Below are 72089 nucleotides of genomic sequence, written 5' to 3'. Positions count from 1 at the left end.
TTGCTCAAGGACACCTCGACACTTGGTCCGGTGGAGCCGGGGATTGAACCACCAACCTTCCGGTTTGTAGACAACCTACATGAACCACTGAGCCACTGCAGCCCCACACAATGAGTGCACAATGTTTGAAAAACGATTCGGAAAAGGGAGTCGGGCCGACTACCAAAACACACTTGTAGGCAATCAGCAGTGAGGGGCGTGTCTACTAACCGACATCCTTGCCGGGGTTGCGCATGTGTGAGGCGGGTCTATCAAAAGAAGGTCCAGATTATATTGGGGTAGGGGCGTGTTTGTTTAGGTGATTTCAAATATCAACATTGGCTTACAAACATTGTGCACTCCGCCTTTAAATGAATCATCAATATAACAGAGTGCTGTATATTGCACATATGGCTGAGAATGCCCTGAAAATGGAAGGAATATTTACACGGTTCCTGGCGACTACATTTCTGAGAATAATATAACAATAATAATGATAATAAACATTTTATATTTAAGTGGATTCTTAGTTCATTTCACATGGAGTACTTGACTTCACTGTCTGTTGATTCAGATGAAACACCTCTCCATCTTCATCCTTTCTCCAGCTTATCTGTGTGTTCTTCAGTCCGACGCTCTTTAGCTTTTTATGCATCTGAAGACCAGCCATAAAAAAATCAAAGAAACTATTATGACACAATTAGGCTACACATCAAATATAGTCTTAAAATGATGATTAAAAATGGTAATATTTATTTATTTATGGTATGTTAACTTAGATTGAAATGCATAACGATAATGGAAGTTAAAACTGAGCAATCATCTGTAAACTGACATTTGCTGTAAACTGTGCATAAATATAAAAAAATATGCATTGGCAGATAAATGTTTTTGTCAGCCATAACACAAAACTTTATTAAAAGCTATTTTAAATAGCTATTTTTGTAAAATGATACATTTATTTTTTTAAATATTAATTAAAATGTGTTGAACACCTTTACATGTAGTCTACATATATAGATGTGGCTCATTTTAATGATCTAATCAATTCAATATGATCTACTTGATGATAATATTTTAAGTGTTTCTTTCATAGGTTGACGACCCTGTAAGGAAAGCTATTTCACTCAGTGCCTGTATTAGCATTTTTTGCTGGAAGCTAAAATCAGGTGGCTGACAAAAAATGAGTTTTTAGACAATCCATAATTCCACTATTCTGCACTGGGTGATGCTCTTACCCATCACATAAAACAAATAAAGGTTTATGTATTTAAAGGAGAAAATTTTTGGGAAACATTAAACTTTATGAAAATAATAAAAAATGCTGGTGGGAAAGAGTTAATTCTTTCCCCGCCATTGACGAGATATCTCGTCAATCAAGAGAAAACGCTTCCCCGCCAATGACGAGTATTTCCGTCTATTATCCACTAGGTGGCACTCTTCCGCAACCTTCCGGAAGTATTGCCCTATGGCAAGCTGCTGCACGTCTGTGTTTGTTTTAAAGATCGCTCTGAATGGGATCTCTATGAAAAGTCCGTCACAAAAATGGATTTTTGCTCAAAATGTGTTGTTTTTGCAGAAACCTACCCATATTCAAAAGCTGATTACAAAAGAACTACTGAAGGTAGGATGAAACGTTTTTTTTGTTTGAAAGCAGAGGGTCTGTTCTTTCATTTGGTATATTGTATGTTTATATATTTGAAGAAGAAAATTTTCTGGAAGGCATTAAACTTTTGTGAAAATCATGAACAACGCTGGCGCTGGCTGGCAACTTTTTTAAAAAACGCTGGCGGTGAAAGAGTTAAAATGCCTACATGTCATAATGGACAGTCTTTGAATGTATCAGAATTACGATTTGCAGAAATGTTGAATGAAATTGGTTTTCTCTCATGTAAATAGTGAATCTGCCACATCACAAACGCAACTGACTTTTAAAGGAAATGACTCATTAAGAGAAAATGTACAACCCTTTTGGACCATGCACCTGGTAAAAAGTAAGCAAAAGTGGATTCTGACATGCCCTAAGTGCACATGCACTTGTGCATCATACAATGTACTTTGATCATAAAGTAAGAGCCAATGTTGTCCAATTCCAACATTTATTTGTAAATGTTAACACAAAAGACAGCTCTAAGTCTGTTTGTCAAATTTAATCCGAAGAAGCTCCTATGTAACAGCATAATCACAACAAAGGACATTTCTATTACCATTATGAAATTGTTTCAGAAATCACAGGGAAAGAGTCACTAAAACATGTCCCCAACTCGTGATCATACTAAACATATGGGATTGTACAAATTCATACAAATAAGCCTCCTCGTAAAATTGATAATTATCGCCCTTTGATTGTGTTGGTCATTTGTTTCCATAAGTAAGCAGGGTTCTCAAGTTAAACCCAAAAGTTTGGAGCGAGATTACATCTATTAGGGTAGCCTCCACTCGGTTTAATTTTACCTATTGTTTATAATTGACCAGCACAAATAGAGATAATAACAATTGGTCAGTCTGATAAAAGACAGACAAATTCATCCAAATAAAATACATCTCATTATATTTTTAACACTCTCATGAGGCACTTTGAATGTTTGGTCTTGCCGTTCGGACTCACGAACGCTCCTGCAGTTTTCCAGGGCCTTTTTAATGCCGTTTTGGGTGACATGCTTAACTATTTTGTCTTTGTGTACCTGGATGACATAAATTTTTGCCCCTTTCTCCAGAAACACACTGTCCAGGAGCCAGGTCTCGTACATGACAGAATCCTTTAGTGATGAATCCTTTAGCGATTTTTAATTCAACATTAAAAATTTCCTTCATGTGCTTAATTTACCATATGCTTGGAAACTGCTAAAAGTGTTGTTGTATTATTTACAACTGCACAAAACAGCAAAACCCCATCTCATAATGAACTACAAAACAACAAGAAAATTAACTGTTCATTTATCAGTAATAAAAACATTGCATTGGCTGTGATTTATAGGAAGAGCAGCTGCTCCAGAGATAATCTTATTCTGTACAATCAATTAGTTTATATTAAACTGAAGAGACATAACTTCTGCCAGGATGCAAAACAACCACCTGTTTTTATTTTTTGTTGTTGTTGCTGTTATAAACAAAAAAGCATTTTACTATTTTAAAAGAGATTTAAAGCACTTTAGGAGCATAAAAGTTAGGGATGTCCCGATCCGATATGCTGGATCGGCAGGCCCGGATTAACACAGTGAAGTGCCCCAGGGTGACCACATTTCAAGTGCCCCCCTCTCAAAAATATTATACATTTTATATATATATATATATATATATATATATATATATATATATATATATATATATATATATATATATATATATATATATATATATATTAGGGCTGTCAATAGATTAAAATATTTAATCGCGATTAATCGCATGAGTTAACTCGCGATTAATCGCAAATTAATCGCACATTTTTATCTGTTCTAAATTTACCTAAATGTAACACTTTGTAAGTTTTTAATGCTCTAATCAGCATGGATTTGGATAATATATATGCTATAATGTATGTCTACAACAGTCTGTTTACATTTTCAACAGAACCATCAGCCATAGTTTTATAAATGATTTTCCCTTTAGAAGACTTTGTTCTTTCTCCATTTCTGTTTGCTGCTGCATCATTTGTGACCTGTGCTGGCAAATTGAGTTGGGATGAGCAAATTTTCAAAAATGTGTCATTTACATTTTAACATTCTCTTAAAAACTTCAAAACAATTGGAACAATTGTTGGAATCTGACAAAGCATGACAGAACTATACCTTTTAATGCAGAGCAAAAACAATATCAATATACATATATGTTTTTCTTTTATTGTTTAATTTTGACATTGAGACAGACCACTTTAAGACTGTAGGACAATGCAAGGGTTTAGTATAATGACACAACAGATACTTTTCCTTAACAGTTAACCAAACATTAACTTCAGATCAGATTATAGGTCATACCTGCGTGAATTCTTGTCAAAACAGATATTTTTAAACCTGTAATTTTGTGTTAGATGTCTATATATAGAGCCCAGTCTCCTGAAGATGCGTATAAATAGCACGAAGTGTCACGCACTCGCGGGTTTGTGCATGCGCTTCAGACGTCTGCTTCAGACATCGCTTTTGAGCCTTGTCACTCTTAATAACTCTTTTAACATCAATCAGATCGCGAACTTTATCTCTCTTAATAATTATTTTAACATTAAGAAAGTCCTGCAGTCTATTTTCTATAATTTCTGAATGCTTTTTAAAACGGAACTAAAAAGTGAAAGAAGACGCATCTTTGCTTTATATGGATTTTGTACGGTACACCTCACAGAAAACGTGCAGATAAAGAAAACTGCACGTGCAGAAAACGTGCATTTTAAATGTATAATGACCATTTAGAGCATTGGATTTGCTAGACGAGAGCTTAATGTTCTTATTTTTATGGAAAGCTCCGACTCATCTAGACAGCGATGGTCACTTGCTGTGTCTCATTTCATCCAGCTGTGGGTCAAACAGCGCGTTAATAAAATTAGTGCCCTTAAAATGAATTTGCGTTAACGCGTTATTAACGCGTTTATTTTGACAGCCCTAATATATATATATATATATATATATATATATATATATATATATATATATATATATATATATATATATATATATATATATATATAAAGTTAGTCTGGAGCCCTGAATGACTAGAGTATATTAGGAGCACTGTAGCCCCTGACTGAAAATTTTAGGAGTGCCAGCAGAAAATTTAGGGCACACCTTAAATCAGCCTGCAATGCAATTATTCACATTTTTTCCAAAATAACTGCATTACTGAAAAATACTAAATAGACTTAACTCTATGCAGTTGCTGCACATGTCATTATGCACAATTGATGAAACTTTTAGAATAGGAAGATATGAACCAAATAATCATACAACCCCCTTCACTAGGCATAAGATACATACATATACAATAAGTTATATCCAGATAGCATACTATGAAATGAGTAATGAAATGAGTGGCAGGGCAATCTACATACTTTACATTTATCATTTACACGTTTCTCATCTTTTATCCGGTTTTCCTTAACTGGGCACTGATGTCTGAAACCTTTATTCTCATCTATGTTGTTGGTGTTAATGTAGGCTAAAAGTTCTCCCGATCTCTTTGTCTCTCATCTCTGCAATGTTTCAATTTAAATGCGCGCCAGCGCATCTACTCACGGTTCTGAGTGAGATGTGTTGACTTTACCCGGGCTCCAAAGACCCATCGGTACAATCAACTGAGCGCATGGTGACATAAAACCATATACGCGTCATGCAAATGAGAATTTAAAACCCGATTGCACTTTCCAGAGTTTTGTCACGCGTGCCGCACATGCGCGAGTACCTGTAAAAAAAACATTTTGCCCACAGTCTGGAGCCCTTGGTGCCCCCCATTGCCTGGTGCCCCAGGGCACTCACCCAATCCCGTCTATGGATAATCCGACCCTGTGGATCGGTATCGGAGCTGATCCAGGCTTTTTTGCTTGATCGGACATCGGATCGAGGACCGACAACATGACAGATCCAATTCCGAAATGTGCGTTAGCGTGGTTGTTACTGACAAGCTATTAAAAGGACAACGTATTATAAAAAGCACCATAAACGTTTTATGCACTATATTCAAAGTCTTCTTAATAGGCAAACTGGTTAATCCACTGGTAAAGCGGACGGATGAAACACGTCATTCACACAAGATAACTGTAAGCTATTTTAAAGATCTGATTTTATAAAGTCTCGGTAAGCCATGGATGGATGCAATTCACTTTGTCATAAGCACACAATGCATCTATTCTCTTTGTGTTTTAACAGTTATAAACTTTCCATTGCTGTGCGAGGATTCCCATGAGAGGATGCTTCAAGGGCATGTATTCTGCGCCCAGAAAGCCCATAAACGTAGCGTGTTATGAGTTAGGCACATCAATTCTGCACCCGGAATGTGCATAAAACTCCTGTCAAGCGCATAATTCCCAAAATAACCATCTGGACACTAAAGCTTTTTTTATTATGACAGTTTTATGCAATTAGGAAAAATATTTAGCATACGTAATTGATTAAACTTACCTATTATATGTTCTCCTAAACACTGCCATGATTAATAATTATTAATGTTTCCTGTAACTTGTAAATCATTTTAAATGATTGAGTTTAACATTTAAAATGATACTAGATGTAGCAGAAAGCACTATACACATTTAATTACAATAGTATCGGGCAGATATCGGTATCGGCTGATATTTGGAATTCTGGTATCGGATCGGAAATGAAAAAGTGGGATCGGGACATCCCTAATCAAAGTTTGATTTCAAGCATTGATTTTAAAGGGATGGTTCAATGGTATTTCAAGCATTCTGACTTATTAACACAGTTATAGAGTTGTTTCCTCATGCTAAACGTAGGCAAAGTGTCAAAAAAGCAGTTAGATATGTTACAGAGTATTTCTGTGCCGAATGCACTTCGCCAGGGTTCGTACAAGTTTCGGAAAGTTTTTTTCGATTGCAGTTCCAACTGGCGTTTCATGGTTTTCTATACGTATCACTTCTTTATATGGGCACTTCCCCTGGAAATCCCCGCCCTCCCTTCAATCAGCGGGAGGCGCTAGAGCTTGCAAACAGCTTATCACGCCACTCAGCTTTGTTTAATTTCAAAAGTCAACAATGGCACGAAAGGTGAAGTGTGTTTTTGGATGCAAGGAGAAGACATCCAGCCTTATGAAAACGATGGATATAGTTTATTATCCGGGGTAGCAGCGGAGTTTTGCGTGTGTGTTTGATGCGGTGGATTTTCCCAACCGGGTCATGATGAGTTGCACGCGGTAAGTAAGATTTCTGTCTTATGTTGAAAATAGTCGGGTGCATATTATATAAATGACACGAACATGTAGTGAATCATAAGTTAAACAGTGTTGTATAGTGTTGCATGACTCGTACTTGCTCCTCCTGCGGTATAACTCCTCCTTCTTCATTTTTTCGTACGTTATCGGAAAGATTAGGTAAAGCTAATCTTTCTTTTATAAATCTGATTAAACTAAAGACTCTTCGGAGATATAAAGGATGTCATACTCAAGGCCGCCTTAATGCACGGGCTTACCTGGGCTGAAGCCCAGGGGCCTCCGAAGTTCAGGGGCCTCCAATGTTCGCGTTCATGATGAGCTGAAAATGTCATTTTGTTTTGTAACGCACTCGCTCTCTCTCTCTGTGCTCGAGTCTCTGGCATGCAGAAGTCTTTCCAACCGTGCGCAAGAAACTGTGCCGCCAAATAGAGAAAAGAGTTCCCGCACACAATGCTGTTAGTTGTTATAAAGTTTAAGTTTACTCGCGTTTATATCAGTGACGCGTGCGCAGCTGGAGTGATGTAGTTTGACGCGACGTTAGCTCACAGTACACACATCTGTTGGTTTAGATTAGAAAAACAACAAAGAGACGCAACGGTAAAGGTGCAAGTCTTAGAAAGTAAAGAGAGACAAGACCATCTCAAAACAGACTCCATGATCATCCCCTGATAGCACCATTCATATTTATAATCTCCTTATATAAAGATATATACAGGTATGTTCCCTGTCTGTTTTGTGCATTTTCATGCTTGTTCATTTACACGCTTATGTATGCATAAATACTAAATACAATGCAGTCTATATCTTCAATATTCTAAAAACTAAATAACTGTTTAAAAAAATAAGATTTTGTCTATAAAGACTTATCTTTTGTTATCATTAATGCATTTTCACTTTAAAACTAACTTTAACTTATTATATTTTTAAAACTGTGCTGAGCATTTGGTTAGTGAGTGGCAATGAATTTTTTGCAAATTTGTATATTCCAAAAACTATATAAACATAAAGCTTATAAACATATATACTTTCACACATTTTGGTTTTATTATCACCACAAGTTGCTGTGTATGGTTGTTAAATAAAGTGTCTTGTGTTTATGGTCAAGTAGGCTCAGTGATATGTTAATAATGATATTATGGTGTTTTCTGGGTCAAAGAGGGAAAACTCACTGTTGTATGTCTCGAAAGAAACTAATGCATTTTGTTATGTAGATTACCTAAATATTACACAAAAAAAAAAATAAGACTATAAATCGAGGGTATGGGGGGCCTACAAAACCTCTCAGCCCCAGGGCCTCGCATTAGGTTAAGGCGGCCCTGGTCATACTACTCTATAGGTACTCCAGATTAACATCAGAAATGCAGAAACAGAGTGTGTTACGTGAGCTTTAAATCTTTGACGATCTTTCCCAGTCAATATTAAAGATATCAAATGTTATATTTTCACAGAATGTTCTTAACATCATGTAGAACAATTTTATGTATAAAGTTCTTGCAGTTCTTGTTCTGCAGGGGTTGAAAACTTGGGCATGTTCTTTGGCTATTGTAACAACTGGCCAATCACAGCATTACTGATCAACATTTTTACTATTGATATGTAGACCCTCTTTTACAGCAGATATCTTTAAAAAAAAATTATCCAAATCATAATTAGCACGGTGATATAATCTTGGATGTGCCATTTGATCTCATAAGTTATAAGCAACATACAAAGAATAGGCCTTAACCCTCTACTATGGGGGTTTTTACATGTTTTTTTGTGGAAAAATTCTTTACTGCCGCTAGGATTATATTAACATTATATTTTATTGTATTATAATATATTAAAATCATATTCATGAAAAACAATAGTTCAGCCTGAATACAAGTGCTAATACTCTTAGTACAACATATAACCTAATAGAGGTGGAAAAAGGATTTGCAAACATTGCAGTTCCACTCTGTCATATCACTTTTGCATTTTCACAACTTTACAAGTTAAAAAAATTAACTGGTGATTAAAAATGCAGACTTTTTGGATATTGTCTGTTTTGAACTGATTGGCTGTAAGATAAAGCATTTAAGATATCTAAGAGAACCGGATCATATTACTTAAGAAAGATACAAACCTCATTCAGAATGGCCATCTGTAGTGAAGTATCAGTCAAACTGCATTTTCCATCACAGGACAAGTTTAACCTGACAATCTGTTTTTTAACAACTAAAGACAGACAAAAAGACAGAATTGCATGTATTCAGTATATCAGTTTAGTAGAAAGACATTATGTCTACACAAAGTATTTTATTTGTTAAATAAATGTACCTCCATAGCAGATAAAATGCTGCTGTTGGTTACAGCTATACTGAACCAATTTCCCAGAGTCAGTTATTGACATGGCAACACAGTCAGCAGATCCTGTAGTCTGTGATGTGTATCCTGTTGCCCAGTATCTGAAGAATAGGTTCCACTTGTCAGACCACTGCCAAGAGTCCAAGAACAGACCGATCCAGACCCATGGCCCATATCCAACAATTTCATACAGTCGACTCTGCTCCTCATCGCTGCTGATTGTGGCCAGATCAGTATAATACTGTCTGCAATAACTCTGAGCATCTGTCCAGGTTTTAGAAGTCTGTATCCAGATATATCCAGTACTTTCTATTGACAGATGCAAAACCAGAATAATATCTTAACTCTTAATTTCAGCAAAACTATATATTTACACCATTAGTAATCACAGTTAGATACTACTCACCATCATAGCACACAAAGTACAGTTGTGTTGAGCATAATTCAGTGAACAAAAATCCATCAGCAAAATAGACACATGCATAATCATCTGGCTGTCCTGGACTCCAGCCACTGTCCTGTGTAACAGTATCATTTCCAAAAGACCAACCCCAGCGACTCTGTGTCGCCCTCTGCAGTCCAATCCACACTGATCCACTGTACTCATCATTCACCGTATTTACAATAATGTTCACATCATCCATTGAGTCTACAGTAGCCAGATCAGTGTAATTCTCTCTACAGTAACTCTGAGCTTGTGTCCAAGTCATACTTAAGTTTACGTACTCATAATTTCGCCAAAGACCAGAAGTGCAGGACAGAAGTCCTGTTAAAATTAACATGTTTAAATATATTCATGTGCACACATATACTTGTGAAAACAGATTGAAATGATGACACCAACCTGACAGCAGAAGCAGCACAAACAAACTCATGTTCATAACTGCTGTCACAGCTCCTCGCTGATGTTTCACCATCACTGCACGCTGATCTGAAGATCAAGAAAGAAATCAACTATTTACTGTAGTACACTTTTAAGAAGTGTTTGTAACAATGTTGTCCAAACAAGAGAAGTAGGCAGGATCTATGTGCAGACTAAAACTTTAATAAATCAAAAACATGAACGCAAATACAAAGCATGGCATGACAATATGACAACAGACCAATCAGAAAGTAACACATGCACGAAAAGAACCATCAAAACAGGAAACGTAGGACAGGGGACCAAACAGGAACATGAAACATTAGGGAACATACAGTATTTGGCAGTATTATACATGTATTTATTCGATTTCATCAAGCTCCAAAAATTCCTCAAAAACAACACAAAAATGGCCTTCTCATCTGCGGTAGTTGCAACTCTTGTGTCATCAGAACAGGTTGTTTAATGCACCACTATTTGTGCAATGTTTGTCGGGGCTGAATGCAGCCCTTGGTTCTGATATAGTGATATAGTCCTTCACAGGAATGTCCCATTTTGAATTTGGGGGACTAAAGGGATTAGAGAAAGGGGCACGAATAATAAGTAATGATGAGAACATGCGTATAAAAGCAAGTCAAAAAAAATGGTGCTAAATAGCACTAAAAGTGGTTCACTGCTTGTAGTCATAGAAAGACAATTTTTAGTGCTAAACATCACCTATGTAGAACTTGTTTAGAACCATATTATGCTGAACTATAAGTGGTGCTGTGGTCATGTTTTAGCACCACTTATGGTTCACTTATGGGCAGACTTTAGGTGGAGGCAGAAAGACTGCCAACCACCCTGCTGAAAAAAACAGCTTAAACCAGCCTAAGATGGTTAGCTGGTCTCCCAGCCTGGTCAAGTTGGTCTCCCAACCTGGCCTTGCCGGTCTTAGCTGATCTCCCAGCCTGGTCAAGCTAGTCTCCCAGACTAGTCAAGCTGGTCTTCAAACCTGGCCAGGCTGGTTAAGTTGGTCCCCCAGCCTGGCCAGGGTGGTAAAGCTGACTTCCCAGCCTGGCCAGCTTAAACCAGCTAAGACCAGCCATTCAGACCAGCCTGACCAGCTTATACCAGCCTGACCAGCTAAAGCCAGCTTAAATCAGCTAAGACGAGCCTGACCAACTTAAACCAGCTAAGACCAGCCTGACCATCTTATACCAGCCTGGCCAACTTTAGGAAAATAAACATGATGCGCGTTCTGTTCTCTCTCCCTCAGTGAATTCCTTTCAGAAACGCGTCAGAAAAATTAACTGTCACTTAACGAATACTTGTCATACACACAAAAGATAAATGTCTGCATAATGCTTGGAATGTCTACTTTTAAATGATGTAAGTGAAATCGAAAACACATATTCTCATTTGGTGTAAACTGTATAAGAAGGGGGAGAGGTACTGTCTTTCTCCGGTTAGCTCATTATTTTAAAATGAGCTGAGATCACCACGCCCCGCTCCATTGAAGTGAACGAACAGAGACATCAATATGCATTACTCTCGCGGCACCTCCTGCCTGCAGTCAATCCCAAATCCAGTCTCTCCATTCCTTGATATGCTGAATTGGTTTATCCGAGTGCACCAAACATGACATCTAAATCCTTATTTACTTGCGTATGTGTGTCACTAAAAGTTATCTCCAGACATGAGTGTTTTCTTTGTGCTACCGTCAAACAGTACAGACGACGCAACGGGCACGCACATACACAAACACAAGAGTCAGGAAATTTTTGGTATTCTTAAAAAAGACGCGATTGCATACAGCACCTCTAAATACTTATTTTTTCCCCGTCTATGGGTATGTCTCTGCACAGCAAGTTTATTACACGCAGGATCACACGCATGTCCATACATTCCTTTGTGCTCCTTTCACTATTAACACACGAGTAATGGCGGCGGCTGTAAACAAACATTGATAAGTTCGCTTGTCCCTTGTTGTGTTTCTACTATAATGATTACAAAACCACAAATAAGATTCCAGACAACGATAGGCAGTTCTTGTTTTGAGCTTTTATCTGCGCAAAAGTAAAACTCGCTGGCCAACCAAATACTAACCCTGTGTTCATTTTTACGATGGTCAAACAGAGTTCAATAACACTACACTACATACCTTACTAGATACCATAATTACTATAGTAGGCTATTTGTAGCCAAAAACATGGTTGCACTTTTTTGTAGTAAAACCATGGTTTTTAAAGGTATACTTGTGAAATTAATAGAAAATATTTCAATAGAAAAATGTTTGTGTATTTACATTCTATTGAAAAAAGGTTGTTATAAATTCATCATGTTTTTACTACAGAGAAAGATGTGAATGAGTAGGCAGAATGATTTTCACATCATTTTGAAGAAAAAACTCTAGACTACTAGATCCTGTTTTGAAAAGTTTTGGGAAAACATGTTTTGAATGAGTTTTGTGGACTTATATCAGAAACTAAAAAATTTGCTTTTTCAAAAACCACGCATAAACATTTTTCTCTCAAAAATACAAACATGTACATACATGTTGATCATATTATATTTTAGCCCAGTTTGTGCTGAACTCATTGTTATGAGACTTTTTCCATTGTTTTTAAGCAACTGAAAAAAGCACAAATGTCAGTGCATGTCAAAACTTCCCCAGGGCCCCAAAAAACCCTTAGACTCCAGAGGGTTAATAACTGTCATGTGTGGGGGAGGACAGAATCCAAATGTAAACAGCTCTTAAGGGGCAAACAATGATAATAATCCAAATAATAAACATAACAGGGCAAGATAAGGCACACACAACAGTATCTAATAGGGCTAAACGATGTGAGGAAAAGTTGCGATGTGCGATGACATTGTTTAATGTTGCGATGACGATGTGAGTTGCGATAAAAAAATATTTTTTTCATGTTTAGGGCCATTCACATGTCACGCCTAAAAACACGTAGAAAACACTAGACACGTAGGTTATTGTCACATGACCTGCACGCTGCGCTTGTGTCATTCTGAAAAGTTAAAATGTTTTTGAAATACCTGGAAAAAACGAGCGTGTCGCGACCGCGGCGCTTCCAGAGCACAAATACATTTGAAATAATGAATTTGAGCACGCAATAGACGCAATATGAGAATCACTGCTTCCACAGTACCTGTGTTTACGGCGTTATCTCACCTAAATCCAAAATAATTCCATGATATTGCTGCGGTGCTGTTTATTTTCAACTAGTGAACACCAGCTAAACCAGCTAGTGAACACCAGCTAAACCAGCATCAAACCAGCATCAGCACCAGCATTAGCACCAGCTAAACCAGCAACAAACCAGCATTAGCACCAGCTAAACCAGCATTAGCACCAGCATCCCATGCTGGTCATACAAGCATATGTTGTGTTTTGGTGCTGGTATGCTGTGACCACCAGCTAAACCAGCATAGATCAGCATAATTCCCATGCTGGTCCATGCTGGTTTGATGCTGTTTTTTTCAGCAGGGGCCTAATAGCATGAACACGCAAACCATCGCTGCGTCCGAAACCGCCTACTTCCATACTATATAGTAGGCAAAGTATTGCTTTTTGCATACTATATAGTATGGTAGTAGGCGATTTCGGACGCAGCACATGTCTTCAGGACTAAACGTGATAGGTCAAACGTTTATTACATGCGCTTACTGTTTTCCCTTCATTCATCGCGTCAAGGCTGTCTGTTGCGATGTGGTTATCGCGTGAGTTCATATCGCGATGACAATGAAAATTCGATGTATCGTTCAGCCCTAGTATCTAATACACAACAATCCACACAAGACAACAAGGCCCAATCCCAATTCTACCCCCTACCCTTTGTTTCGCGCGTTCACGTGAAGGGGTAGGGGTGTCTCAATTCTCTTTTGGCTGAAGGGGAAGGGGTAGGGGTAAGGGCCAGATAGCCCTTCAAACCAAGATTTTTCAGGACCACACTTCAGACGAAGGGGTATGATAAATTTCCAATATGGCCCATAAATTTAAGTATTTTTGGACATTAAAAAGTATTTTAATAACAAATAATCACTTGTTTTATGTTGCCTTTAATCTTGTGTTCATGTATACGGTATGTTCTCAGAAAAAAGATTTGTAAAAATCGCCATGAGAAAAAGTTTGCTAATGTTATTGACTTTGTGATAGTTCCACAACATATTTTTTTTTTATAATTTCTTGTAATATTAAATTTTATTGTATTATTACATCGGAGCATCTATGACGTAGGAGCTAGCAAAGACTTATGATGACGTGTAACTGTCACGGTAGGAAAATCCATTGTTTTCCTCCGTGTCATGTTTGTATGTGTGTGTTGTTCACTTACCCTGCCATGTGCTCGTTAGAGCGATCCCTTTCACCTGTGTGTTGATTGTCTCGCTCCAGCTGTCCATCATTACATCATCTCCATAAGTACTCACCTGACTTTCTGTTCCCTGCCAGATTCTATTGTTTGCTCAGTCTCCGTGTTGCTTGGTTGTTCCCTGTGCTTTGGATTACGTGTTTCAGTTTGGATGTGTATTGTCGTCGTCGTCTTCGTGTGGATGTTCCGTGTCAGTCTGGATTTCACCACTGCTCACCACTCCACCAACGTCGCACTCAAAGCATCAACTTCCACCGTAGTCATCGTCACCATTGCCATCAACAACACCGGACTGGATTACTTCCGCATTGACATTGAATACTCTCTCTTTGTTTATATTTAATAAACATTGTTCTATTTTACACCTGCGCTTGCTTCCGTCTCTTACAAGTCATTACAGAAGAATCTGGCCAACATGGAAGCAGCAGGTGGTCAGCCGATCTCCGCGTTGGAGGAGTTTCTCCAGCGATCTCTGGCTCGTATGGATCATCAGGATCAAACCATCGAAGACATGCGGAAGGCCGTCCAGGCAATGGTGGCGAAGGTTTCCGAGCTCTCTCAGCGATCTCCGAACATCACGCCTCTCACTGCGCCACCCATGCCGCCCGCACCATCTTCACCTCCAGGGGGTAGTTTCTTCCAGGAACCGAGACTTCCGATCCCGGAGAAATACGCCGGTGAGCCCAATTTCTGTCGTACTTTTCTCTCTCATTGTTCTCTACATTTCGCCCAACAGCCCCGGACATTCTCGCTCGAGGAGACCAAGGTAGCATTCACGCTCTCGCTGCTCTCGGGCAAGGCTGCCCTCTGGGGGACGGCGGTATGGGAAAACAAGGACAGCTGTTGTTCCTCGTTCGCCTCGCTTTCCGAAGAGATGAAGAGAGTTTTCGATCGCTCCGTCGCCGGGAGGGAGGCCGCCCGGCTCCTCACGGATCTCAAGCAGGGGGAGCGGTCGGTCTCGGACTATGCCATCGAGTTCCGTACCCTGGCGGCGGAGTGCAGGTGGAACGAGGAAGCGCAGTGGGACCATTTCCTGCATGGGTTGTCGGATCGGATCCATCGAGAGATCATCACGGCGGAATTACCGAAGTCGCTCAACGGTCTGGTGGACTTGGCGATCCGGGTTGACGCACGCCTTTCTATCGTTGCCAGAAGGAAGACTCAAGTTCTGCCCCTACGTCAAGCGGAGTCCACGGATCCTCTCATCGAAGTTTCCGCCTGTGGTCTCTCAGATCCGGAACCCATGCAGGTGGGTCGAGCTCGGTTACCCTGGAAGGAGAGGAATCGGCGGAGATCCTTGGGTCTTTGCCTGTACTGTGGTGAGTCGGGTCACCAATGCCAGAGGTGCCCGGTAAAAGACCAAGCCCGATATTAAGACAGAGGCTACTATCGGGCAGGATCTCCGCACAGAAGACCTCTACAACATCCACTCTCCTTCCGGTGAGACTACGGTGGTCCACTATGTCACACTCAGGGCACGCACTTCTGGATTCGGGGGCGGAGGGCAACTTCATCGACAGCGCACTTGCACGTAAGCTCAAGTTACCCTTCATTCCACTCACCCACCAGATTGCGCCCTTCGCCCTCAATGGACATCAGCTACCCACTATCAAGTACACCACTGCACCTATCACACTCATTACTTCCGGAAACCACACAGAGACTATTTCATTTTTTATTACTGACACTACTCTCTCCCCCATAGTTCTTGGACACCCTTGGCTTCATTCCCATAACCCAAGAATTGACTGGAAACTGGGTTCTGTTACCAGCTGGAGCGAGGAGTGTCATAAGTCCTGTCTTGTCTCTGCTTGTGTTTCTGTGTCTGAGTCTGTGTTTCAGGGGAAAGCAGTGGATTTGTCTACCGTGCCCGCGGAGTACCATGACCTGAAGGAGGTGTTCAGTAAGTCGCGAGCTGATTCTCTTCCTCCTCATCGTCCCTATGACTGTGCGATAGACTTATTGCCAGGTACGTTTCCGCCTAAGGGCAAGTTATACTCTCTGTCCGTTCCGGAGATGGAGGCCATGGAGAAATATATTTCTGATTCTCTGGCAACGGGGTTCATTCGCCCTTCCTCATCTCCAGCGGGGACGGGGTTCTTTTTTGTGGGGAAGAAGGACGGATCCTTGCGACCTTGTATTGACTACCGAGGGTTGAACAACATCACGGTAAAGAATACCTATCCTTTGCCGTTGATGTCTTCAGCTTTCGAGAGGTTGCAGGGAGCGTCCGTTTTCACTAAATTGGACTTACGTAATGCATATCATTTGGTTCGCATCAGGAAGGGGGATGAATGGAAGACTGCGTTTAACACCCCTCGTGGCCATTTTGAGTACTGCGTGATGCCTTTCGGTCTCACGAACTCGCCGGCAGTCTTCCAAGCACTCGTTAATGACGTGTTGCGAGACATGGTAGACCAGTTCATATATGTTTACCTGGATGACATATTGATTTTTTCTTCGTCTCTCCAGGAACATTTGCAACACGTACGACGAGTGCTTCTGCGGTTGTTAGAGAATGGGCTTTTTGTCAAGGCGGAAAAATGCGTTTTTCATGCACAGTCTGTTTCTTTTCTAGGACACATCATTTCGACTGAGGGTGTTCGCATGGATCCTGAGAAGGTTAAGGCTGTGGTAGATTGGCCATCCCCAGAGTCTCGCAAGGCCCTGCAGAGATTTCTGGGGTTCGCCAATTTTTACCGGCGTTTCATTCGCAATTTCAGCCAACTAGCCGCACCTCTGACCGCTTTGACTTCCCCTGGTTTGACGTTCAGGTGGTCAGACCCAGCTGAGGCTGCGTTTGCCAAACTGAAAAGCTGCTTTGTTTCAGCTCCCATTCTTGTTACCCCTGATCGTTCACGTCAATTCATAGTGGAGGTCGACGCGTCAGAGGTGGGGGTAGGAGCAGTGTTGTCCCAGCGCGCATCCTCAGACGGAAAGGTTCATCCTTGCGTGTATTATTCCCATCGTTTATCTACTGCGGAAGTTAACTATGACATTGGCAATCGAGAGTTGTTGGCGGTCAAGCTAGCACTGGAAGAATGGCGTCACTGGCTTGAAGGGTCGGGTGTACCTTTCATTGTATGGACGGACCATAAGAATCTCGAATACATTAGAACTGCCAAAAGACTTAACTCCAGGCAGGCTCGGTGGGCATTGTTTTTCGGTCGTTTCGATTTTACATTTTCTTACCGGCCGGGTTCCAAAAACATCAAACCCGATGCTTTATCCCGTCTTTTTGAGCGTTCCGATCGTACTGCTACTCCCGAGCCTATTTTACCAGAGAAAATCATTATCTCTGCGCTCAGATGGGAGGTCGAATCGAAGGTTTTGACAGCCTTAGAAGGGGTAACGCCCCCGGCTCGCTGCCCACCGAACCGTTTATTTGTGCCGGAGGGGTTACGGTCAGACGTTCTCCAGTGGGGTCATGGTTCCAGTGTTGCTTGTCACCCAGGGGTTAGTAGAACTAGGTTTCTAGTCAAGCAACGATTTTGGTGGCCTGGTATGGCTCGTGACGTCCACGACTTCGTCTTGGCTTGTTCGGTTTGTGCCGTTGGTAAGACTTCCAATCGTCCTCCAGATGGGTTACTTTTACCGCTGTCTGTCCCTTCGAGACCCTGGTCCCACATTTCGCTAGATTTTATTACCGCCCTCCCACCCTCTAAGGGTAATACGGTGATTTTGACCGTAGTGGACCGGTTCTCGAAGGCGACTCATTTCATTCCCTTGCCCAAATTACCATCAGCCAAGGAAACAGCGGTAGCTGTCATTGACCACGTCTTCCGAATACATGGCCTCCCGACAGACGTGGTCTCTGACAGGGGTCCCCAGTTTGTGTCCAAATTTTGGCGAGAGTTCTGCAAATTGCTAGGGGCGACTGTTAGTCTTTCATCCGGGTTTCATCCCCAGAGCAACGGTCAAACCGAGCGAGCCAATCAGGACGTCGAAAGGGTGTTGCGATGTCTGGTTTCCAAGAATCCTTCGTCCTGGTGTCAGCAACTCTCAATTGTGGAGTACGCACACAATTCTCTGCCGGTGTCATCTACGGGCATGTCTCCATTTAAGTGTAGTTTAGGGTACCAACCACCTAATTTTGTCAGTACTGAATCCGAGGTGTCGGTTCCCTCCGCAAACGCACTAGTCCAGAGGTGCCACCGCACCTGGATCAGAGCTCGCAGAGCTCTGCTCCAGGCAAGGTCACGCACCAAGGCCAAGGCCGATCGCCACCGGTCGAAGCCTCCCCGATACGTCGTCGGTCAAAGAGTGTGGCTTTCAACCCAGAATATTCCGATGCGTTCCGTCTCGAATAAACTTGCTCCCAAATTTATTGGCCCGTTTTCTGTTACCAAATCATTAATCCGGTAACAGTGCGTCTTAGCCTTCCTCCTGCGTACAGGAGGGTTCACCCCGTCTTTCATGTTTCCAAAATTAAACCGGTGATTTCTTCCCGTCTTAATCAGCCTGCCCCGGTTCCCCCTCCGCCTCGTATCGTTAATGGGGAGACCACATATTCGGTTAACCGTATTCTGGACTCCAGACGGAGGGGACGCGGATTTCAGTACTTGGTGGATTGGGAAGGTTACGGTCCGGAGGAGAGAAGGTGGGTTCCTGCTCGGGACATACTGGATCACCGCCTTATTGATGAGTTCAATCAACAGGTAAAGCAGGCTGGGAACGCCGAGGGGCGTTCCTAGGGGAGGGGGTACTGTCACGGTAGGAAAATCCATTGTTTTCCTCCGTGTCATGTTTGTATGTGTGTGTTGTTCACTTACCCTGCCATGTGCTCGTTAGAGCGATCCCTTTCACCTGTGTGTTGATTGTCTCGCTCCAGCTGTCCATCATTACATCATCTCCATAAGTACTCACCTGACTTTCTGTTCCCTGCCAGATTCTATTGTTTGCTCAGTCTCCGTGTTGCTTGGTTGTTCCCTGTGCTTTGGATTACGTGTTTCAGTTTGGATGTGTATTGTCGTCGTCGTCTTCGTGTGGATGTTCCGTGTCAGTCTGGATTTCACCACTGCTCACCACTCCACCAACGTCGCACTCAAAGCATCAACTTCCACCGTAGTCATCGTCACCATTGCCATCAACAACACCGGACTGGATTACTTCCGCATTGACATTGAATACTCTCTCTTTGTTTATATTTAATAAACATTGTTCTATTTTACACCTGCGCTTGCTTCCGTCTCTTACAAGTCATTACAGTAACGGTCTAGTAGTGGTGTCCCATTTCTTAGGGGAATATTTTCAGCCCTACCCCTTGACACTCTGTTTCAAGGGGAAGGGGTAGGCGTAGGGGTAAGGGCAAGCGGGAGGGGTATAAAATAGAATTGGGATTGGGCCCAAATACGAGGACATTAAATAGAGGAGAAATAAACTAGGGAAACCCAGGCCACGTGACTCTCCACACAAAACAAGACAACAATAAGGGCTGCCATGATCCATGAAACACCTAAAAAGACACCAGTGTTGACATGATCACTGCTGTTGAAGTGTTGTTCATTGTTAGTTGATTAACTCATGTTAACAACAAATACAACCTATTGTGAAGTGTTAACTTTTGAAACAATTACTGAAGAGAATCAGATTTCGTGGGAGTATGATAAATTAGATGTCTAAACTGTATGTGCTGGATGGAAGCAAACGTGATATGAAGTGTGCCCTGCAAACGCAGGATTTTTGATGATCATTTCTGTCCAGTCTGCTAGTTTTATTGCATTTAACCACGGCTGTCAATGTTTTTTTTTTTTTTGCTTGGCAGTGGCAGCAGGTTTGCAACAAAATTTTAAATATAAGCAACAACTAAGTACTAATACAACAACATGACATTTGCGTTCCTGTAGGCTGATTTGTATTGACTGCCTCCAATTTCGCCGTTGTTTTGCCTCCAGCTTTCTCCGTGACGTAATCGCTACGCAAGCGCTAAGGGGTCTATATAGGTTCTCTGTAGCTAAAAATGGTTCCCCTTTGATTATGAGCTTTTAGTACTATTTAGCAGGACCATTTTTTAGAGTGTAGAGAGTAAGTGTGCTGTATTGCGTGCAGTGAATGCACAAAGGACATGACAGACTTACTGTGGCCACATATTAAATACAGTATAAAGAAATGCAATCATGTTTCCTTTTACTTAAACCATTCAAATTCATTTGAATTAAGGATTTGTTTTTTAAATTATCACTTCTTAAAGCGTCTTTTTATAAATAGTGGATGTATTATATTTTTTTATTCAGTCTTGTGTCAAATTTCAAATGACTTGAGGGTTATCAGGCTCATCTTATAATTTAGTTTAACAAACCACTCATCTTCATTTAAGACATAAAAGTTTATGTAAACTATATTGAGAACCTCAGTTCAGTCATTTAGCATTAATAGCTAATTAAAATATGAAATTTAAAATTCTTACCTAAATTTTCTTGTCCACTCCTATATTTTTATAGAAACTTGCTACCTTTACTCTAATAGTTTCACAAATGAAAGGAACTGTGTAAATTTGCATGATGGTCAGTCTTTTATCTCTAGAAGGGCGGTTCTTGAATGCCTTTTGCTATGAAGTCAAATGTCGGACTACACAAAACTTACACATCCCTGCCCCTTTCCTACTTGTTTATAAGATGCTTTGGCATTTCTTTTTGTGTTCCTAGCAAGCAATGTACATTTAGGAGTATTTTTGTTTTATACAACATACATTTTACTCCTTCATATGGCACAGAACAAGTAGTGTAATGTTTCTGAAACTTTGTAATAGATTTTACTACACCTACACAATTTTAATTGTAGATATTTTCCACATAGTATAATGTTTAAACTACACAGAAGTTTTTCCATTTATTTGCTGAAAGCTAAAACCTCTAACCTAACCTTTAAACCCTCTAACCTTCCTAACATAGAAACCTTTGAGGTGTGAGCTGACTTTAACACTCCAGAAAGAGTTCAAGAATGAGATGGAGATGTTCGGCCTGAATCAAGTTTAGATATTCAGGTTTCCAGCATCACAACACTCTGGTGTTACTGTTTTAATTCATGTTTTATAGTGTTTTTTCCTTAGATTTATGTTGATGTTGTTTTTGTTGTGCAGCAATTAAGGTGTGTTAAGGTGTGTCTGTTTGGTCATAGCTCATTTCTATTAAAATTTTATTTGCAGATTTCACTGGTAACTTAATGACTCGTTTTGCATATTGAAATAGTTTGTAGTCAAAAGAGCACTCATGCTGTCCTTGTTGGGTGCAGTCTTTGTTATGTAGGCTCATCTCGAAAATGGCAATTCAAATCAATGTATAATATGTTTAAACTAACCTTTTAAACTATGTATAACTTGCAGATGCTTTTATGAAAAGTGACTTGCTTTGCACTCAATCTATACATTGTTTATAATTAGAGCTGTCAATTTTAACACATGCGATTAATTTATCAATCATTAATGCCTTAAAATAATTTAACGTAATTAATCACAGTGAGTCAGTTCACCAACACCACACCCAGGCTTGAACTACGACCCGTGAGCAGGAGGTGTGTTTTAAGTGCTGCGTGGACCGATTGGCATTTGGATTCATTTGCATAGCATAAAGTACAGAGTTTTGTCTGTCTCCATAACTTCGTCTTTAGATTTTCATCGTTGCATTTTTCACTTACCAAACCATTTCCAAAATACCACTGGCATTGTCCTGGATGTAAAAAGTATAAACATGACAGCAAAATGCAGACCTGCAAACTCCTCAGAGTAAAAAAGGTGACAGTGTCGCGCAAAGGGGGGGGGTGTTTGGTGTATTTGTGGGGGGTTACCCCAACATTTTTTTGTGATTTTAATATGATTCTGAGCGTGACTTAACAAAAATCAGCATACTCTAATCAAAAATTCAATATTAAAACATCCTTGAAGCTTAAGGAGAATGACACATTTATATTTTACAAATGTTTTTATTTACAACTCACGGAAACGCCTGGAAGTGTTGTGAAGCATGACAATGAAATAGAAAAAAAGAGACAGACAGAAATGGAAAAAATATATATATATTTTGCTGATGTTCGCGAAAGCTTCGTGCGACAGAGCCACTTGGTCCTCAGCCGGCGTCTGTGCAAGGTTGACCATGACGGGCCATTGTGAATGGCAGTGAGTGCTCCACCAAAGTGCCCAGAACCATTGCCTGAAAGTAAATTAAAATCATTAAAATATAACCTTGCAAACTATCATACATAATAGTCTAGTAGCCAGCCCATAGAGCCCCATTGTGAACCCGGAAATGTTGAGTACACCAAAGTTTTATTGCATGAATGTTAAGTATAGGTCCCCAACATACAGAAACTGCCGGATGCTAAATTGCATATGTTGAGCAATTTGCATAATTAGCATAATTAGCTATATTAGCTATATTAGCTTAATTGTCCATTTTGGCCACATATTTTGCACTGTTTGGCCAATTTCTACAATATGTGAGTGGTTTTAGAGGTTTTAGAGGATGCTGATTTCATTTCTGCCACTTTCAGACTTCCAAATGGTAATTCTATAACAGATTTTGATTAATTTAGACACTTTTTTATTAATTCCAAACAAAATTTTAGGTTATTTTTATGGTAAACACTATATTCTCACATTTCAGAATCACAAGAACTCATGCTCTTTGATGTGAATGTTGATAACCTCAATTTGTTTACATTTCTTGAGGTCTGGTCATGTTTTTATGCAAATAAGCTGTTGCAGTGAGCTGTTGTATATACAATAAGTATGTTGTGAAGCAAAGGAGCATAGTCTATTTTTAAAGTCAAAATTATTCTTGCCGATATTTTTATATTCTTATATCATAATTATGTTTTCACATTAAGATTATGGGCTTATCTTGCACCCAGCGCAATTGACTTTGTCAGTGACCCATGTATGATTTCGTATTTTGCACCGGCGCACAGCAGGTTTTTCCCTCCACAGACGCACGTCGGCAAACTAGGGAATGAACTTGCGCTCCCTGGGCGGTTCAGCGCAAAAAAGGAGGCGTGCTTCGGCGCAAACCATCTCTTATGCTATTTTGCAGTTTCAAAAAACAATTGCGCTACTAACAAAAAAAAACTAGTCTAAAGTCAGTGGCGGTGCGCGTAGTTCATTATGCTATTTTAAGGGCGCATGCTTGACCATAATGTATAGCGTGCACAACGCGCATTGCAAATCTAATCTACACAGATGCAACAGTTATTTTTGCAAATCATAAATTGTTACAATAAAACATATAAGATAAGGGAAATCATTGTGGTGAGCATTGTGGTGATAGTTTTTATTTATTTTGTGTGGCAGCGTTAAACAATTATCATGCAAATAACGATTAAAATATTGTCATAAGTTTGTTGTGTGGCTGTATTACGTTTATTTTATCTAAATAATAATTAAAATGTTTTCATAAGAAACCTTAATGTATATGAACTTGATTGTACTTTGTACTTTGTACTTTTTGTACTTAAGTGTACTTTGAGGTTGGACCTTGCTTGCGTTTCTTGGGTCCGATTTCACAGCCCCCAAACCCTTTCAGCGGTGAGGGTGGACGCAGCGATGTCCTCCTGTGTGCCCGGCGTGCCCAATTTATGCTGGCAAGCTTGGGATCCCCCCGTCTCCTGACATCATTGTAGTGCTTGGCGCAGCTGATGAGACAATTGTGGCTATTTCCTCTCACGCCTGTTTAACCGACGCTGATCTGGGCGGGTTTCTCCCATCCCCATACAAAACAACTTCTCTGTCTTTGACTGCTCTTACAAGAACGTTGGTCTCCTCGGCTGTGAACCGCTCCTGACGTGCGCATGGTAAATCCGTCATAATAATAGCAACCCGCCATGGAACTTGCGCCCTTGCATTTAAAGGGAATGTTGGATAGCGTTCTGATTGGTTTATTTGACGTTACGCCCAAACCACACCTATGAATAATGAACCTACTTCCGACCAACCCCTTATTGATTTGCGCCTGGCGCAAGAGTTATTTATCCCGCCGGGAAAATAGCAACAGCGCCGCAGATCCGCCCACAAAGCCACTTGCGCTTTGCACTTGCGTTTCAGATCGTTAAAATAGGGCCCAACAGGTTATAATGAGTTATAATGACAGTTTTGTTCAGTACATTGTGAATTTTTATTCAGATCCATTTTGTGAGTGAATCTGGTGTTCTAAAATTAGTTACCATTATTAAAAAATATTAGTATTCTTCTTGTTCTTGCTGCTTTGCACTACCTCCTACCGAACATAATATGCGCCTTCATGGAAGACGTGCCCACCTACAGGTGCTACTATGAATATCAGCTGACCAGCCTGATCCACCGGTTGTGGATATCACCTTGTTTGGATGGGACAAGAAGATGGGTCTAAAGGAAGGAGAGGAACTGATTATGCCCACACAGGATTCAAGTCCAGTTGCTCCTCCTGCTTTGTTAGATGTTGTCAGCTGTGGTTGCAAAGCCGGGTTGAAACCTTGTACATCAGCAAAGTGCAGCTGTGTAGCTGCAGGTCTGGGCTGTACCAGTTATTGTTCCTGCAAAGGCAATCATGGTATATACTGCAACATACTTACATAACACCAAGAACACAAAGAAAGAGATGAAGGGTCTGGAGAAGATAATGACAGAACAGAAGAGAATAGTGAAGATGATGTGGTTGCCATTTAATTAATTGTGAGGCATAGCAGTTTGCCTGAAGGTGGTAGCCAGTGTGTGCTTTGTGTGGTGTGGAGGTAAGGCCCTCTTGGTTAGCTTTGCGTCTGGTGGGCTGACCCGGGTTGCCCAGACTCAGTTTTAACTCTTGCGTTTGGCGGAGTTTTGACTGGGTCCTCGTTTGATTTTGCGACTTGCGGACCAACCTGGAAAGCCCTTCTGCCATTCTGGCATGGCCCTAGTGATTTGCGGGGCCTGTCTTGTATGGCATGTATATGTTGTATATTTACATGTTTGCCTTGGTGCAGAGGTGAAGCCCTCTTGGTTAGCCTTGCGTTTGGGCTAGCTGACCCGGGTTGCCCAGACTCAGTTTTAACTCTTGCGTCTGGCGAAGTTTTAGTTTACCCCATTACTATGTATCATACAGTTCCAGGTTCCAAGTTATGTCAAATACCCGCATTGCTTTTTCATCCAGAAATGCATAACACTCAGCCTAACAAAGATTCATTGTTTATCCAAAAAGCAATTTTGAATCTTCAAAAGTGTCAGGAGGGGATTCAGCCTCACTATACCCTGTAAACAATGCATCAACATTCACAAGTGCACTCATGATTCTGAAATGTTAGATTATTTTATTTACCATAAAATAACCTAAAATTATGACTGAAAGTAATACAAATTTAAATAAATAAATCAAAATTTGTAATAGAATTAGCTTTTTAAAATCTGAAAATGCCAGAAATGAAATCAGCATCCTCTAAAACCTCTAAAACCACTCACATATTGTAGAAATTGGCCATTTAGTGCAAAATATGTGGTCAAAATGGATGATTAAGCTTATATTGCAAATTATGCAAATTATGCAAATTGCTCAACATATGCGGGTTGGCATCTGGTGGTTTCTGTGTGCTGGGGACCCGTGCTTCGCGTTTCTGCAATCGGGCTTTGGTGTGCTCAACATTTCCGGGTTCACCTAGTTGGCTACTAGACTATAAGGACTAAGTGCTAGTGTTCATAATGTAAATTCAACTAACAACACAATGTAAAGATTTCATTGACAGACTTTGATGCAAAATGTAGCCCTTTTTTATACAGAAATTTGCTGTTGGTGTATAAGCCTAGGACAACACGCTCGCCAGATTGTTTTGTTTAAACAGCCCTATGTTGTTAAAAATTACTGTTTACAGGTATACAGCCACCAGGAATGAATGGGGCTAGGCTAAATCCTAACACATTCACAACGCGATGTACAAAGATTAAGTGCATGCATTGAAAAAAGTAGTGATGCACTGATGTATCGGCCGTCGATATTTATCGGCCGATTTTTGATGAATTTGAAACCATCGGCATATCGGCAATAGCACGAGAAAGGCAGATATCGATTGTTTATTAATTAACTGCAAAAATTGCATTATATGTAAAAATATGAGTTAATGTTGTTTATCAAATAAAAGCTGAATAGCAAAAACCATCTTTGAAGGTTGTCATGCTGTCTTATTATATTTGTTTTAGCTTAATTTGTGCCTCTCTTATTATGTTGGTCAGTTGAATGTGTATTAGATCCAATCCATGTTCAGTAAAAATAATTTGATGCAGAAATAAACTAGCTAATAGACCAACTGTATAGTATTGTATACAAGTGTTTAATATCGGTATCGGCCAGAAGTTGTCTCTTTAAATCGGTATCGGCCCAAACAAATCCTATCGGTGCATTCCTAGAAAAAAGATAGGTATGTATTAATTAGTCTAAGTTGAGGTAAGAACGTGGTAAAATATTGAAAAAAGGTGGGTCTCCTTTAACATTACTCTCGCATCAGCTGTTGTGCAAACAGTATCATTTACCCACGTCACGAATGACTGCCTGCACAAGCGCGCACCACAGCCACCGTAATGAAGTTACTCAGGGTAACGTTAGCTCAGAATTCGAGTAGTAGCCGTATATCTCGGAACTCAGGGTAGAGCACCCGGGTAACCATAAGCCTAGCTAACAATGGTCCTGCTAAATTAGCTAACATTAGTCATTTTGCATTACGTTTGTGCATTACTCGGCGTTGACTCGTTCCTAAAAATACAATATAAGCGGTAGCTAACGCTAATTTAAATCAAGCAAAGAAATAGTTGTTGTTTTTGCTCCAAAAAAGTTGACTTACCTTGAATAAGATGTTTCCTTCACGTTAAAAGTGTCCATCAGACTCGCGTGGTAGCCAGGTGTGTCTCTCATCCAAAGGACCGCGCTGTCTTCAAGATTCTGAAGTGCTAAGATTCCGATTGGCCCAGAGAAATGTCAATATAAGAATTATCCAATAATGTTTGGCAATTCTAGCCCGCATGGCATTCAGATAAAGGGCAGGCTCGCGACCCCCCCCCACCACCTCAAAAAAAAAACCTCTCCGGTTCTACGAGATTCACGTGAATGACCCAATTGACCAAGAAAACGGCGATTGTCGCCGAAAAGCGACAAGTTTGCAGGTCTGAAAATGTTACCATATCATACATGCAATCATTAATATGTTAATAACGGTGATTATAGTTTCATAAGAGAAAAAATTTACAAAAATGAATTTTCTTATTCTCTATTTTAGTGGCTGCAATGAGCCTGTTTTGTAGAACACATCTTTTCAAAACGTGGTTGTAGGCCTGATACTGACACTCTCAAGTCATGCTCAATGTGTCATGGTCCTGTCAGACATCCGTGCTAGATGTAGGTCTGAGTGCATCTGACAGGACCGTGGCAGTATCATGTTCTGTGTGGGGACATGTGGGATCACATTCTGTGTGTGGCTGCCACATGTTCCCGGTGTCTTGTTGCTGTCGTGATCTTGCCAGACCTTAGTGTAGATCAGGTCTATGTTCTGTGGGTAAGGTCAGGGCAGCAGTGTGTGTATGTGGGAACACGTGTGTTCACATCATATCTGTGTGACACGTGTTCCCAGTGTTTTGTGGCTGTCATGGTCTTGCCTGACCTTGGTTATTATCCAGAGGGCAGGACCAGGGCAGCATTGTTTTATGTGGGAATACGTGTTGTTTCACATCATGTATGTGTAACACGTGTTCCCAGTGTCTTGTCACTTTTACCCTACTCCCTTATGTAATCATGTCTTAAGTGATTAATTATGTTCACCTGTTCCCCATTGATGTGCTGTCTATATAATGCCCTTGTGTTCTCTGTGTGGTGTGCGTGCGTTGTTTGATGTTTGTGAAATCCAAGTTTTATGGTTCCCGTTTATCTGTTCCAGTTATTTGTGTTTCATCACATTGTTTTGTTCCTTTCCGTTTTACCCCCTCGTGGGTGTTTCAGTTTTTGTAAATAAATCTTTGTTATATTTTCTTACATCTTGCGTTTGGGTTCATCTATTATTATTTTCTATTATCCGGTTATACCAACCGTGACACAATGTTAAGATTAGATCTGTATTCTGTTTTCAGCGAAGCAACAGCTGAAAATCCTATCTCACAAAGATGTAGCAAAGGAAAGCTCCCCTCACGCACCCAAACATACCGCAATATACTCGAATTTATATCGCAATACATCAGAAAATATATATCAATGTATCAGAAACGTCCTCATATATATTTAAAAATATATAGCAAATAGGGCTGTCAATAGATTAAAATATTTAATCGCAGTTAATCGCATGATTTCATGAGTTAACTCGCGATTAATCGCAAATTAATCGCACATTTTTATCTGTTCTAAATTTACCTAAATGTAACACTTTTTAAGTTTTTAATGCTCTAATCAGCATGAATTTGGATAATATATATGCTATATGCAAATGTATGTCTACAACAGCCTGTTTACATTTTTTAACAGAACCATCAGCCATAGTTTTATAAATGTTTTTGCCTTTAGAAGACCTTGTTCTTTCTCCATTTCTGTTTGCTGCTGCATCATTTGTGACCTGTGCTGGCAAATTGAGTTGGGATGAGCAAATTTTCAAAAATGTGTCATTTATATTTTAACATTCTCTATTAAAAAACTTCAAAACAATTGGAACAATTGTTGGAATCTGACAAAGCATGACAGAACTATACCTGTTAATGCAGAGCAAAAACAATATTAATATACATATATGTTTATCTTTTAATGTTTAATTTTTACATTGAGACAGACCACTTTAAGACTGTAGGATAATGTTAGGGTTTAATATAAATGACACAACAGATACTTTTCCTTAACAGTTAACCAAACATTCACTTCAGATATAACAGATTATAGGTCATACCTGCGTGAATTCTTGTCAAAACAGATATTTTTAAACCTGTAATTTTGTGTTAGATGTCTATATATATCGAGCCCAGTCTCCTGAAGATGCGTATAAATAGCACGTGTCTCGCACTCGCGCGTTTGTGTGCATGCGCTTCAGACGTCTTTTGAGCCTTGTCACTCTTAATAACTCTTTTAACATCAATCAGATCCCGAACTTTATCTCTCTTAATAATTATTTTAACATCAAGAAAGTCCTGCGGTCTATTTTCTATAATTTCTGAATGCTTTTTAAAACGAAACTAAAAAGTGAAAGAAGACGCATCTTTGCTTTATATGGATTTGGGACGGTACACCTCACAGAAAACGTGCAGATAAAGAAAACTGCACGTGCAGAAAACGTGCATTTTAGATGTTTGATGACCATTTAGAGCATTGGATTCGCTAGACGAGAGCTTAATGTTCTTATTTTTATGAAAAGCTCCGACTCATCTAGACAGCGCCCGTCACTTGCTGCGTCTCAATTCATCCAGCTGTGGGTCAAACAGAAATTGCGTGTTGCATTAATCGCGCGTTAATAAAATTAGTGCCGTTAAAATGAATTTGCGTTAACGCGTTATTAACGCGTTTATTTTGACAGCCCTAATAGCAAAATATGGATGGACAACTTATCAGTGGCAGCTTGTGACTGCTCATCCGAGGGGCGCTAAGTGTGGTCAAAGTGTGGGATGTTGCCAAGACATGTGGACCCTTTAATGCTCCTCACAGATTGTGTGGTACGCACAGCCTCCCTTGCATCATTTAGGGTTGATGTATGATCCCTTTTTGGAACTTCTTTGTATGGATAAACCCTAACAGCTCCATTTCCCTTTGGAAATATGTAGCAGAGGCTGAAGCAGAGGCTGCACCCATATTGACCATTAAATTGGGTCATGTTTTGCAGAATGGGCCTGGCAACTGAATCACACATCATAACACCTGCTATCACTCTACAATGATTCACAGTGTTGTTGCTGTGTAACTTGAAGCCAACAGTTGACAATGACCGACACTCTTTTATGAATGGTTTTAAAAATATATTAATATTTGGCTTTTTAGTGCCAAACCAGAGGCCAAAAAGTAAAACATTCTCTTTACGGACATGATAAGGAAGCTCGTTTACCATCTCTTGTAATGATCAAATTCCATACTGGGATGACTTAAATACTGGAACTCCATTACAATTTAATGTTAATGTGTCTGAGAAAATCAAAATATGCACCTCAGCTCTTAGAACTACATGGAGTAAACATAAACAAAGTAAGTGTGTTTATGCACCTACTGCCTTTTGATGGTGAGAAGTAGACTAAACAAAAAACAATGCAAGTGAATTTGAACACCTGCATGCCATTCTGCTGGTCATTTGATGCTGAGAAGAGCAGCAAGCAACATGAGAAAGCGCTTTACTTCTACCGAAGCTTTAGAAATGATTATGCAGCCTGACCCCTCTAGTGAGCTCCAGGATGTATTGTCTTCTCCCTCTGACACCACAGACTCGGGAGAATCAGATCATGATCTTGTTGTGGCACCCTCATCATCCTCTCCAGCTTCCACTTAGGCCGAGGAGGATTCAGAGGATCCTGGATCTGAGTGGATTGGGAGGCACGGGGAAGTGTGGTTTTCTACCAATGCGGAGACAACTCACTTTCATCAGCCTGCCAGAAGTGTGACTCCAGGGCCGACACGTTATGCCATCGCAAGGGTGCAGAATGTGGATTCTGTGTTCAATCTTTTTTTTACGGAGGAGATGATTGACCTCATTGTCCGCATGACCAACCTCTATGGGCACCGCACAATGAGAAACTGGACCACAATGGACTCCACAGATCTTCGTGCCTACATTGGGCTACTGATTTTGGCCGGTGTCTACAGGTCCAGAGGGGAGTCGACACTTTGCCTATGGGATGATCGCAGTGGTCGTGCAATTTTCAGAGCCACCATGTCCCTCTCAAGATTCCAAGAAATCAGCAGAGCTCTGCGTTTTGATGACAAGCTACAGAGACCAGCTCGTCATAGAGAGGATAAGTTTGCCCCCATCAGATCCCTGTGGGAAATGTGGACACATCGTCTTCCCCTCCTATTCAACCCTGGCAGAGATGTCACAGTGGATGAGCAGCTTGTGCCATTCAGAAGGCGATGCAGCTTTCCGCAGTACATGCCAAAAAAAAACAGCCAAATATGGACTAAAAATTTGGGTGACCGCTGATGCTGCCACATCATATGCCTGGAAATGTGACATTTACCTGGGTAAGACAGGTGATGCTACAGAGGTGGGTCAGGGAAAGCGTGTTGTCATGGAGATGACAGAAGGACTCCAGGACGTCACTCTCACTTGTGACAACTTTTTTACCTCCTACTCACTTGCTCAGGAGCTTCTGCAGAAAAAAATTGCCTTGGTCGGGACGATAAGGAAAAATAAACCAGAGCTGCTACCCAACCTGGTGCAAGTTAAAGGACGACCTGCCCTCTCCTCCGTCTTCGCGTTTACAAAGAACACCACGGCTGTGAGTTACATTCCGAAACGGGGGAGAAATGTGATCCTCATCAGCACAAGGCATCGCAAAGCAGTTGTGACAGAGGGACCAAAAAAGAAGCCAGAGATAATCACAGACTACAATCGCTGCAAGGGAGGTGTCGACAATCTAGACAAGGTATGTGCCATAACACATTTGTTACTACATGCATTTTATTCCTTTTTATTTTTTACTGAATTCATGTGTTTGTTGTAGGTTGTTGGCACTTACAGCTGCAGAAGGAGGACCAATCAATGGCCACAGACAATATTTTTCAATATGGTGGACGTCTCGGCATATAATGCATTTGTCATCTTCACAGCTGTGGATCCCTCCTGGAACCAGGCAAAGCTGTTTAGGAGAAGGCTTTCCTAGAAGAGCTGGGAAATTCTCTGGTCTCTGCAGCAATATTGAGGAGAGAGCGTCTCCCTCGCACACCAGTTGCTGCTGCACTGGTGAGAGAGATCCAATCTCCTGCATCTGTCCCCCCAGACACAAATTTAGAGACACCAGCAGGCACCAGCAGCTCAGGAGTGAAGAGGGGGACATGCAAGTGGTGCACAGAACAAAAAAGAAGAACAGTCAACACTTGCATCCGTTGTGGTGGACACACTTGCAGAGAGCACCATGTGATATGCTGCAAGTCCTGCTGGAAAGACTGAACACACACGTGCACACATGCATGCTAAAAGTTACTTTGACTGTTTAGTTCTCCATCCAACTATTGCTTCATTGTTCAGTTTATTTGAAGTTGTTTTTGAAGTTGTTTTGTGTTCATAATAAATTATGTTCATAAATCTGATGCAGAGAAGATGTTTACGGAAAATCTTTTTCACACACACGCACGCACAATAATATGTTTTTATCATGGAGTTATACTCCATGTAACTCAATGTACAAGCCAGAAATTTAGCTTTGTTTTTGCATAGGCCTGCTATAGGGTTAATAGTGCCACATGGTGATCAACAGTAAAAATGACAAATTTGACCTCTTAGCAAAAGGAAAAAGCACCAACATTCAAAAATTCATGATAATAAGGGGTCATTGCTCTGCTATCAAAAAATTTGGTTATAATGGAAGTCAATGGGGCAAAAACAGCCACTAACAATAAATGAGGGAGAAAAAATGTAAAACTGATGCTACACAAAAACTAAAAATGCTTCAATGCCAATGTTTTTACCCATCTTTGACATGCCCAAGACTGTGAAAAAGGTTTTTAAAAAATCCAGCCTACAATCACTTTTTATATTGAAAACTGTCAATTTGTGTGTGTTTTTTCCCCAAAATCAGTCACACCACTTATAAACTTGGCAATTAAAGAGTTAAAATCATGGAATTTTTGTGAAGATTTGGTAGTTTTGATCAGGACTGAGGTTGATTAACAGATTTATGTAAAAAAATTTGGAAAAAATATTCATCTGATACATTTTTACAGCCGTCTAATTTAGTGAATGTTTTCATCCACTAACAACACGAAAGGGTAGTAAATTTGCCCACGGTATATCGTTAACTTGTTGAAGTTGAAGTGGCTGGCATTCTCATGGAGATGAATTGGGGCATGTAAATTGTATACAGGAAAGGTCTTGCCCTACAGGTCTGCATAGCACAGGACAAAATGTTTGATTAGTTCCTGAGAATGTTAACCCCCAGGGGTCCAAAAACGCGGGGACGCGTTTTGACGTGTTTTCTCCTTATCATAGCAGAATCAACTTAAAATACTCCATCATTAATAATCAAACACTTACGTGTTTGACATCATTTGAAACTCTGAAGGGTCCTCTTAAATTAGTGTACATTCACAATAACAACAGATCTTTGTGTTTTTGTCAAATAAAGAAAATAAACAGGGTGCTCATTTAGATATTTCTGTCTACGCCAGCTGTCTCTCAAATCACGTTACAAAAATTAGTTGAAACTCCGCGAATACTCGTCACACAAACATAATACACATATCCAAAGAAAGCCTGAAATGTCTACTTTCAAACAAGCTAATTATTATCAAAAACAAATATTTCCTGTTTATATAATCGGCATTGAAGTAAAGAGAGTACCGTTTTTCCTAGCTGAGCTCATTATCTCTAATGCGGTCACGCCCACACGCTGTTGACATGGTAATGAAGAGACGAGCTGTTCAAACCAGCAGAGCAAAGCGTAATGTTTGATAAGATTTAAAGACTTTAGCGCATGTTTGGATTATAAACTTTATACACACACGTGAGGAATATCTTCATTTATGTCTGGACATTGAGGAAGAGAAGCGTTTATCTTTAACGTTACCTAAGAAGAAGAACAATGGAAGACGCAATGGAGGCGGATATATTCCTGAAGAAACTGTAAGTCATTTGTCTTCATTTATATTTGCTATCATGTAATATGTTATGGCTTGTGCAGTTCAGCCTACATAAGCAACCTCAACAGACTGCACGCCTCGGATTGAAAAACGTTCGCATTGTTTACAAACGAGTAACTTACGCGTGATCACGTAACGTTAATGGCGGATTTCATTGTTTGTTGTACAGTGTTAGACACAGTTATTCACTTTCGTATCCTTCATGGCAACTTTGTGTAATGCTGCACTGCTGTGTCTTTTAAGTGTGTGCTGTAAGATTTCATGTTTACATGCTTATTTACAAACGAGTACGCGTGATCACGTAATGGCGGATTTCATTGTTACATGCTGTACAGTAGACACTTTCGTATCCTTCATGGCAACTTTGAGTAATGCTGCACTGGGGGGGTCTGCTGTAACATGATATTGTTTACATGCAACGCATTCCATACATTGCGTTTTACACGCGACACTGTTTTATTATGAGCTCCGCGTTGTTTACACGGAGACTCGCCTTTTTTTTTAATTATAAATTTACCTTGGCCAGTCTACCTAGGTGTGTGAAAGAGACAAATCACGTGACCAAATGGTGGCGCAGTGGTAGTGCGTTAGGCCGCCATGTGGTAGACCCGGGTTCGAAACCCGCCTAGGCCAAGTTTTTTTTATACAGTATATTGAGTTTAGGCGACCACCGTTACAAGTGCTATCATTTACCCATCAGTTATGTATGTAAGGGTATTTCTGTGGACAATTTATGCTAACAGCTGTTCATAACTCTCTTACAGGTCTGCATCCCTCTCATCAGTAAACTATGAAGTGGAAAAACATATTCACACTCTTTGGACATAAAGTTGTATGGTAACATGAGCCACATGAAGTTTACAGCTCTGTTGTTTATCAGTTTCTTATACAAGTTAAGTTTTTGAATAGGGTCCTACTGACCTTCATTTCTATTTTGATTATATTGTTAACTTCTTAATAAACCTCAAACAAACATGTTCATTTGTCCTCACATTCTTTACTGTAGTTCCCTCCTCCCTCATTATGCAGCTCATTATGCAGCTCATTATGCGAGCCTTTGTTTGCTAGCTGTCAATCAATCCTTCTCGCATACGGCCCCTCTAAACAAAAAGTGTCTTACAATTTCTAAATCAATATACTTGTTTATGTGAATGAGTAGGCAGGATGATTTTCACATCATTTTAAAGAAAAAACTCTAGACTACTAGATTCTGTTTAGGAAAGTCTTGTTAAAACATGTTTAGTATGAGTTTTGTGGACTTATATCAGTGACTTAAAATTTTAGCTTTTTAAAAAAACACGCATAAACCTTTTTCTCTCAAAAATACAAACATGTACATACATGTAGCTCATATAATATTTTAGCCCAGTTTGTGCTGAACACAGTGGTATGACACACTTGCCATTATTATGTTTTAAAGCAACTGAAAAAAGACCAAATGTAAGAGCATGTCAGAACCTCTGACAGTGTCCCAAAATGGTCGGACCCCAGAGGGTTAAAGATGGGCATTTCAAATCCGCTCATCTGACTCCAGCATTATCGACACACATACTTTCAAGGCCAAGAAATGTTGGTATTTTTTGGGGGACAACAGTTTCAAAACAGCAGGACCTGTGTACAGCAAAACACTACCTTAGTTCAGTGGCTTTCCACATATCAATTTTATGCAAACCTCGCGGTTGTCTAGCAAATTCAAAATTGCATCCTTTTGCTTCTCAGATAGACAACAGACCTTTGGGCCACGAGTCAAGTAAATTAACAGGCGCCTTACTACTCCCAAACAGATGACATGCATATAATCTAGGACAAAGGAGCTGATGCAAGGAATTCCTGCTGCAATGAAGGGGCTGATACCAGGTTGGTGGTTTCTGTACTCCACTCTGGAGAAACCGTCATCTGTTCAAGAAGTGCATTCCTGTTTATCGAAAACTATTCTACTCTCAACACGAGTACCTTTGATTAAACATATTTCACAACTCTCAAAGGCAGTATGACTCTTAATACATTTCAGATATGCCATTACTAGCACATCACATGTCAGAGCATCAATATTGACATTTTGACAGTGTCAGTCTGGCCTTTGAAAACAATTCCATTGTCCTTGAGATTCAGTCACAAAGTCTTTTAAATACTCCTCAAGAAGACTTGGCTTACTATGTCCACTAAACATGGCAACAATGAATGGATCAAAACGGCCACACTTCACCAGTACTGGCCAGAATTGGACACCACTACTTCTGAAAAGTGGGATGACATCAACGTTTACCCTGAGGTGCACATCATTACTCTCCATCTGACTTAAGTAACGACAAATACCCTTTTCTAAGCCATAGTACTTATACTGGCCAACACAATTAGGCTCTGTTGTGTTGTGCCGTGGTGTAGCAAGGGGTGTCCGGCAATCCACAGGCAATAGGTGCCCTTGCTTTTTTTTATATGGGCAATAGGTCATTAAGTGCTCTGTGTGTCAATCTGTGCTCCAAGGCCCACTGTCTCAGTTCGTCCTCAAAGCTGGCCACTTCAGCTTCATTTGGTTCCTAATCCAAGTCAGTAGAGCAAGAGTCCACATCAGTGTCAAAGTAAAAATCATCTGATGTCCCAAGGACACTAAGTTATTAAATTGTCTGGAGTCCTAGGCGCATTGTCACTGCTACAACTACTTGAAGTCCCAGGCAGTTTCTCTCGTCATCACTGTCAGAATAATGGAGCAGTTTATCTTGTTCTTTTTTCAAAGCCATATTTCAAAGACTCACTTAAGCTAATCTAACACTCAACATGAAGAAATGACAATTCTTCAAACAACAGCTGATGTTCCTGGGCCACATCGTCACTGAGAGAGGAGTATAGGTTGACCCAAAAAAACAAACAAATCTATTGCTGACTTTCCACCCCCCAATGACCTTAAAGGGGTCATAGCGTGAAAATCTAACTTTTTCCATGTTTAAGTGTTATAGTTGGGTCCCCGGTACTTCTATCAACCTAGAAAATGTGATAAAGATAACCCAGTAACTTTGTTTGGGTAAGCCATTTACTGCAAGCATGTGAAAAATTCTACCCAGTCTCACAAAGTTTCGTGATATAGTCACGTATTTTTTTGATTCTTTTTTCGTGCTATTATCACGAAATTTCGTGTTTTTTCGTGGTCGTGTGGCGAGTTCCTGTTTTCGTGTGGTTGTCACGTGTTGGTTGCTCGACTGTTTTTTCCTATTTTTAGACCATTGTCGCTTCGGTTTAGGGTTGGATTTGGTGCTTGCATTAGAATGTCACTTAATATATTGATCTATACTTTTTTCCCTGATTTATTTTTTTATATGTCGCCTGGCGTTAGGGTTAGAGTTGGGTTTGGTTAGGGATGTCATTTTATGTAAATCTGGCCCTAAACCGAAGCGACAATGGTAAGAAAATAGGACAAAACAGTCGAGTAACCAATACGTGATAATCACACGAAAACAGGAATTCGTTATACGACTACGAAAAAACACGAAATTTCGTGATAATAGCACGAAAAAAGAATCAAAAAAATACGTGACTATATAACGAAATTTCGTGAGACTGGGCTGGAAAAATTAGGTCGTTCAGATTTCGCCTGTTTTGTGAGGTAGGTAGCAAGGCGAATTATAATAATACTGCCCCTTAATCTGCTCCATCCAACCACAGCACTGCCATTTAGTGCAGAGAGTAAGAGGGAGAATAGAAGGACTTGATAGCACAATTGAGTTTCAATTACAACAAACCACCATCATTGTGATCAGTATTTGCACTTCATACGCTCATTTGCATTTTAAATGTCACACCCAAAAATGTCACACTTTTGCTCAGGCCTACAAATTTGCAATTTTAACATGCTGTAATTAAGTATCTGTGCAGTATGTTGAGCTAAAACCTCACTTAAGCACTCTGGGGACACCAAAGATTTATTTTACATCTTAAAATAATTTCATAATATGACCCCTTTAAAAAGATAATGGGAACCCTGAATATACTTTACTATAAGAAAGCCACAATAAAGTTCACAATCAAAGTTCTAACTGCTTGCTTTAAAAAAAACTTTTAACTTTTACTTCAAATACTTAAGTACATTAAATATCAGAAAATTACTTTTGATACTTAAGTACAGTATATATCAGATACTTTAAGACTTTTACTTGAGTAATATTTTAAAAGACAACTTTCACTTCTACCAAAGTCTTTTTCTAGTACAATACTTGTACTTTTACTCAAGTATTGCTTTCTAGTACTTTATACAACACTGAATCCAACCCCCACCAGCTCCATACCAGGCCTCGTATAACCTGATCAAAAGGCAAAACATCATGGCAAAGGAAGTTAAAATACAACTGGCCGTTCATCAAGCCGGATATTATAACCAACGGAAATATGCAGTTAAAACCTTAAGCTTACCATGAAATGTGTCACATGCCGATTGTCATGTAAAATTGAATGTATATGATATGTTAACTTGTTAGTTACCTAAAAAAAATTCAGCGTGATGAGCCTTCAGGTGCTGCTTGAGGTTGGTGGTATTCTTCCCATCTAGTTTGTGGCCACATTTACTGTCGTCTCCCAATATGCATTCCGTTTTTCTTTCTGATGGATTATACTGAAAGTATGTCCATAAATCATCTCGTCGTTTTCGTTTATTGGCATCCTTTGAACTCGCCACAGCCGCAGGTGTGTTGTTGTTGTGTGAAATCTGGTGCACATGCGTGGCATGGCGGCAGCCGGGTGGTGGGCGTACCCAAAACAAGGATAGGAAGCGGCAGCATTGCTGATACTTTTTAGCTAAAAATAGGCAGAAATTACATGCATTGTGAACATCAGACTTATAATCATTTTCGTTCCGTCTCGTCAATGAAAACTCGAAAGCGTCTCGTCATGTTTTCGTCACCTTAGAGCCATTTTTAGCTAGTCGTTGTCGCGACATTGTCATAAAAAAGGTGCGTCAACGAAATCATTTTGTTATCGTCATCGTTGACGAAAACAACACCGCAGGAAACCCTTTACTACATCAGTAGATGTCCTCTAAAAATGTAGACACAGTTACATCTGTAACAATAACACCAAAAATAAGGAGACAGTGATTTATTAAATATAAAGAATCCCTATTTTAGTCTACAAGAGATAGTTGTCATTAACTGCCATTTTGAGCAGCATAGTGTTCTCCTTGTGCAAAGCCTTTACTCGGGTCTCAAGATCTTTACTGGCTGCAGAAGATACTACACTCTGCTGGTCCTGCAGTCTTTCATTCTTCTCTCTGAGGGCCCTGATCTCCTCCTCAAATGCTTCTAAAGAAGTCCCCACTGGGCTGAGTTTATGTTCTTCTTGGGGAACAACCTCTAATTCAGACTGTCTTGCAGCTATGAGTCTAGTGTTTCTGTTGGGTAAAAAAATGATAAAATCAAAAATGTTAGAAACAATACACACAAAAGTTAGGAAAATGAAACCAAAAACTGATTAACATGAATCATTAAGTTTAATAGGTTCCATGGCTATACTCTGTTTAAATCAGGGGTGGGCATTCTTGGGAAGGGGTGGCCGATATGGGGAAAATACCATATCACGATTCTTTCAAGGAATTTCACGATCTTATCGCGATTCTTTTTTAAATGGCTTTTAAAATACTATTTTGTCTAGCCTGGTTAGCCAGACCTACATCAAGATGTAAGGTCTGGCAACTCTTCACACAAACGGCTCAATGCAAGGGGCGGGATATAAGGTTGTCCCTCAAAATGCCTCTGCACGCAATAGGATAGCGCTATGACCAATCAGAGCAACGAAGAAGGTGACGTAGTTAGAGCGTAGGCTAACAGTTACACCCACCGTCATACAGTATAGATTAATTGTTGAATATCTAATTTATGGCTAAAATATATTTACCATTTGTACGTGAGATGAGCTTCATCCACCACTGGTTAAGCGCCATCAATGGTGAAACAACAATCACAAGCGGATTGTGGCTGAGTCCCATGGGTTTCCCCACCAGTGGAGCTAATTGGTACAGTATATCAAACTTTTACCGTAACCAGTCGGCAGAAGTCCAAACACATCTTTCTTGCTTAAAAAGGACTTCAGTAGGGTTATTTGCTCTTCTCTCAAAGAAAAACATAAGTCTAAGTCCTCCAGAGTCGCAGCCAAAGCCGCTTCAAAAGAAAGCTGTTCGCCAGCAGCAGCCATTCTTTGTTTTCAAGTATGAACCGTCGCAGCTCTGTCGTCATCGGCCGCTAGGGTGCGTCTAGATTTCTAGGCAATATTTTGTCATTACTGAGCTTTAATACAGCCATACTAATACCCCAATTTAAAAATGCAGCCCTACACTGTCCTACAAGGTAACAAAATATAAAAGTGGGAAAAAAAGACATAACATTTTGGCCATTGTACATTTTCAAGTATATTTTAATCAAGTGCAAAATGCAAGTGCAAATCTGCAATTTAGGAACATTCAACAAGAACACTCAGATCCTCGTTTGAGTAGCAGCATCTAACACAAGGTATACAATAAACATAAACAAGAGATGCATATCAGAAATCAGGTGTAGAATAGAAGCTAGCTTAAATGAAAATATCACTTTTTAAAAAGGTAATAAAAGGTTCAATAAAAATATTAACTTGGTCTAGTCTAGTTAAATAAATGTAAGTGTGCAGTTCGAGACTTTAACATAACTCCCAAAATAAACATTAGCTTCAAAATGTAAACACAAAACACTCTATCCATAAATAGATACAATTAAAATTAACAAAATAAATAAAATTAACTACCTTTATAATCTTAAGTAGTTTTTTTTTGTTTGGTGTAATGTGAGTGAGAACCAAAACAAATCAACCAAATGTGCAAAAACATTTCTGAATCCTGACATTTGTAAAATTAGCACTATCAGCTTTAGAACATACCTTTTACCTTCTTTCAACTCACATCTCCTTTTAAAAGAACACAAAGTATACTATGACTGATCACAAATTTTTAGAAAGAAAAACAAGTTGATTGACTTTATCTGGCTTGAGAGTTGCCCTTTGGCAGGTGACAATATTGCCACCATTGCTGAAGACTCTTTCTGAGGGAGCACTTGTCGCTGCATGCACAAGTACTTTCTAGCAAGTTGGCCAACTCTTGGAAAGTTTGCTTCATGAACTCTCCACCATTCCAGAGGATTCACTTAACTCATTCACCGCCAGCCTTTTTGAGAAAAGTTGCCCACCTGCATTTTTGTGATTTTAACAAAAGTTTCACAAAATTCCTTGCAGGAAAAATTATCTTCTATAAATATATAAACATACAAATTATATCAAATTAAAGAACACACCCTCTGCTTTCAAACAAACAACAAACAAACAAACAAACAAAATGGGGAAAAACGTTTCATTATATATTTACTTTTTCCACTTAATTTGACCACTGAAATATGGATATTTCTCTTCAAAAATACAACATTTTGAGCAAAAAGCTTAAAAAAATGCGTTTTTGTAAAGGAATTTATGTTAGAGATCAGACTCAGAATGACTATCAAACATAAAGGCAGTTCAAATAAATAGTCAAATCATTTTAACTTCCGTTTTTGATAAATTGGCGGTTTGGCGCCATCTAGTGGATAAAAGCGGTATTCGTCCAGAAAGGCACATTTGTTAGTTAAATATTAACTCATAATTGACGAGATAACTCGTCAATGGCGGTGAATGAGTTAACTTTCTGCATTTGGTGTGGACAAGTAGCCCTTCAATTCTCCTTCTATTGCCTCTTTTAGAGAAAATGAGGCGGATCCTGTGGCTGCAGGTGCACTTACAGCACCTGAGGTTTTTAAAAAGCTTGCAAGTGATTTCTTTGCCTTTTTGGGTTGTGTTTGTTCTGCATTAGGGCTCTGTGATGTGGAAGGAGATGTAGGTTGCTGATCCGATGCTGCAGCAGATGGATTCTGTATGAACAGGAGTCTTGTATTCTCTTCATCTTGTCTCTGTCAATGTACTGGGTTTTAAACCTTGGATCGACAAGCGGAGCCATATCCAGCAGGTCATCACTGCGGGATCCTGATATTTATCAGTGAGGTAGTTAAGAATGGTTGTTTTCATTGTTTTTGTTAGTTCCGTGTCATCATTATTCAGGCTCAAGATATTTACTTTCAGTAGGTTAAGCACTGGTTTCACATAGGACACACTCACATAGTCCTCACCTGAGAGTGCATCAGTAAAGTCTCTCAGTGGACTCAGTGCCTTTTTCACAGATTCCATCACGTCAATGTCTTGCCATGATGGCACCAAATGTCTTGTCTTTCTGTCTGTCTTTAGGACCTGAGAAATAGCCTTTTCCTGGTCAAGAACTCTCTAAATCATGTTGAGCCTGGAACCCCATCGTGTTGGGGACTTTGTGACAGGATTCTGTTGAGGTAGTTTCAGCTCAGTTTGTGCATTACTTAGCTCCCTCTTTTTCTTCCAGCTGAAAGAGAAGGTACTGATTAGGGATGAGCGAGTACAGCATTATCTGTATCTGTTAACCATATGAATTATCTGTATCTGTACTCTGAGTGGGTGTGGCATAACCCGGAAGTAGGCGGGGTTTGTCTTGAAATGGGCGGGGCTTTAACCAGTATTTTATTTTAAGCATGCAATTAATATATGTGTTGATCAGAAATTGTTATATTTATTGCGGATTAGAAAAATATTTACAGGACAGCATCCGGATTGAGCTTTAGATCAATGGTTTTGATCACAATAGCAAACAACTATATTACAGAACAAGTTTTGCAACAATGAAATCAAAACAATGCAGTGCTGCAGTATGCAATTATGAAGTAAAATGTAATGAACAACATAACTTTCTTTTTTAACTTTTATTTTTTTATGATCAGTGTTATTTTATTTTTATTTATTTTTTTGTTCTTTTTTATTTCCACACCAGGTGAGTGTGTGTGGGTGGCTTAATAATTAATTTGTAATATTTATAACACTAGCTTAAAAAATTTATTTTTTTATGAAAAAAATCAAAAACGTGTCAGACACTCCATGTCTGGTTACTGGTTATAGACAGCTGAAGGTTTAAAAAAGAAAACAATTCTCCGTCAGGCAGAGACGCAATGCGAGTCGCTTTCACGTCAGAACGAACCCACGTTTACCAAAACTCTGCTGGTTAGTAAGTACATATTATTAACGTTACAACCCGAAGTAAAAAGCTGAAGAAACCCTAAACCAGGGGTCTCAAACTCAAACTGGCTTGGGGCCATTTTTGAAGCAGACATTTCATCGGGGGGCCGCAGAGCTATTTTAACGTTCAAAAAAGTACAATATTTCTGTAAATGTCATGTTTAAAGGTTCTCTAAGCGAATCTGCGAGACGCCAGTTTTTGTTGATGTGTTGTTAAACAAAACGGTTCGTAGCTAACTCCTCCCCCTCCCTTCCGTGCTTCTTCATGAACGCGCAGCAGTCTACCGTATGATGCTGCGGTGATGGCTCAACCAACTCCCTCAGGCTCTCGGTGAGTAAATTGTAGAAGTTTAAAATAAAATGTAAGTTTTAATTTTAAGTCGTTAAACATTAAACAATAGTCTTTTGATTGTAACGGATTCTGTAATGTGAATCCAGTAAGCATAGCGGTATCCTACTTGCCATAAAAGACAAGCGTTAGCCCCTGCGTTACAAATTCTTAAAACATTGTTAGCTGTGTGTAACTTCTCGTTTCAACACTCATCATAAAGTTCTGCTACTCCTGGAAGAGGACGTGGCAGGGGTCGGGGTGCTGCCATTCTGTTAGAAAGTGTTGATATGCAGCGAGTCCAGATGTTGCGGGCTGAACGACTCACGTCAGAGCAAGTAGGCTAGCATTTGTTGCCATACCTGAATAGTTTCACTAAATCTTATCTTCATATACCTGTAAATTATCTGCATTACACAAATGGTAATACTCTAGAAACAAATAATATATTCAATGTTGTTTCAGGAGAGGATCCAGAGTCTTAGTCTTCAGGAGTCACATCAGCTCCTGCAGAGATGCCTTACCAGGGACCCCAGTCTCTTATTCGACATCATGGCCACACAGGACACCCCTGCAGCAGCCCCCACTTCTATCCCGGGTCATCCTACCTGGTGTGTGTGTGTCTGCATTGCAGAGAAATGCCAACAGACATAGAAAGCAAGTGTTGTGGACAATGTCCGAACAGTTGCATTTCCACCCTACCCCATTTTGACATGTATATTTTAGAGTAAGGGGTCCTTAGATTATCAAGGAGGGTCTGGAATGACATAAGGGCTGTCCAGGATGCCCCAGAACCTGGTGAAAGCAATAAACAGTTCCGACATGCTGCCTACAGGCAATATGTGGTTTGGCAGTATGGGTTCCTTGGCCCAGGACATAGGGTTGTCATACCAAGCTGCTGCGTGTGTAAGATCAGAGTGCAGTACCCAGATCCACATGGTCAGTATACCGGGTTTGTATCTAGTAGAGTTTAGACCCACCTGTTGTTCTAAATAGTTTGATAATATTTTATAAATATATTTAAAATTGTCCGTGTGATAATGGTTTTTGGCCATGGTTCTGTTCACATTTTACTGTTCATTTTATTAATGTTATTTATTTCACAGTTTTCTTGTTTACATTACATTTTTCTTTTCAGAAATTGTATGTATTTGGTATTGTTAAATTATGTCTTATTAAATATTATAAAATGACATGAGAGTATGGGTGTCTGTCATATACAATTTACAACAGATAAGTAAAAGAACGTGTCACACATTGAGTCAACTTTGTTTATTGCAAGCAGTGTCAGGAACAAAAAAAGTATAAAGTGCGTAGTTCACAACAGCAACATGTGGAGTTGGCCCTCATTCTAGTGCCTCTGGGTGCCCTGTACACAAAGAAACACAAAAAGTGGTTTTCAATATTTATTTATTTTTAACTCAAAACAATCGAAAGTGTGATGGTTTATAAAAACGTTAGCAGCAACAAAACGGAAGAACCATGGACATTTTATTCTAACAACTCTAACACACTTGCTAACATGGATAGATTTATATGTTTTGTATACGTTTCTGTAACATCGATATATATGAGACTTATTGGTATTGCAGATATGTGTAGTATAACACTCATCTAGGTATGAAATTGTTAAAAATATGGAGTATACACCCACAATGAAGAAAATATATATATAATGGTGATGGTGTGTATATTGTTATTTGTATATGTATGTATTGTGGCTGTGTATACACACATACATACCACACACACGGGCATGGTGCAATATTACATTTTCACCTCTGCAATGATTTGATTATATGGGTATTGTTGATGTATATGGGTATGGTGCAATATTATATCCCTACCTAAGCAATGATTTGATTTTGTGTTTATTGTTGTATATGTATATGGGTTTGATGAATTCTGCAACTGTAGTGTTATCACTTTGCAAATGTTATTTAAATGGACAGCTGTGTAACACCTGCTGAAAGTCTGATGAAGGGTTGTAAGGGCTTGAAACGTTACAAATAAAAATCACTTTATTGGTAGTTCTCTGGTGTGCGGATCTTTACTTTTACTTTTATCCGTATCTTTGATCCTTCACCCGTATTATTTGGATGTGCGTGGTAACACCGTGCTTATAAAACCATGGACATTGACAATACTGCAAATTTGTACAAATGGGCATCTTCTCACCTATTCCTCTGGTGTGCGATGTCCTTAGAAGCTCCTCTGTTGAAGGTGCTGTCACACCTGACAGGACTCCAAGACGTCTTGGGTCACCAGTTCTTTTTGTTTCCCTAAGGGGAAGCGCTGCGGATGCCAGCCTTTTCCGTACAATAGCGACCTGGAGCTTTGTGATGTAACTGTAGTCTTTCTTGACCTTCACTGAGTACAGCCGCCATCTCCTGAACCGTTTGCTGTAAAGCTTGGCATACCTGTTTGAACCGTTTGCTGTAAAGCTTGGCATACCTGTTTAAAAAAAAACTATAAACAATAGTGCTGGTAGGGGCATCTTAGTATTTTAATGTTTCCAACATGTTTATAAACAAGTTTATATTTTTGAGATCAATTAAGCACAGATTTATGTTGCTGTAAAGTATGGTGTATGGCAATACACGTTGGTCCAAAAGTTGAAGCCAGGGTATGTGTGCTTTAAGCAATAACCCCTGCCTGTTAGTCAGTACTTTCCATAACACTTCCTCTTGTGACCCACCCTAACAACATTCATTGAATATCGTGGAACGTCTTACTGAAGACTGCCATCTCGTTTTTTCTTTGGTGCTCTGTTGATGTGGTGATTGTAGTCAAGAGCGGCAAGGAAGACTCGTGCACTGTACACTGCATGTGTGAAGCAGAAACGTTTGCTGGCGTACATTAATATGTGATTATGGAACGACTCAAGGTCTGCAGTTGATCTGGGGAAAACAAGAAGTGTAAGTTGAACCATTTACCAACAGTGAACACATGAAATGTGTTATCTACAAAAGTATTACTCACCTGAACTGTAAATAATTAGGAACATCCTTAAGCCATCGTGCATCAAGAATTAGTTCACAGAGTTTCTGATGGGCTTCTGAGTTAGGCTCTATCCATTCTTTTCCCCTTGGCTCCACAAGGCTATCACACTATGCTTCGGGTAGTGCATAGCACATGTGTAAAAATAACTTTGCTATCTGTGTGATGCTGCAGTGGTCAATGGTAATGTGTGTGTGAGCAATATTCAGGTGCCCAGATATTTCACAAAGGTTGTTATAACTTCCAAACTGGTCTCACAACCTTCTGTTGAACCTTGTATGTGATAATGGAGGTATCCTGACAATCTTTGGCTTGTGTAAATCTGCATTGTGTTATGCATATTAGCATATGACTTGAGTTTGAGTTTTAGCAGTTCACTCAGACGGCCTGGGACTGGAGATGAAGAATGCTTAAGCAAGGCGTTGCATAACATGGGTTCATTGTGAACCTTTGTAACCTTTATACAATTTTGCATTTGAAGAAAACCTGAATTTTGCTTCAATAAAGAACAGAAAAAAACAGAAAACTTTTCCAGATTATAGTTATTTTGTACACACCTGGGCCCGGTTGCATAAAGCACCTTAAGTTTTTTCCTTAAGTATGACACTTAAGGGGTAAATTCCCCTTAACTTCTGTAAGATAATAATTAAAGAGTTTTGCATATAATCCCTTAAACGGTTCTCTTAGGTAAGAGTAATCGTTAAGTGTTTCATGACAGTGACCCCGGTTTGTTGTTATAAAATACTATTGTTGCCATGGAGACACAACAGAAAAAACTTAAGGGTTTTTCTGCAACACCCTTAAGTTTAAAGGAAACAACTTAAGGGAAAATTACACTTAAGGTGCTTTATGCAACCGGGCCCTGGCTTCCAACTGTTCAACTACTGATACAGTGCTCCCATCCATATATTGCACTCCCTGCATGGCAAACTCATCTCTATTACACAAACACAAATAGAAGAGATTATCACATAATTTGAGACAGAATATCACATAACAAAAATTTGAACAGTAATCAATGACAAACTCTCTCACCGTCCGGACAAGGACTGGGAGCCAATGCTAGATAATTGTGGTGGGGAAAGTATCATGGTCCCAGCCTTGAATGTCGTGGAGGTATATTTGTCCGTCTTGTAGCTGTGCAGGCAACAAAGTGAAAAACAAAGCCATAAAGTGAAATGATCGTTATAAAATAAAATCCATGAGCACTTACATATTTAGGTTTTTGTGTGAGCATAAAGTCGAGTCAAATTATTCACTAAATACAAAGTGTAGTGTTACTGATACTTTATTCAAGGTGTAATGTCACCGTATAAATGATCATGTAGAAAATCGAAATATTACTAGAAATCCACTGCCAATTGGAAAGCTAAAGTTAGCTTCGCGTTCTCCCAGTAAACATAAACAAAGCCTCCATCGTAATCAAATTATGTCAAAGTTGTCAATAGGATATAAGTGAACATTCACATTCATAACATTGTCTGTAAACAATAATTTACACAAACTTTCGCCCTTCCGTGAGTTTGCTTGATCATGTCCACTTCAGAGCTTATGTTAGCCCAAAGGTTAGTTGCTATAAACCTATTAGTTATATTCACCAAGGTTAGTACTGGCTGCATAATTCTAACGTGAGCTAATTTCATTCTTGTGATGGTAGGTTATAAAGAAAAAACAAATTGAAGTTACCCACCTGTCCAGCAAAAACAGAGCCACCTGTACATCGGATTGAAAGCCCTTCTGCCCGCGGAGTTCTCGCCACCTTTCGAAGGCTTTTCCGATGTAAATCTGGGACTTCGAACGTTCCTTTTGCTTTTCTGCCAACTTTGCCCTTTGTTCAGCGGAAAGTCGTCTCTTTGGCCGTGTATCGGCCATATCCAAAATTCAGATTTTATAGTCGTCGTCTACGAGAGTTATCCTGACCTCACGCTTTTCACTTCTCCAGTCCTCACACCCCGTTCATGTGCACGCGCACTAACGCCCCAAAACCCACCCCCAAATCCTTCTTGTCGTTTATTGGCTGGAACTTGTTTGTTATGCTTCGTTGGGTTAGTTTTGGCCATTTTGTTATTATTACAGTTTGTGAAGCCTGCGCTGTCTACAGAGATCACGTTTTTTACAGTGTTATCAGGGAACGGGTAGCTAACAGATAGTGAGGAGATGTTTGCTGTATGTAACAAAAAATGTTTTATGGCCTAAAACGTCAATTCGTTTAGAGCACCTTTAATTTCTATTTTTTAATGTATAATAATACTTGAAAATATACAAGCAGTGGTTTTATCTTTTTAATATACATTATTTTATAAAAGTAGCCTAAGGCTGCAGTCACACCAAAAGCGTTTATGGCAGTTGCAGGCGTCTTTTTTGAATGACATTCTATGGGCAGGGCGCGTTTGCGCGCTGTTTATGCGCGCCGAGCGCCTTGCGGTTTTCTGCCGCCTGCCGCGCATGCGTTTTTGAAGGAGCGCTGAGAGCGGAGGAGCGCCTGACGTCATTCGCGTCTTCCATTGTCCAATCGAATGAGGGGAGAGGCGGGCCTTACGTTGTGGCGAGGGAAGTTTACAGTTGCTTTGAAGAACCGGACTCCACTCGCTCACTCTCTCCTGCGTGTTTGTGCTCCTCTTATCCTCAAACAAGGTCAGAGCAAGCGTCCTCTTTTTAAAGTTTCTGCTAATATGACAGTTAACAGCAAAAGAGCGCTCACGCTTCAATATTTGATTGACAAGACAGCTGACTCGGTGGTTGCTTAGCAATATGAAAAGCCGCGCTGCACTGCTCTTTTTTAAAAAAGGCAGTGCGTCGCGCCTTGCGTTTGCAAGCGTTTAAAGCGCTTTTGGTGTGACTGAGCCCTAAGTAATTCTTTTCCTAACCTTATCTTAACTAAGACTTATTATAACCTTGCACTTAACTAACAAATTTCATCCCTGTATACATTTATAAACTATTATAAAAAATTACCACTAGTAAAGTTAAGTGTTTCTTTTTTTAATTTATTTTGGATTGTTTTCAGTCAATGTATTGACTTCATTATGCTCTTTGTTATTTCAGTTTTAATGAATTTTCTATTATATGTGGGAAAATATTAATAAGTGAAAGTGATCCCATAACTTTTGAATGGGTAGTCAATTTTACATAAGCTAGTTGGACAGAAAAAAATTATAATACTGCTCTATGTGTAATTGTATAGCAAGCTACATAATATTATACTTCATTATATACTTCATTATAGCAGTATACATACTTTTATCCTCTGTACGTTTCTCCTCATCTTTTCTCTTTTCTTATCTGTTGTTTAAAATGGGTTGCATTACTACCTCCATATGTGGTGTCTCCATTAGATGCTGTGACTTGATGTGAACTAAGCCCACCGCAGCTCAATCTTCTCTGAGTAACAGTTGAGTATCCACACGGAAGTAACAAATCTTCTCTGGACAAACACTACAAAGTCCCGACCAGATTAACTGATCGCAGGGTTACAATGATATGATTGACGCAAGGTTCAGTTGAGGAATTAAAATCTGAATACGCATTCCGTTATCCTCGACCTCACGGAGCGCGCTGTTAATGGCTGCGTAGCAACAGGTGACGCGACCCATGACACAGAGCGCAACTTCCGCCCTTAAGCACTTTGGAAAGTAATGCTTTGACTCGTTTTAACGCGTTGTTAGATGCGACATGTGAACGAACACATGAACGTTTAAATCAAAAATCAAACGAATATAAAACAAAGTGAATAAAAATCTTTCTGCGAGCCAGATTATGTTATATTTTTGAAAGGTGACGCGGGCTGCAAAGAGAGAGGGCGGGCTGCAAATGGCCCACGAGCCGGGAGTTTGAGACCACTGCCCTAAACGTTAAAGGCAGGGTAGGCAGGAATTATCTAAAAAACTTTTTTACAAGTTTGTCTAAACTGTCTTTATATACAAATGCATAATTAAAATGTAAGTACTCTAAAAAAGAGAGTATAAAACTTGAGTGTCTGTAGACCTCTCACGACTGTGTTAAACACAGTTAATTATTTCCATCCGGGACGAAACATATGATTAGCTTGCTCAAATATCACTCTCTCTCGCGACCATGGCTCCACCCGTTGCTATGGGATCTGCCCAGACATGCGCACACCCGATTGATTTGAACGTGCACGAGGCAATAGGCAGAGCAATAGTACAGCAGAGAAATAGCACTAACAACTCACAGAAACTGCATTCACATCTTACAGTACCTGCATATCCAGTCAGCGAAGGCAAAAAAGGAATAAATGAAGCAATCAAACGAGAGGAAATATCGCGTGGCTTTTCCTCGAGTCGATGATGCGGTATTGTCTGCGGAGTGTAGTCCTCGTCAGAGTCAACAATGCTTTCATCACAGAAACTCTTCCATGCAAAACACTGGCTGAGTGAGTACTAAAAGCCATCCGTTTATAAAAGCCATCTGTTTATATTCCTAGTGATAAAGTTAGGTGTATTATTACATGTGATTGTGACTTGATGTTATTACATGCACCTCGCTCCTTCCTCTCCGCTTGTCTGAGGTAATTCGCGCGTTCATGTGTTTTGGGGGCGTGGCTTAAGAAGAAACCCAGAAGGGAGGGGGTGGAGTGAATGGAAAAGTTAGCTGTGTTTAAAACAGTGCTGAGAGGTATACAGACACTCGATTTCCACACTCTCCCCTTCAGAGTACCTACATTCCACCTATGCATCGATATACAAAGTCAGTCCAAACAAATTTGCAAAAAAGCCTTTTTTAGATAATTCCTGCCTATTCTGCCTTTAATGGAAAAGAACTGCGAACCTGAGTGACTGAGGGAGAGAGACAGAGAGCTGTTCTGTGTGTGAGGGAGCAGAGCGGGACACAGCAACACAATACATCTGTATGTGTGTAGGGGAGGGGCGCTTTTACTACTTGCCTATCACAGAACGCTGACACAATCAGCTACCCAATGATGATTTTCATTTAATCCGAGCACAGATATTGACTTGTATTACTCGTATAATACTCGTACTCGGCAGAAGTGCTTTATCCGTACCAGATACTAGGGCTGAACGATATTCTGTTTTAACATCGACATCGCGATGTCCGCGTGAGCGATAGTCACATCGCCGGAACATGCGATGTGAAAGGTAGTAGCCCATAGTGTATTAAGAGGACAGTAGAACCAAGGTAGCACACACAGTAAACACGAGTTTGTCGTATGGCTTGTTGCTGGGGTGACATGCACGTTCCGCGTGCCTGCACAGTGATTGGTTCGCTGTGACGCTGCTCACGCTCACCGTTCACAGAAAAAATTCACTGCTAAAAATGCGCGACGAAGAGGATCCGCCGCAAAAAAGTGATTTCCTACCAAAAAGAAAGTCGAAATCATCTATTTGGGATTATTTCGGCTACAAAAAGGAGGATGTCGACCAAAAAGAGGTACTTTGCATTGAGTGTCATAAAGTTGTGGGCACAAAACAAGGAAACACCACCAATTTGTCTGACCACTTAAAACGGCACCACAAAGCTCTTTACGACGAATACAAAGTCTGGGACTGGATGTCAACCAAAACAAACAAATATTTGTGATGCCTTTGCCAGCGTGACACCTTACCAGAAAGGCTCTCAACGACAGAAAGAAATAACAGATGCAATAACGTTTCATATCGCTAAAGATATGTTGCCACTAAATACCGTCGCCAAAGAGGGCTTTAAGAAAATGATCCGAACGATTGACAGACGTTATGTTATACCATCCCGCACATATTTTTCCAAAGTTGCGATAAAAGAGCTGTATGAAAAATGCAAATCTAAGATTGAAACAGAACTGTCGCACGTGGAATACTACGCAATCACAACAGACTTGTGGTCCAGCAGGACAACGGAGCCCTACATGAGTCTGACGGTCCACTTCATCACAGAGGACTTTAAGTTAAAAAGTCGCTGTTTGCAGACGGCATTTTTCCTGGAAAGTCATACAGCAGAGAATATCGCAGAGGCCCTGAGAGAAGCTGTGTCCGCTTGGGGCTTAGATAAGACACGTCAAGTCTGCATGACAACAGATAATGCAGCGAACATGGTAAAAGCTGCCGATCTGAACAAGTGGACCAGGCTACAATGCTTCGGCCACAGACTGCATCTTGCAGTTGGTGAGTAACGACCATGATCTTTATCATAAATAAATATACATTTTTACTCATCTGTTTTACTTGATAACCTGTCCTGAACCTGACAAAACTTGTAAGATGAATTTGTTGTATGTGTGTACGTAGAGCTTTAAAACGTAAGAAAAAATACAGACACTAAACATTTAATTTTAAACAACTTATTGAATCAGTGGCAAAAAAAATAGTTTTATGAGCAAATGTTTAAAATAAAACAGGTTATTGTGCCCTCTAGAGATGACTGAAAATGAAAACATTTCATGAATGAACAGTGCACATAACAGAAATTACATGCATCATATGACATTGTACTGTATAACTATAGAATGCATACAATAGCGTTATTAAAATGTTATAAAAAGCTGTTATTAGATAAATATTACATAAACCAAGGTCTTTTGCATATGAACTTATTTCTGTATCAAAATGTATGATTAAAATAAATATTTAACTTCAATAATTCAAGTTTGCAATGTTTTGTTTGCTTAGAAAACGCAGTGAAAAAGGATGGCCGCATTGATCGTGCTGTAGGAGTCTGCAAGAAACTGGTGAGCCACTTTTCTCACAGCTGGAAGGCCAGCGATGCCCTGGCAAAAGTCCAGAAGGAACTCAATCTACCATCACATTGTCTCATCTCAGAATGCCAAACAAGGTGGGGTTCCAGGCAGATGATGATCAGCAGGATATTAGAGCAGCTGCAGGCTTTAACTCAGGTCCTGTCTGCAGACAAGAAGCTGCGGCATCTAATTCCAACCTGGCAGGATATAGATGTCCTGGAATCGGTAAGCAAGTCACTGGGCCCAATGCTGGATTTCACTGATGCACTTTCAGGGGATGAATACGTCAGTGTCTCCTTTGTAAAGCCAGTTCTTCAGCTCTTCAACACTTCACTACTGGAAATGCGAGAAGACGACACAGACCTGACCAAGAACATAAAGAAGAAGATGCTGGACTACCTCAATGAGAAATACGAAGATGATGAAACTCAGAAGCTCCTAGATATGGCATCTTTTTTGGACCCCCGGTTCAAGATGGACTTCATCAGTGCAGACAAGAAGACCCAAGTTAAGGCTAGAGTGTCATCACTGATGATGGAATGCCAGGAGAAATCAAGCTGCGGCACTGACGTGGAGCCAAATGTTAGTGCACCCCAGGAAAAGAAAGCAAAGAAGTCATTGGGAAGCTTCTTTAAACAGAGTGAAACTGCAGCAAAGGGTGATTCCTCTCTGACCGTAAAGGATGCTTTGGAAGCAGAGTTAAACACCTACCTGCTAACACCTCCAATAGACAAAGAGGAGGATCCACTTGCATGGTGGTAAGTACACAAACTAAGCTTTCCTCATCTCGCCAGACTTGCCCGCAGATACCTGTGTATTCCTGCGACAAGCTCGCCGTCAGAGAGACTTTTCAGTACAAGTGGTAACATCGTCACTTGCCAACGAACCTGTCTCAAGCCTGCAAAGGTTGATAGACTTGTGTTCTTAGCTAAAAACCTTGAGTAAATAAAGCATTCAGTATACATATGCATGCATGATCATGCTAAAGAATACTCAGTTTAGAAGTTTTATTTCATTTTGTTTCATCATGATTATGATGATGACCAACACGGTTTTACCTTGGCACTTTTGCTAAGAAAAGTTGACTTAAAAACAAGAGATTGTGAACCAAAATGCTTATAAGTTGTTTTATAAAAAAAATATTTTAGTTATGTTATGAACCAATCGGGGGGTTGGTGTTGTAAAGCTGCTGTTTAAATGTGTTTAGCTTTTCTGTTTACAGGAATATGTTCTCTAATCTGTTTAGAAGATTTAATACAAAATATATTAAAGGTTTTTTTTATGTTGTTTATTTCATATATTTAGCCATGATTATGATGACCAACACTGTTTTACTTTGGCACTTTGGCCTAGAAAAGTTTACTTGAAAGATTGTGAATCAAAATGCTTATAAGTTGTTTGATAAAAATATATTTATTTTAAGTTATGTTGTTGTAAACCAATCAGGGGGGTTGGTGTAAAGCTGCTGTTTTATTTAAAAATGTGTTCTGCTTTTGTGTTTACAGAAATGTTCTAATTTTGGAATAAAAATATTAAGTGACCTTTTTGTCACTTGTAATAAAGCTTGCTTATTAGTGAAATTATTAATATTTTGGAATGGTAAATATTTACTTTAGCCTGGATCAATGGCTCTTAACATCGCAATGTACATCGTCTGGGGGAAAACTATCGCAATGTAATTTTTTACCAACATCGTGCAGCCCTACCAGATACTCGTTTCAAGTATCCGGCTCATCTCTAGTACTGATGATTTTCTTGCAGACAGATGTCATGTGTTTAACACGTGGGTCCTTGGCACTTTTTTCTATAAAAAATACATAGATTTAACAATGCAGAATGTAACATTTTTATTCACAAATGCTAATTTTTAAATTGTACCATTTTATTTAAAATCAAACAGATCTACAATTACAATATTTTACAATACAATTTTTCATATACAAAACTTTTAAATGTGGTAATGCATTTTATATTTAAACTTTGGACACACAAACTTTTATATATAAATAAATAAAAGTTTAAATATAAAATGCATAATTATATTTAAAAGTTTTGTATATGAAAAATATGGTATTGTAATTGTATATCTGTTTGACTATATATACACACATACACACATATTTATATATACATTTTTCACTTACCAATAGCTAGGTGAAGTCTGTGTCCAAAGCACTGCAGATGCGTCCAACTGTTGAGCTCCAAACCCCTCACCATGTTACTCCCGCTGTCTGTAGTCCTGCAGGTCATGCTTGTTTCGTCAGTCCCCAACATTCGAGCGCTTCCCTGAGGCCTTGTGCTATAAGATCACCTGTGTGGACTTGTGGAAAGTATGTTGTTTCTAGACATACACTGCACAACTTCCAGTCATGAATATAGTGAACTGTTAAACCTAAATAAGGTTCTGAAGTGCGGCTAGACCACAAATCAGCCGTTGTAGCAAAAAAATTAACATTTTGAATTCTGCTTTCCATCTTGCTGCGGCATTCGAAATACAGACGTGGAATAGCGTTGCCTTAAAAATATTTCCGGCTGGGTATCTCGTAACACGGATCTACGACTTTAAAGCGTAACTAAACCCCTGGTCAGAGCCTGACTCCACCCACTGGCAATATTTGAAAAATGCAAGCAAAGTGGGCAGATCCCAACGGAGATAGAGGGGACGAACTAAGTGTGTGGTGAGATCATAACAAGGGCCTAGTGAGCTTGAACCAGCTTACGTCACGAGTCATTTTTTGGACCCAACATCCAATATGAAAATTCAACTGCAGTAGCCACCGTTCAACCTGAAGAGGGCAGCACTCAGACGTTTTTACACCATATATTGTAGTATTGAAACACTTTATATCCAAATGTCAAAAAACTTACTAAAATCAATGAACAGCACTAATAAAGCATCATTTTTACAGATCATTAACTTAAAAAAGTTGGTTTAGGGTTTAGTTAGTCTTTAAGCAGTCTTTTGAAGCCCTTATTTTCCACCGATTTTATGGGAATCATGTCCTTGGCCAGGTAAAAATGTCACTGCGTCAGTCACATCTTTCCAGCGCTTACTTGTCCTATCATATGGAGTTCCTTTATCAAAGGCTTCCTTCGTTAATGTTGTTTGTTTAAAGGGGCCATGGCGTGAAAATGTTAGCATTGCCACTTTGTAGGTGTGAGCAAAAATAGGTCATTCAAATTTGGCTTTCCTTATTATGTCATAAGGATATCTTATTAGAATAATACCGCCCCCTTAATGTACACTATCCAATCACAGCACTGCCTTTTAGTGCAGAGACAAAGAAGAGAGAAAAAATATTTCACAGCACAATTGAGTTTGAATTGCATCAAACCACCATCATTGTGATCAGTTTTTGCACTTCATCCGCTCATTTGCATTTTAAAAGACACACCCAAAATGACACATTTGTGCTCAAACCTACAAAGTGGCAATGCTAACATTTTCATGCTATGACCCCTTTAAGCCTTGCTACTTCTGGCTGCGTAGTTAGGCTAGCTGATGCACTGGCTGAAGGCATATTCTTTCGGGTGCTTTCTTTTGAGTTGGTTAAAAAGATTTGTTGTGTTGCCGTTTGAGGTGCGAATCTTATCTTTGCAGCATTTGCAAATTACCGTTGTTTGCTCCGTGTCTGTTGGGAAAAATCCAAACCATTTCCATATTATTGATGTAGATTTTTTGTCGGGACTAAGACTAACTCCGTGTTTTCATCCATTGTCGCGTCACTGCGTTGCTAAATCGTACTAAACTCGCGAGCAAAATATACAAGCCTGGTAACTTGTCTTCATGTAGGGCGCCAAATCTTTGAAATTAACACGCGAGCAAACTAAGTAAAGTATACGAGCCTGTAACTCGCCTTTGCATAGCGCACTACGCGTGCCTCAGTTTGTCGCGTACTTGAACTCTCATACGTGATATAGGCACGAATCACGATGCAGCGATTTTTCTGAAAAAGTGAATTGTGGAGACATTTTAATTGTTCACGATGAAATATCGTCATATCGCCCACCCCTATTCCTGGGCTGTGTTCCACTTCAGCTTTAGACACGCACTCGCTAACTTCCCTAAACACTTCCCCTCGGGGGAATCCCTGTCGCCATTTTGAAGTGTGTTCCACTTCGTAAAGTGGACGAGGGAAGTTTATATGGACAGACCCTGAAGTGTGCATATGAAGTAGACTCACTCCTTCAGTCAAAATCGAGGGAGCGAGTCTATTTCATATGCACACTTCAGGCAGCTCTATATACCACAATGCAACACGATTGTGAAGTCACTTCAGCAGCTCGGGCTTTGCACAGTTCAAATGATTGAAGGGGCGGTCTCCACTTTTCATGTCATCAAGGGCTTAGGGCGATCCATTTGAACCCACTTCAAGTGTTCTAGCAGAAGTGGGCACACGTACAAAGTAAGCAATGACATACCTCAGAGTGAACGAGACGAACTGGAACCCAGGGCCAGTCCTGGAGGGCCACTGTCCTGCAAAGTTTAGGTCTAACCCTAATGTTACGTCCGTATGTCGTCTGGTTGTATTTTCCCTCCGTCTCTCTCTCTCTCTCTCTCTCTCTCTCTCTCTCTCTCTTAATGTTTCCCAGACGCTGCCATTGGCTAACATCCCTGTCAGTTTCCACCCCTGCCGCTGACGTCACTACCCGGTCCACCAACCCACAAAGACTCCGCCTAATAAAAGAGCGCAACAGACCGGCCGCTCTAGACCCCGTCTCGCTTACATTACGCTTACATTACGCTCTGTTTATTGTTAATCCCCGTGTGTACGTTACTTTGTTTATCTGTTTACATGTCAATCCCTTTTGTATGTTTGGAGAGGAGTGAACAGGTAAGATTGTCAGGTGACGTACATTTGCAACACGTAGGTTATTTTGATATTTACTGTATTAGTACACTAGGTAAGGAGCGAGTGCCACCCACTGTATGTTTTCCCCGACTTTTTGGTTAGAGAGTGTAGTTTAGATAGGGCGTCTTGGACGCTGAAGATATTTTGTTTTCTCTCTTTGTTTTGGGTTTAGGCAGTTTAGGAGGTTAAACGTGAGTTAGATTTGTTTGGTTTTGTTTATTTCTTTTATTTAGCACCGCTCGCGTTCCTTCTCTCCTTCCCTTCCTTGGTGTTTGTTTGTTTGTAATCCAATACTGTAAATAGTTTCTAAATATTAAAATATAACACCAGCACTTTGTACACAATCATTACCACTGTATATAAATAAAACACTTGTTTTTGCGCCGCATCTTTGTTTCTTGAGTTTGCCTGACACCCTCAATTATAATTTTTTTTAATAAATAGTGTTACAAATACCCCTATAACATCTTTATTGTAACACCTAATCAAACACATTTGAATGCAATTTCCAAATCATACTGAAGCCTTTGACTGGGATTTTCAGGTGTGTTTGATCAGGGTTGTAGCTAAACTTTGCAGGACAGTGGCCCTCCAGGACGCTAACATATACAAACATTCAGATTGCACTAGCATTGCTGTCAGTGTGAGAGAGTCAGATATATATAGTTATACTTTTTTTAAGTAGAAACAAAAATATTTATGTAAATTAAAAAGTGGTTAACACACCCTACGGTCTGGACAGCTTCTAACAATAGATTTTATTTAAATTAAGGAAATTTTTTCATTCTTATCTCAGGAAACTGAGTGAGGCCATCAACAGGCTTCAGCTGAACCAGCAAATTGTGAGTCATGAACACCTTTTGTTTGTATTTTGTAGACATTAGACAGTATGCTGCACTAAATGGCAACGTTTTATAACCAGTTTATTGAAATGTAGTCCTTCTTGATTCCTCTCTGTTAAGAAAATTGAGCAAATAAGTAGTCCTGGGTCAGACCCAATGTTGAGTGGGATAATTGGAAAGCCCTCCATTTGAAGCATTTGGTGGACAAATCATATCTTGCTATCCACTTTGCAGGCAGTCAGCATTGGGCACTTATTGCCCTCCCTTTTTTTAAAATTGAGTGGGATAATTGGAAAGCCCTCCATTTGAGGCATTTGGTGGACAAATCGTATATTGCTATCCACTTTGCAGGCAGTCAGCATTGGGCACTTATTGCCCTCCCTTTTTTTAAAGAGTAACTAAACCCTTAACCAACTTTTTTTAGTTAATGATCTGTAAGAATGATGCTTTATTAGTGCTGTTCATTGATTTTAGTAAGTTTTTTTGACATTTGGATATAAAGTGTTTCAACACTACAATATATGGTGTAAAAACGTCTGAGTGCTGCCCTCTTCAGGTTGAACGGTGGCTACTGCAGTTGAATTTTCCTATTGGATGTTGGGTCCAAAAAGTAACTCGTGACGTAAGCAGGTTCAAGCTCACCATGCCTTTGTTACGATCTCACCACATGCTTGGTACGAGCTTAGTTCGTCCCCTCTATCTCCGTTGGGATCTGCCCACTTTTCTTGCATTTTTCAAATATTGCCAGTGGGTGGAGTCAGGCTCTGACCAGGGGTTTAGTTACGCTTTAAGAGATTTCCTTGTAGTACATTTTTTGCTAGGATTTATTAAATATTGATATATGATATACAGCCTTATTATAATGCATATCAAACATACACCAGCAGAATATGTAGAGCTCTTTTCAAAAACACTATTCCAAAATTATGTGTTTTTTGTGCTTCTCAGGAAATATCAGTCAACCAAAGTTTTGTTGTCTGAATTGGGAAAGGACAAATCAGATATGATGATGGTGGGATTACTAGTAGTAATTTACTAATATCTACTACTACTACTACTACTACTTGACTGTTTTCTGTGTTTGATTATTTCATTGAAAGCACTTCCTCAAAGACTTCTCTATTCTTACACAGAAGAACCTGGAGCAGGATTTCTCTGACCATGACTCTGACAGTGGCTCAGAAGACACACATGATGGTGGTGGGATTACTGTAAGTAATCTACTAATATCTACAACTACAGGGCTCGAAATTGCGACCTTAAAATTTATTTGGGAGCATTTGTGCGACTGCCCATTTTGTTGTGGTGCGACTTGACTTAGATTGAGATGCTGCGTGCTGGCGCTGTCCCAGGTTCAGTGTTCTCTCTAACGTTACATAACCAATCAAATTTCTACATTAAGTTCTTGCGTTTAATGAAGACCGCAGATTGGCTAATATGAGCGTCAGTCATTCCTAGTTGCCATGCTACGTTGGTATGTGAAGCGCGGAAATATGAAAAGACGAACCGCGAGCATGACGAGAACGAGCCGATTACAGCCAATGTTACTACTGTAATTAATGACGACGATCCGGATTCAAATGCGACTCCACCACCGGAAGATAAGACTTGACGTTAAACCTTTCGGAGAGAGTGGCTAGATTATGAGTGGCTCTGCTATGAAAATGGCTCGATGTACTTACTGTGTTTTATTGTAAATCCTGTAAAACTGTGTTGGTGGCGGAATCAAAATATTTTAAGCGCCAGACCTTGCTTAAACATGCCGAAAGTACCAAAAACTCAAGACGTGTCGTGACAAATGTGTTCGAGACACCGACCTGTCTGTCAAAGAGTGTTTGATAGTGTATGTGCGCATGCGCTGGTGAATGGACATCCGACAAACATCCTTGTGGCCCATGTTGATGTGGAACACGACAATGCTGATGGTATGTTTTTGTTGTATTTTTAAAACATTTGCCTATTTAGTAGTAATAGCATCCTGGTATGCAGTTATCAATACCAATATATATTTGCCTTCTATATTAAGGTCACTTTTGTAATGTCACAATTAATCAGTATTTTACGTGTTTGCTAGATTTTCTATTGTAATCTTAATCATGTTACCTGTAATTGTTAAATTATTATTGCTGCTATACTATTTCAACAGCATTTGGGTATTAAAGCCTGGATGTGTAAAGAATAAATGTATTAACATTTACATTGTAGTTGTGGTGTTTTAAAATTTTTGGATGGATGCGCCTAAATTTTTGCTGGTGCTCCTAACTCTTTAAAGTTGGGAGCACCAGTGCTACCAAATAAAAAAGTTAATTTTGAGCCCTGAAATACTACTACTTTAATGTGTCTGTGTTTGACTATTTCACTGAAAGCACTCTAAAGCCTGGCCCGCTGTTGGACTATTGAGTTTCTCTGTTACCTTCATGGACTGTTGCCATCTGACCTTTGTTCTTCATAGCGAGCGGCAGAGTTTTGTGCCTTGTGGATTATGCCCATTTGCGGGTTGCTATTAACTATTTCTCTGTACCCATAGACTGCCATCGCATCTGCTGCCTGTCTAGTGTTGCTGACCAGCACTGCTGTTTCTCCATCGTCTGTGCCTCTCTGCCGTGGCTTGAAAATCCGATTGGCCATCTCCACAGTGCTCCGGGTAGAGAGAGTTCGCCCCCCATTATCCAGCCTCCAGCGTTGTGCACATTCTTGGGGTTCAGTTTCCTGAGTAATTCCCCGAGTCAAGAAGGGTCGAAGAGGGCCGAGACCGCTTCATATTCTTTCAGTTCCTCACTGGCAGTCTAACCAATTGTTTGTTTTCAAATAAAATTACCTTTTGCATTGGGATCCTGACTCTGTCGTTCCTTACATCCACCCCCAACAGAAACCAGCAAAGTGCTGGTTTGCACAACGCAAATGATAATAATATTCTAATGCTATACAGCGTCTGGTGGTTAAGCTGGTGCACCCAGCGAGCTGCAAGTTACTCTCAGCCAACTAACACGGACACAGTAAGGTAAACGTTCAGCGCTCAAACATATAAGTGACTTATACAATAATACTAGACTGCGTGAGTAGTTAGCAGTTACATACCAACGGGCTGTGTGCTCCTGATGAATGTCTGCGATGAAGTGATTACCAGCTGCCATAACTTAAGTCTTAAGTAAAGCTGCGCATGCGCCCATAACGTAACATATCTGAGCATGTAAGAAACTTAAAGAAATCACTCATTTCCCATTTAATTGAACACATCAGACCCATCTTTTTTCGTGGAAAAGCTAAGTCTCAACAACCACCAAATTTGAGCCAATCAGAGTGTCAGGACTCTGCCTTGAAGTCTTGTTTAATTTGTATTATGTCATGGTGGCAGAGTTCTGGCAGTCCCTGGCCTTGTGTGGAGGTTCATGCCTTGTTTTTGTGTTTGGCATGTACCTCCGGTGTCTTGTCATTTGTCCCCGCTCCCTCGTTCTCCTGCTTATTGTTAATTATCACTTATTCCCATCACCTGTTCCCGCTTGTTATCTTGTTTGGTTCCTTCTATTTAATGTCAGTGTTTCTTTTGTTCTGTGCAGGTTCATTGTGTTCTGTTGCTGTGTTTCATGTTCCAGTTTAGTCTGGTTATCTAGTGCAAGTTAAGTGTTTAATGTGTTCATGTCGTGTACCCCCTCGTGGGTTTTGTTTTTGTGAAAAAAAATAAAGTGTTTTCTGTTTTTCCCCGACATCGTCTGCATTTGGGTTCATCCGTCCTGCTTACCCTCACAGATGAACCTGCCAAAGCTGAACCCAGCGACGTTGTCGGGGACCGTCGTATCATCTCCAGTGGGGCTTCTACTACCAGTTGTAGTATGCCCAATACCGGACTGGCTGACCAGGAGGAGTCGTGAGCGGTTCTACTCCGTGCTATGGAGAGCCGCCGTAGACTCGAATCCTAACCTCGAGGAATTGGCGGTTTTGGTCGGTCCGATCCTCGGCTTGGCCGCTGTTCGGGTTGTTGTTGGGATGTCAGAGCCCGCGCAGCTGACAGAGCCCGCGCAGCCACAGCCGGAGCCCACGCAGCCGACAGAGCCCGCGCAGCCGGAGCCCGCGCAGTCCGCGCAGCCGGAGCTGTCCCAGCTGCGTCCTCGCCCCAAACCCCCGTGGACTGTCCTGTTTAGTATCTCGTGGACTTATGTGTGTTTGATTTAGTTTTTGTTTTATCTTGTTTTTGGCACCTCTTGTTAAGTTTTAGTCTGATGTGTTCTAGTCTTGTCATGTTTATTATCTGTCATGTTCTTGTCTTGTGTGTTCCCTTTTTGGACGCCAGGTGGCGTCCTTTGAGGGAGGGCTACTGTCAGGACTCTGCCTTGAAGTCTTGTTTAATTTGTATTATGTCATGGTGGCAGAGTTCTGGCAGTCCCTGGCCTTGTGTGGAGGTTCATGCCTTGTTTTTGTGTTTGGCATGTACCTCCGGTGTCTTGTCATTTGTCCCCGCTCCCTCGTCCTCCTGCTTATTGTTAATTATCACTTATTCCCATCACCTGTTCCCGCTTGTTATCTTGTTTGCTTTCTTCTATTTAATGTCAGTGTATCTTTAGTTCTGGGCAGGTTCATTGTGTTCTGTTGCTGTGTTTCATGTTCCAGTTTAGTCTGGCTATCTAGTGCAAGTTAAGTGTTTAATGTGTTCATGTCGTGTACCCCCTCGTGGGTTTTGTTTTTGTATAAAAATAAAGTGTTTTCTGTTTTTCCCCGACATCGTCTGCATTTGGGTTCATCCGTCCTGCTAACCCTCACACAGAGCCAATCGGAGTCATCAATCTTCGGTTTTGAGGACAGTGTAGATTTTGATGTGTTTGAACCACTATGGCAGTCTTTTACTGACTCTGAATCCATTGGCAGTGGAGAAGAATTTCCCATGGAAGACAGCACTGACAAGTCACTTAATGAAGACTCACATGTGGGAGTAGGCATTAATGAAAGGTTTCCTCCAGTAAATGATGAGCCACTTTACACAGGCTCACAACTAACTAAAGCTCAGAGTTTTTTACTTATCTTTTCATATGCCTTGATACACTCACTTACTGGTGTGGCCCTGTCTGATCTTTTAGATTTGATTAATATCCCCTGTCCAGAAAATGTTTTAACTTCAAAGCATCTGTTCCTAAAAGAGCTTAAACCAATACAAGGTGACCTAGAATGTCACATATACTGTCCCAACTGTGAATATTACATCGGCGACCAAGTCACTGAAGGGCAGTGTCTGTACAGTATGTAACTCTACATGGAATAGAAACAGCTCACTGAAGAATAAAAATTATTTCCTATACATCCAAACACAACTGGAACATCTTCTTCAAAGGGAAGATATTGCATCTTGTCTTAAGTCAGGAAATAGCACATGTAATTCAGACGATTATGATGACATATGTTGTGGTAAAATGTATCATAATCTGAACAAAGATGGCGGCCCACTAGATAGTCCTTGTGCATTCTCCTTAACCCTCTGGGGTCCGACCATTTTGGGACACTGTCAGAGGTTCTGACATGCTCTTACATTTGGTCTTTTTTCAGTTGCTTTAAAACATAATAATGGCAAGTGTGTCATACCACTGTGTTCAGCACAAACTGGGCTAAAATATTATATGAGCTACATGTATGTACATGTTTGTATTTTTGAGAGAAAAAGGTTTATGCGTGTTTTTTTAAAAAGCTAAAATTTTAAGTCACTGATATAAGTCCACAAAACTCATACTAAACATGTTTTAACAAGACTTTCCTAAACAGAATCTAGTAGTCTAGAGTTTTTTCTTTAAAATGATGTGAAAATCATCCTGCCTACTCATTCACATAAACAAGTATATTGATTTAGAAATTGTAAGACACTTTTTGTTTAGAGGGGCCGTATGCGAGAAGGATTGATTGACAGCTAGCAAACAAAGGCTCGCATAATGAGCTGCATAATGAGCTGCATAATGAGGGAGGAGGGAACTACAGTAAAGAATGTGAGGACAAATGAACATGTTTGTTTGAGGTTTATTAAGAAGTTAACAATATAATCAAAATAGAAATGAAGGTCAGTAGGACCCTATTCAAAAACTTAACTTGTATAAGAAACTGATAAACAACAGAGCTGTAAACTTCATGTGGCTCATGTTACCATACAACTTTATGTCCAAAGAGTGTGAATATGTTTTTCCACTTCATAGTTTACTGATGAGAGGGATGCAGACCTGTAAGAGAGTTATGAACAGCTGTTAGCATAAATTGTCCACAGAAATACCCTTACATACATAACTGATGGGTAAATGATAGCACTTGTAACGGTGGTCGCCTAAACTCAATATACTGTATAAAAAAAACTTGGCCTAGGCGGGTTTCGAACCCGGGTCTACCACATGGCGGCCTAACGCACTACCGCTGCGCCACCATTTGGTCACGTGATTTGTCTCTTTCACACACCTAGGTAGACTGGCCAAGGTAAATTTATAATTAAAAAAAAAGGCGAGTCTCCGTGTAAACAACGCGGAGCTCATAATAAAACGGTGTCGCGTGTAAAACGCAATGTATGGAATGCGTTGCATGTAAACAATATCATATTACAGCAGACCCCCCCAGTGCAGCATTACTCAAAGTTGCCATGAAGGATACGAAAGTGTCTACTGTACAGCATGTAACAATGAAATCCGCCATTACGTGATCACGCGTACTCGTTTGTAAATAAGCATGTAAACATGAAATCTTACAGCACACACTTAAAAGACACAGCAGTGCAGCATTACACAAAGTTGCCATGAAGGATACGAAAGTGAATAACTGTGTCTAACACTGTACAACAAACAATGAAATCCGCCATTAACGTTACGTGATCACGCGTAAGTTACTCGTTTGTAAACAATGCGAACGTTTTTCAATCCGAGGCGTGCAGTCTGTTGAGGTTGCTTATGTAGGCTGAACTGCACAAGCCATAACATATTACATGATAGCAAATATAAATGAAGACAAATGACTTACAGTTTCTTCAGGAATATATCCGCCTCCATTGCGTCTTCCATTGTTCTTCTTCTTAGGTAACGTTAAAGATAAACGCTTCTCTTCCTCAATGTCCAGACATAAATGAAGATATTCCTCACGTGTGTGTATAAAGTTTATAATCCAAACATGCGCTAAAGTCTTTAAATCTTATCAAACATTACGCTTTGCTCTGCTGGTTTGAACAGCTCGTCTCTTCATTACCATGTCAACAGCGTGTGGGCGTGACCGCATTAGAGATAATGAGCTCAGCTAGGAAAAACGGTACTCTCTTTACTTCAATGCCGATTATATAAACAGGAAATATTTGTTTTTGATAATAATTAGCTTGTTTGAAAGTAGACATTTCAGGCTTTCTTTGGATATGTGTATTATGTTTGTGTGACGAGTATTCGCGGAGTTTCAACTAATTTTTGTAACGTGATTTGAGAGACAGCTGGCGTAGACAGAAATATCTAAATGAGCACCCTGTTTATTTTCTTTATTTGACAAAAACACAAAGATCTGTTGTTATTGTGAATGTACACTAATTTAAGAGGACCCTTCAGAGTTTCAAATGATGTCAAACACGTAAGTGTTTGATTATTAATGATGGAGTATTTTAAGTTGATTCTGCTATGATAAGGAGAAAACACGTCAAAACGCGTCCCCGCGTTTTTGGACCCCTGGGGGTTAAACCAAGTCTGCTCTCAGTTTCATCTCTTTAATGCCTTCTGTTATACAAATGTGTGATATTCCTTCACTACAATATAGCAACATCTCTCTGATTTTTTTTCCATGTCCTCACATTTAAATTCCCTAAATTACTTTACCCTACTGGCCTATTCTGGTATTAACTCAGGTATGAACTACAAAACCCTGTGGCTCCCAAAAATGCCATCATCCGCTTCACTGTGTTTTGCTATGGATAGTCAAGCATGGTTCTGTGGTGTTTTTCACAAATTTGTTTTTGCTCTTCAGAGACTACTCTTTTTAGGTATTTTACACTGGCTTTACTCAATATCAACTTTTATTTTGATACTTTTATCTGTATATCTGCTCAAAATTTGTTCTGTTAATTTCTTAAAACCCTCTCTGTTGTTGTGTGCTATCAAAATATCATCTACATATTGCAAGCATACTCCCTTGTGTTGCTATCCTGTAAAATGATTTGCTTCTAATGTATACCTGTCTCAGTCATTTCTAATGGAATTAGATACCTGCCTAGCTACCTATCCAACATACTTCTGCTCTAATTAAAGGGGTTAGTTCCTGTTTAGTTATTTTGGTTAGACACTGCAATGTTAATCCCTGTGGTGTGGTTTTGATAGTAGCATCTAATTTACACAAAAGTCCCTTACAATTAATGGAACCTGAGGTTCCTTCAGAAATTGATTTACAACAGTTTTTCCTTCTATTTGAAGCATAATTGGTTCTGACAGACACATTTCCATAGGTTTTCCAGAGAATCCTATTGTGTCAATTAAACATTCAATTTTCACTCAATTAATTATGCATGTTAATTTAGGTTCTTCCCAATCATTTTTGATAATGCTACCTGTTGGTTAATTGTACCCTCCAAACACCCCTATGGCTTCCATGGGTTTGTTGGACAGTCACGCCTAGCATGAGTATTCTCCCCACATCCCCAGCAAACATTGTTTTGCCCGAAATATGGACCCATATCAGCGGATGTCCTGTTCTGAAAATATCCCCTTCTTCTTCCCCTTTGGCCTCTTCAAAAACTAATTTCTCTACTCTCTTCACTAGGTGCCATTACATTCACAACTACTGGTTGAAACGGGGCTGCGCCCTGGGGGTGCTGCCATGGGTTCAGATTTTGGGTTTGATCCGCAGCTTGTTTTTGCAGATCAGCTACCTGTTCATACTTGTTAGGAGGGTGTGTTGCCACCATTTCGCCCTGAGAGTGGCTCGCTGACTCATATGACCCTGCCCATCCCACTACATAGGTTCCCCTGGGGTCCTTACTGATATCGTTGTTTCTTTTCTTTTCCTCCAGACTAACTTGAGCCAGCTTTCTTTCATTCTCTTTAGCTTGTTGCTCTAAGTCTCTTTCGTGTTTCTGGTGTTTGGAAGCATGGTGTTTCAGGATCTCCACCCACTGGCTGTGTGGCATTGCATCTAGCCCTGGGGTGTCACTCAGTTTGTTTTGCACAGACACTGGCAGTGCTTCCAGCAGTTCCTTTCTGAAAAGTCTGGTTTCAAAGTCTCTTGGGTCAGTAGGATCTTTTCTCAGCCCCTGCCCTCTCCAAATTTGCATGTTTTTAGCAATCCACAGTGCACAGTCCTCCTGACCCAGTGCAGCGGGGGTCAGTTTGGTGCTGTCAAACTTGACAGGAAACTCAGTTCTCAAGGCACCCCAAAGTCTGCCTCTGTAACAGTCAATAGCCTGGCCGTCAAAATCAGATGAAACCACAATCTGTCCCATACCTGCTAACCACAACACATCCTCCATTTCTCTTAAACTAGTAATTTTTGCCAGTAATGCTTTTATGTCACCCACCGCCAATCTTGTACCTTGCGTCTCTTTCTCCAACGCAGCAATCCAGGGACCAGCACCGTCTCTTAAACTTGGCAACAAATTTATTATAGTCTCTAAATCCCTATGAGCCCATGGAACATACACAGCTGTTTTTCCTTCAATACGCAATGGAAATACACTTACACCTGGCTCATTCATTTCACCTCTAGGGGTACTTTTCAATAATGGGGATCTGTCCTCCATTGGGTCAAAGTCTAAAGCTAATGTGTCCCTATACTCCAAATCTCTGTTTCTCTCCTCTACCAATATCTTAGCTCTGTAAGTTCTTAATCCATCAGGTCCTGACATTTTTGTCATATCTATACCACGTTTAGAGGCTGGGTACTCTTGTGTCATTTTCATATTTAGCCATTCGTCAGTTTCTCGCTTTCTCTGTTCCATAGCATGCACTGCCCTAACCTTTTGTTGTTTAAGCACCCTTTCTTTTGCTCTCTCTCTATCCTGCCTTTCTTGCTCCAAAATCATCCTTTCTTCCTCTTGTAATCTTTTACCCAGCTCTCTGTCCTGCGATAGCCCTGCTAAACCCAAATACTTCACATCTTTAGTTAATTCTGTTATTTCCTTTGCTCTCTGTTCAATTAGTCGATCCAGATGTTCTAGCTTAGTCCTGGTATACTGACTAGCTCCTCCTGCTGCCTGACTTTGTTCACTGATTGATTCTTCCTTTCCTCTATTTATCTCATCATACAGTTCCAAATTTCCCTCAACTTCTAATTCCCCTTTAAGCTGCATAGTTCCTTTAATAACTGGATACAGTGTACTAGCATTTGGTGAAGCAACAGGGGTGGTTGGGGCTGGAGTGAGAGCAGTGAAGGGAGGGTGATTTTCAGAGAGAGTGGTGAAGGGAGGGGTGATTGTGTGCGTGGTAGAGGGAGGGCATGGATTGAGGGAGGCCGGGGCAGTGGGCGGTGCATAGGGCGGTGGCTTAACTGTTGTAGTTACCACAGGTAATTGGTTTGCAGTGTCTAATGGCTGTTCTAGCAATCTTGTCTTTTCTATTCTTTCGTTGTGCTTTGCCAGCTCTTGAGCTCTGACCTCTTCTCTATCAGCCATCACTCTTTCAGCTTCCTTACTCCAGCAACCTCTAGCTTTTTCCCACAATTCCATTCCATCTAACAAAGCTTTCCTCTTTTCTTTCTTTCCATCCTTCTTTGCTTTCAACTCCTGATTAGCTATGTAATTAGTCATCCAAATGTTCATACTCTTTATTTTTTCTTTATTCCATGTTCCCTGTTCTGGCCAGTGAAAGGGAGGCTGCTCTCCTTTCTTATATTTGTTACTTCTGGTATACCATTTTAGATCATTACACCACTTAGCCAATGCTTTACCATCAAAGCCTTTGTCTTGTAAGTTACACCATTCCACCGGGGCCACAGTGATAGCACGCTCTAATTCTTTTGTTGCTGCTTCCATGTTACACTGAATGGTTGTTTACTTTATTTATTTAACAATAAATCAATGCACTTTTCTGCACTATAAAATGTTCCAGTCAGGCTACTGGAATAAATCACAAAGGGTCCCACAAGTAGTTAAATGATCTCCTCTTCACCAATCACTTTATCTGTCACACAACCACTTTTAAGATTTGATTCAAATTTAAACTTAGCACTTACAATGCTCAGTTCTTTATATCCCACAATTTTCTTTGACACATAAATCTTACAACTGGAAAAACTTATTATCTCAGGCCAACTAAAACTAAAAAAAAAGATCCCTCTGATTAATTGTGCTATTTTAAATGCATACGTAACTGTATTGATCTCAAATTCTTCTGTTTTAATTATTAACCTTCCTTCTATTAACTTTTCTTTTGTTAAATCAAATACACTCAATAATGACTTTTCAATATTAGATAAAGATTTCAGGTTCCACCAAAATTCAATGTTTTCAGTAACAACTGCCATTCCGTCACGGACTATATTTATCACACAGGATAACTCTTACCCCTAACTTTCAAAATTAAAATTTTCATATGAGTTGAATAAGATGCAGAAATGCTTTTTAGGGACGTTTTTAAAACTATTCACTTATGGTAAGTCCTTACCATGCAACAATTAATAAACACTTTCTTAACTTTAAGTTGGACAGAAGCTTTTCCCTTGTCTCTCCCGAGTTTATTTGATAGAGTAACTTATAGTATCATAGTTCATCGATAAATTACCCTTAAACACCGTGTTCATCTCAAAGAATACTTTATAGTATCAAAGTTCATCAATAAAGCACCCTTGAACACTGTGTCCATATCAGTGAGCTTCTCTATAGTATCACAGTTCATCGATAGAGGCACTCATAAACACTCACTCAAGCAACCCACTGGTTTTTCCCGCACTCCAGACTCTCTCGCTCACCCTCGTCTGCACATTCTAAGCACCTTGGTACCCAAACTATGCAAACTCTTCATATTTGTTTCATAGAGCAATTTATAGTATCAAAGTTCATCGATAAATTACTCTCAAATACTCATTTAAGCAACCCACTGGTTCTCCCTCAACAAAAATCTCTCTCTTATCTCACTTTTGTTTCGTAACTTAACCAGTTACATCAAAAAACAACTAACAATCAAACCCACTGGTTTCTTTCCTTTAAAAAGATATATCCGTACTCATCTCAGATACTCTTATTTAAATCAGCCCACTGGCTTTACAAAATTTAGTTTCAAAATTTATTTTTTAGTTTGAGTCCATAAAATCAGCAAAATTTAGTATAATTAAATGCCCTCTTGGCTATTAACATTCAACACCCTCTTGGCTATGTTAATATTAATTTCCATCAACTGTTTCACAGCTGGGTCCTCTTGACCCTCAGATAAGAGTACACCTACTCGGAAGACCAGGTTTCCCTATTAGAGATAATTTATCTTGTAATATCATTCACAAGTCCCTTCTCATTAATCGCAATACTCGTTAGTTTATGAGTTACAGAGATAATTCAGGAATTCAAATGAAAACACAGTGCTGTCTGTGTTTTCCAAACAGAGTCAAAAATCTCATCAATGCAGGTGAAAAAATGCTATAACGCTTTGCTTACCTTAATTTAAGAAGCAAGCGGCTGGCCAGCCTTAGTAGTTTAACACCCACAAAGAAGAAACAATCGACTCAGGTTGGAGAACATCTCCCCCCGACCGTGAACGGCCTCTAAACGATCCCACTCGGTTGTCCAATGTTCTCTCTTGTAAACCTGCTCCGCATCGCCAATAATTTCGTGGATTTTTTCAGGAGAATCAGAGACGGTTGAGATGTAAACTTCTCTTCAAAGTATTTTATTAAAGAATTGTGTCAGACAGCTTGAAACACAATACTGGTCATAGGGTGTACACCTGGTAAAATGATAATGACAATGACCCCGTTCTGAGTTTTTCAGTATATTATATAGTGGTCCAATATTGGTCCAGTAGCCCTGCCTTTCTTTCACTCTGTACTGTCCCAATGCCCAGCACTCAAAACCTTTAGGCCCCTTAGCTCCTTCTCATAACTCATGACAACTTGGTGATGCTGTGGCTTTATCTCTATAACATTCCAAGCTGGTACATAAATCCTCCCATGGGTGGTAAAGCTCAGTGTCTTTGTTCTCTAACGCCTGTTTCACAC

At 39.9% G+C, this 72089-nt stretch overlaps 2 protein-coding genes and 2 long non-coding RNA genes across 4 annotated transcripts in view; 2 read left to right on the top strand and 2 right to left on the bottom strand.

Moving 5' to 3' along the window:
- Nucleotides 1–10018, bottom strand: part of LOC129441576 (uncharacterized) — a 10820-nt gene extending 802 nt beyond the window's left edge. The window contains exons 1-3 of the mRNA XM_073872108.1: nt 9151–10018; nt 8957–9048; nt 1–634 (exon numbers count right to left, since the gene is read on the bottom strand). The exon at nt 1–634 is cut by the window's left edge and continues 802 nt beyond it. Coding sequence (XP_073728209.1) covers nt 506–634; nt 8957–9048; nt 9151–9223 — 294 coding nt within the window. The 5' untranslated portion in view covers nt 9224–10018 and the 3' untranslated portion in view covers nt 1–505. The remainder of the gene's footprint in view (nt 635–8956; nt 9049–9150) is intronic.
- A 23780-nt stretch (nt 10019–33798) lies between these two features.
- Nucleotides 33799–35107, top strand: LOC129451153 (uncharacterized). The gene is made up of 2 exons (XR_012371540.1): nt 33799–34113; nt 34895–35107. It is a non-coding gene; the product is annotated as an uncharacterized lncRNA (long non-coding RNA).
- A 16513-nt stretch (nt 35108–51620) lies between these two features.
- On the top strand, nt 51621–54939 carry LOC129429865 (E3 SUMO-protein ligase ZBED1). The gene is made up of 2 exons (XM_055186827.2): nt 51621–52703; nt 53208–54939. The coding sequence occupies exons 1-2, from the start codon at nt 52232–52234 to the stop codon at nt 54035–54037; spliced, it is 1302 nt and encodes a 433-aa protein (XP_055042802.2). The 5' UTR covers nt 51621–52231; the 3' UTR covers nt 54038–54939.
- A 10009-nt stretch (nt 54940–64948) lies between these two features.
- On the bottom strand, nt 64949–66229 carry LOC129447807 (uncharacterized). Its single transcript, XR_012371545.1, has 2 exons — nt 65943–66229; nt 64949–65161 (listed from the first exon to the last, which is right to left on the bottom strand). It is a non-coding gene; the product is annotated as an uncharacterized lncRNA (long non-coding RNA).
- Nucleotides 66230–72089: the final 5860 nt, after the last annotated feature.

This window comes from Misgurnus anguillicaudatus, chromosome 2 (genome assembly GCF_027580225.2).
Source record: "Misgurnus anguillicaudatus chromosome 2, ASM2758022v2, whole genome shotgun sequence".
Lineage (NCBI taxonomy): Eukaryota > Metazoa > Chordata > Actinopteri > Cypriniformes > Cobitidae > Misgurnus > Misgurnus anguillicaudatus.
This window is presented reverse-complemented; position numbering and strand designations above follow the sequence as displayed.

Bases quoted from the DNA above. Each gene is read 5' to 3' on its own strand.
- LOC129429865 (XM_055186827.2), top strand. From the start codon at position 52,232: ATGTTGCCACTAAATACCGTCGCCAAAGAGGGCTTTAAGAAAATGATC. The intron at 52,704-53,207 runs GTGAGTAACGAC...TTGTTTGCTTAG, and splicing joins CAGACTGCATCTTGCAGTTG to AAAACGCAGTGAAAAAGGAT.